Source organism: Pleurodeles waltl, chromosome 9 (genome assembly GCF_031143425.1).
Source record: "Pleurodeles waltl isolate 20211129_DDA chromosome 9, aPleWal1.hap1.20221129, whole genome shotgun sequence".
NCBI classification, from domain to species: Eukaryota; Metazoa; Chordata; class Amphibia; order Caudata; family Salamandridae; genus Pleurodeles; species Pleurodeles waltl.
The window spans coordinates 44,656,744-44,728,832 of NC_090448.1; positions in this window are offsets into that span (position 1 = coordinate 44,656,744).

Sequence of the window (72,089 nt, forward strand, 5' to 3'; positions counted from 1 at the left end):
TCACCCTAGGATGACTTGGGACATCTCGTACCAGGTGACACATCTCTCCCTCTTTTATGAGGAGTTTTCGCTCCAGTGATTGTCGTACCCTGTCGGAGTGTTGCATGCATTACCCTCTTATGCCTCTCAGTCAGTGTTTGTAAGGGCTGTGGATTGTTGGTTGTGATGGAAATAGTTTCAAGGCATCCACCAACATGTTGCATGTTGCGGGTCTTGTATGATTTGGGTGGAGAGCAGAATTGGTATCTGGCAGTGGCTCCACTGCAGATGCAGGAGTAACAGGTTGTAGTGTGAGCCAGGTATTCTATGGGACCAGTAGTTTCAAGTAAGGTGTGAGTGCCTGGGAGCATATCTAATTGCACATGAAGTTCATGTACTGGGCAGCAGATCGAATACTCCCAGTGGTCTGGGTATCTAGCCTGCCATATATAATGTAGTTCCCAATGTGTCGCCTAACTGCCAAAGCCTTGTGCCACTTTATTAATGGATGAGTTGTGTAGTGGGGGTGTGGATCTTAAGATCTGTGTCCAAAACACAGATATAGCCCCCTTCCATTACCTTGGGAGGTTGTGATTCCTGTGCGAGCACCTCGGATAATGTGGTAACGTTTGCCACATATCCACTGCCCAGCATCACCTGTATGTCATCCAATGTTCCCCCAACTAGCACATTTCAACCTTCCTTATTAATGCAGGTAGAGGATGCCTGAAATGGTACACCTGTTTCAACTCAGATCATCTGCCCCCTCTGTCGCCTCCTAAGCTGTGGAATTCCAGAGTGGTCTAGGTGTGTTTCTTGTAGCAGGCCTATGTCAATCATTCTACGTCTGATGTAAGTCTGCACTTTGTGTTGTTTTCTCGTGGATCCCATGCCCCTTATATTACATGTCAAGATAGTGTATTACTCTGGAAGGCCATCATTGGCGTTATGTGTCACAGATGGGCAAAGCCATGCCATATGTGAGCAAGGGGTTTATCATTCACTAGATAACACTCAAAAACAAACCATAACATTCCCCAACCTCTATTCCCCAGGGAGAGTGACTAGTGTCATTTGCCCAACAACAGTCAACAGTGTAAATGTTTTGAAGGTCATACTCCCCAGCACTGAGGTGCAGAAGTAAGTCGGGTATGCTTTTCCTGTACCTAGAAGGCTATCCAGCCTACCCATGCATCAATGCTGTTTCTGGGGTGGCAAAGTTCAGGGTTCTCTCTGGTCCATTGGGGTCCTGTGAGCATGATTTCCATAGGGATGTGAAGGGTGCCAGTCCTGCTCAGTTCACCCTGTCTCCTTTTCCATCAATTTAAAGGTTATCAGCAGACTGGGGAGTCAATTTAGGTCTGGAGTGTTCCTCTCCTTTGGAAGAGTCCGGCTCTGTGCTTTCCCGCTGTGTGTCATTCAGGAGGTTGCTTTGTGACTGAGGGGAATGGGGGGGGGGTGAATGCATGGAAATAGGATGCCACTTCAACCGTGTTTGCCTGGGATTCTGCTGTTTGTTCCCTCGATGGACGCAGGTCTTTCAGTTTGTTCTGTCGTTTTTAGCTTTTAGGGTCCATGCGGCTTTGTACTGCTCTAGCTAGTCTCATGTGTCCACTGGGGGGGGGTAAAAACATTGGTTGTGTTTAGCTACTGTCACCTTTAACGTTGTTAGGAAGAGCAGCATGTAAGGGGTGCCCATCTCTCTCATTTCCTTCGTGACTTCAGGGAACAAGGACCTTTGCCATTACACAGCCATGGTGAAATCCAGATAGATGTGTACTCTGCTGTATTCCACTTAGAGGTCCAGCTTGCTGTGTGTCCCTTGCATGTTCAGCTCTCTGTCTTTGTAGTTGAGGAAACAAGCTACTACTGGTGAAGGTGGTGCCCTGAACACCTTTTACAGCAAGAAGAACTGTGACAATCCCTCATGGGCCACTTTGGTCTGCAGCCAGTGTTCCAGGTGGGCAACAATATCTGCCTTCCACCTGTTCTGGGAGGCCCGTCAGCCTGATGTTATTTCGATGGCTGCAGCCCTCAGCGACATCAGCTCTCTTCTGCAGTCTCCTCACTTTTTCTATCAGTTCAGTCATCTGTTTTCTATAGCACTGATACCAGAGGGCACTTCTCACTTTGTAATGGTCGTCCCTCAATATGCTCAAGTCAATTGCCATTTTATCATTTTTGGCCTTGAGGTTCTCTCTAGTTCCATGGACAGCCTCCAGAATCCTGTCCAGCTTGTCCTCTGCATTTCAGGAGTAGAAATGGCCAGAGTCCATCTGGGTTCCCGGGGACTCCCCCTCATCGTCAGGCATGGCAGTGTGCTCCCCAGAAGTGGATGTCGCTGATGCTCCTATAGCCTCAATGTTGTTGTTGGTACCCATGTCACACGCCAGGCTCCTGTCAGCAAAAAGGGTTGCTGTTGTTTAGCCTCTGAGCTATTTTTGCTGCTGGACACCAAGGTGCAGTCTCGGAGACCAAGTCCTGCCCCTCATGAGGTACACACCCGTTTTCTGGACCCGTGAAGGCCATCAGAGTGTGCTGAGGTCGCCCCCTGTCAAGAATTTATTGCCAGTTAAAGGAAATCGCTGGGTTTAGCCTAACCAGAGAGCAGTTGACCAGTGGCAACTGGACCTGCACTGAACTTTACCTAAACCCCACTGGAAATTAACTCCTGAGGCCAAAGATGCCCCCCCCAAGCTTGAGGACCAAGGGATTGCCACAGGAAATTACCACCATAACTGCCCAGCTTCCACAGCATCTTCAGCATCCTGTATCCCTTGCATCAGGCCCATTCCATTGACTTCAATAGCTGTCCTGCATAAGGATTTGGAACTGGACTGGAGACTACTAAAACTGACTTGTAACTGTCCCCCTGGACCTGTCTGGCCCTGTCACTGGTTCCCTTTTGGAGTTTATCGTGGTTGATTACGATTTCTTACATTGAATGAAAAAGCAGTGATTTATTGTTTCTTCTAAAATTAATATCCCTGGACCCCTCGGATAGCTTTTACCCGTTCTGGTCTCTTTAAACCTAAAAATATAACCTACTATTATAAATTGGTGTGGGATTTTTATTGTGTAGTGTTTTCTTCTTATTTGCTGTTTTAGTACTTTTTAATGCTTTAAAGTTGCTCCCTTGATAAAGCATGACTTCTCTGTGACAGAGCTACCAAGGACTAAGCTTTCACAAATAACCTGACTGGACCTGATACACAACCATGTCCTATAACAATCCACGGCTTCTCTCATACCTCCAACATTTTTATCTGCTCTTTCTCTGCCATGCCTGTCTCCTGTTCTTGTTGGTCTCCTGCCATCTAATACCCCTAATCATGAGACCCAGTTTTAGATACAGTGGCCAGCACATTCTAATTCAGTAACTCAACATCCCCCAACATTCAACTTTGTTTAGATGCATATGTGGTGGCAACCTTCAGTCAATCAATCAACTTGTAGAGCGCAACATGTCACGCATGAGGGTATCCTGGCCTTGATCGAAAGAACAAGATTTAGGGTGAAAGTGCTTTTTGAAGACTTCTCTGAATTAAGCCATAAACCCACCTTTGACAGTACTGACTGATCAGAGAGTGAATTGTAAATAAATGAGAGCAATATTTTTGTAGTAGGGTCAGAACTTTATGAACTTTTCAACTATTGTATATGTTCCCATTTAGGTTTTCTGTTTGGTCCGTCAGGTAAAACTTTGAGTTGTGTTTGTCCTTTCCCCCACCACCACGCCTCCAGCCATACAAGAAAAACGCAATATATACCATTATAATTTGTCATTTGGTTTTAGTATTTTGATGGTATCAGAAGAGCAAACTTGAAAGAGACTCTACATGAAGCTAAGTGTTCTATTGTGTGCAGATTGTAACTTATAGAGAAGGATTTTCTCTTGTAAAAACAACTGAGAGCCATAATTTTCTCAGCTATCAAACATAAGCAGTACCTGAGCGGGGAGTGGTGAGACTGCAACAGACAAATTATTTGAAACAATTAGTCCAGGAAAGTCTCAAAATGTAGAAAGTGTTCTAACCTGTTCAAAAGTATTAAAATTAGTTTGCAGCATTTTTCCACACTAGCCTGCACATTGTTCTAGATGTAGGTTTGGCATCTGTGGCAAAACATCATGTGCCTGTTAATTCACTCATGACTCCTTAATTTTTTTCATGTTTAATCAATCAATCAATCTGTATTTATAAAGTGCGGCTAATCACCCATGATGGTATCCATGCGCTGAGAGTAATGCTGCAGGGGGCTCAGTCATACAACCAGATCTTGAGTCCTTTCCTGAATTCCAACAGAGAGGATGAAGTCTGCAATTGAAGTGGGAGGTCATTCCAAAACTTAGCGGCGAGGTAGAAGGAATGTCCTCCACTGGTGCTGCGATGGATGCGGGGGTGCGGGCAAGGTAGAGGTAAGCATAGCGCAGGTGTCTGGAGGAAAGGTGGAAGTTTAGTCAGTGGTTGATGTGTGTTGGTCCTAGGTTGTCGGGGCTTTGAAGGCGTGGATCATCAATTTGAAGTGGCATCTCTTCTGAATGGGGAACCAGTGAAGATTCTTCAGGTGGGGGTGATGTGGATCTACTTGGGGAGGTCTGCGATGAGTCTGGCAGCTGTGTTTTGTACAGTCTGCTGCCTCTTCAGAAGGTGTGTGGTGATTTCAGTATATAGTGCGTTGGCGTAGTCCAGTTGACTGGTGACCAGGGCATGTGTGATGGCGAATCTGGTGTCGATGGGGATCCACTTGAAAATCTTGAGAAGCATGCAGAAGCAGGTGGCAGAGACTGAGTTGATCTGTTTCTTCATGGTGAGCTTACTGTCCACGATGATGACGAGGTTGTGGGAGAGGTCAGTTTGAGCTGGTAGGGGACCTACTTCAGGGAACCACCAGGTGTCGTTCCATAGGGTGATCGTACTGAAGATTAGCACTTCTGTCTTGTCTATGTTGAGTTGTAAGCAGTTGTGCAGTTGTTTCTCATCCATTCGCCGATGTTCGTCACGTACCTGCAAAGGTTTGCCTGCATGGCGAAGGGGTCTTCTGATACTGAGAGGATGAGCTGGGTATTGTCAATGTAGGATATGATGTTGAGTCCATATGGTCTTGCAGGTGAGGAACAGGGTGGGGATGATGTTGTTTTTTAATTCAGAAGTGAAGGGCGAGAGGCAGATTCTCTGGGTTCTACCTGTGAGAAAGGAGGCAATCCACTTGAGGGCATTTCCTCGGATTCTGATGTTGTGCAGCCTTTTGATCAGGGTGTGGTGTGCTATTGTCTCCAATGCTCCTGAGAGGTCGAGAAGGATCAGGGCTACTGTTTTTCCTTGCTCAAAGAGGGATCTGATGTAATCCGTGGCTGCTATCAGAGCGGTTTCGGTGCTTCGGTTAGTGTGGAATCCGGATTGGGAGGTGTCCAGGAGACACACTCACTGTTATTAGCTCCAAGACTCAAACATTTGTGCATTTTACTTTGGATCCCCTCTTTCTGGATTTCTCCCTTTCTCGCTCCAAAACAAACTCCTTATCTTCAACCTTGTAACAAGCTAAGATGGCCACCATTCCTACAGTTTTCTATCAGCGCACCAAAATGGCATGCAGGTTCTACCACCTCAGAGGCTTTCAACCCATACATCGTCATGAACCTGGTATCTAATGAGCAATTGCATGTCTGTCCTTAGACCACTGCACCCTGTTTCATATGCAAACAGAGCAACATCTTAGAACAGTAGAGTTTACATGTAGAAGAGAGGCTAACAATGAGCCTAATGTATCAACAATCTTGAAAATGACATTGTAACTGTGGCAGTAGTAGATTTTGTGTTCAATTTCTAAGGACTTCTTTAAATGTGTAACATGTTAACATACATTTTTTTGTTGTAAACTTCTTTTTTTTCACATTTTCACAGATACGGAGTTAAACAACACTTTTATTAGGAGGCTTTGAATCAAGCTTTTTAACCACATCCTTGAGTTCCACTAAAAAATTAACACTCTCCACCGTGCCCATTCCTAATTGCCTGAAAGTCACATTCAGACAAGTCTGGAGAACCTGGACACCAAACCTAATAATGTCAGAGCACCAGGAGACAATAGTAGCCATCATAATGGAGTGGTTGAAACTTAACTGAGTTAATATATAAGAAATGAATGTGTGAATATTGGAAGTTCCTTATACATAAGAATGTGAATTTAAATATATGTGTAATAAATACAGTGAGCAGACCACCTGAAAAGTTTACATAACTGTATGTTATTCTTGGGCAGCATTGTGACATTGTACTAAACATCCAGGCAGGGAATATGTCTGTTCCTAGGCAAGTAAAAAGTGGGTGGTCAAGAAAATACATGGCAAAGGGCATCTGCAAGAAAAGGGATAATTCTACCCACATTTACATCAAGTTATTCCAATGTGACTGTATGTCTGATATATTGTGTCCAAAAGTATTGTTCCTGTGGATATAAAATGTATTTTATTAATTCCAATTAGTGATAGTTTTATAAATGATATAGGACACACTATTTATATCGCACAATATTCTGGCTACGATATTCTGGTACCACACCTTTCATTGTCATTCCCCCTTTCATGATTGGGAATATTTGAATTTGCATGCAAGGACCAAGGGATGGCACTGAAATTCTTATGGGGAAATCACTTCTTATCAAATATAGTGCTACTATATCAGATCAAAGATTTTAACTTGTCACACAACTAGTCACAGGGCAATGGAGCTCTTCACAAGTAACAGTGAAGAAAAAACTGTTACAAAAGAAACTGTGAGAACTTAGTATAGGGCATTGAGCATAGAGCATGAGATTATGAGAATAAAGTACAGAATATAGCGAAAATTGCTTTACTGTAGGAGTGAGTTAAGGCGTTCCAAAAGAACTTTGGTGGGAGTTAGACTTACAGTCATATAGTCATAACAAAAACTATAATACAACTGATGAATCTATAAGCATCCATAAAAAAGTACAACCTGATAACTGAAACATTCATGTGTGTCAATTAAGCCATCATTGCTTTGTCATAAAATAACTGCTGATTTAGATAATTTATTAATTATACCTTGAGATATTTAACACACAATCATATTTATCATGCTAGTTGTAAACTTAATTTAAATTTTTAAAACAAAATGCAATTTGTTCACTTAAGGCTGTCATATTCTATCAGTTGATCAAATGAAGCAAGCCAATTTATGACGTCTGCTTGTAAATATAGACATTTTTTAGGAGGGACTCGTTAGGTTTGTTGAGCTATACAATTTTGCTTGGGACTCATTCTTCTGTGGTGCTATGACACGCATACATTTTGGGCTGGCACTAAACTGGAATAGATCCTTTGATGTGTATACTGGTCTAGAGTTTATGATTTGTACATTTCTTTGAAAACCAGATACACATGTCTTTGTGAACGTGGTGAACAGTGGCAGCTGGTGACATTTCAAAGTGGTGCGGCAAAAAAGATGGGGTAAATTTTACATAGCAAGCAAAGTGAGTGAGCTCGAGTGAAATAAGTGGATAATTCTGGCAAATGGCGCATTTTAAAGCTAAATTTAATGAAGAACTTTGGGCCAGATGTACCAACGTTTTAAGCAGTTGCAAACGGAAAATCGTGCTGATTGTGACCGCTAAAAGGGATTTCCCCTTGTACCAAACCCATTTTGTGATTCGGTAACCTATTACCGAATTGGAAATCGGGTTAGTGATTCAGTATTAGGAAGAGGTGTGTTAAGGGCATCCCTTCCTCTTAGTGAGTTGAAGGGGGATGTAATAATGATTTGTGACCGGAATGCAGTTGCAAAACATTCGCAGTTTACCACCAACTTCAAGTTGGTGTTAACCCATTCGCAAATGAGGTCCACAAGGGACCCCTTCCTTATTGTGAATGTGTGCGCCAACATAAGAGCAGGCAGTAATGGTCCCACAAACTACTTCCTGCTATTAAAAAATTAAAAGAAAACTTTTTAGTTTAGTTTTTGAAACGCATCACATTTTTCTTTCAGGAAAACGGGCTGCATTTTAAAAAAATGCTTTATTTAAAAAGCAATCACAGACGTGGTGGTCAGCTGACCCCAGCAGGCCGCCATCCCTGTGAGTTTGGCCATTCACAGTGGGTCACAAAGTGCAACCTGCCTCATGAATATTGATGAGGCAGGTCCATTTGCAACCCCTGGGAATCACTAACAGTATTAAACACACTATTACACATAGCAGTTTGCGAGTTCCTAATAGGGAATTACTAAAATTCTCTATAAGAAAATCACAAATCCACAATTTTGGACATCTGACCCCTTGTGACACAACAAGGTTTATAGAGCTATTCTGAACCTGTCGTCTTGAATTATTGAGTTGTTATTGAGTTGTTTAAAAACATTAAAAAGGGTCCTATATATTAATGCATTAAATATGTTATTCTAGTGTGCAGTTGTATAGTGTCACAGCTACGTTTTTAATGTTCTTACCTGCACACAGTAACCTGCTATTGATTTCTTGAAGGCACAACTGAGGTTTATAAAACTCTTCAACTAGAAGCCTCTTTAAATTGTCTTGTTTGGATGCTTCTTTCCGCATCATTATCTTGCTTTGTTGCAGGACCTATTGAAGACACCTATTTGGTTGGAAAGTACTGAACTTGGGTTTAAAATAGCAACCCACAAGTGTTACTTAAAAGCAAACAAGGCCCATGTTGTATCCCTACCCTTTTTGCCTCCTTCTCTTTACCGCCAAAGAGATACTTCAGCAAAGCCCACCTGGTCACATCAGCTCTGAGCAGAAATACAAGCAACAAAGACTTTTGGCATAGGTGTTCTTCAGCTTTGTAAGAACTTAGCAGTTTATATCCTTAAAGCATCCAAAAGGCTTAGGACTGGGCACATCCTGGCACCTCAGTTCTGCGTTAACCTATCATGATAAGAAATTCCTGTTTTTTGCTGCATATTTCTATTGGGCCTCACATAATCAACATGTGGTTCAGTTTGTTGAATATAAAATAGGATATATCACAGAGTGTGCCTTGTGTGCATGTGTGTATAAACATAACATGGCAGGAAACGAAATCCCTTCATAATAGCTATATACAGACTTTGGCCCTCATTTCAACATTGGCGGGCGGCAAGCGCCGCCCGCCAATTTGAAACCGCCGGGCGGCCGCCAATGCAGCCGCACTCCCGCGGGGTCTATTTGGAGATCCCCGGTGGGCCGGCGGGTGGAAACCTGGTTTCCGCCCGCCAGCCCAGCGGGGATCTCAGCCGCAACACGGGAGCCGGCTCCAAATGGAGCCGGTGGTGTTGTGGCTGTGCGACGGGTGCAGTTGCACCCGTTGCGCTTTTCACTGTCTGCTGTGCAGAAAGTGAAAAGCTCCATGGGGCCCCCAGGGGCCCCGCGACTCCCCTTTCCGCCAGTCTTTTCATGGCGGTTCATACCGCCATGAAAAGGCTGGCGGGAGGGGGACTCGTAATCCCCTGGGCAGCGCTGCAAGCATCGCTGCCCGGGGGGTTACAACTGCCGGGACAAAAGTGGCGGGAAACCACCAGGACAAAAGTGGCAGGAAACCGCTGGGACAAAAGAGGCAGGAAACCCCCGGGACAAAAGTGGTGGGAAACTGCCGGTCCTGGCGGTGCGACCGCGGCGTCATAATGCCCGAGTTTGTACTGCCAGCCTGTTGGCGATACAAACTCCAGAGCAGCTCTGGCGATCTGCTTTGTTTGTTTTTGGCTCTCCCATACTTTCCAGAAATGTTCAATGGCAGATTGACAAACCCTTTTGTTACACACAACAACTTCATCCTGAAGCAGATTACCTTCACCACCATCTGGTACATTTATTACATTATCACTAAAAACATCAGTATTACCATCCTCATTAGTGTCCATTCAAATATAATTCCGTTCATCCCAATTACTCTCATTCATCATGCTTTTACACTTGAATAACCTACTTATGTGCCACACCTTTCCATTCTTGAACAACACAGAATTATGGAATATTTTGTACACTTTCAAAGGTTCAGAAATGATATTTTCTCCTTTAGAAACTTTCTTCTCTCCTCTTACTTTTACTTAATCACTAGTTGCCAAAGATATGACTATGGTTTCATGTGTCTTGTTGTTCCAAGTTTTATAAGGTTTTTGTGCCAACAGCATTTTTCTTCGAACATTCTGTGGAGACCATTCTACCTGTTTAGCAGAAGGCACCCAGCACCAGCACAATTATTTGCTGATTGGTACAGGCCCTCTCATTAAAATCAGTAGACTCTGCTCAATAACACTTACTCAGAGTGATTTTACACGCCAAAGGCATTTTCAGAACTTTATTTTCCCACTTCAACCTCTTATTTATGGCCAGCTTTCTAGCACCTTTAATAACCCTGCTAAAGCGTTCTACTAAACCATTCCCTTTGTTTTCGTATACTAAAGTGGTTTTGCAGGCAATTCCATTCTTTCGCTAAAAAAATTGAAAACTCTCTGAAACAAATTGTAAATCATTATCTGAAATAATACACTGAGGTAAACCATGCATAAAAAATCTATCCAAAAACTGCTCAGTATTTCACAATGAACTTTTTCTACAATCTCCACTCAAGGCCATTTAGAAAAAATATCAACCAAGACAATAATGAACTTACTTTTATTGTCTTCACCATCCACAGGCCCAATTATAAAGATACCAAGTCTTGCTTAAGACATATTAGGGCAGAGGCCTTCAAACTTTTTTTGCTTTAAGCCCCCTAACCAAAATGTTTGGAAGTTGGGGGCCCTCTCTAAAAATTTATGGCAAGAATAGGGAGAGTGAGAGGAGCAGGGCTGAGCTCCGTGGCGGTGCACAGGAGATAATTTCAGGAGTATTTTTCTGTAGCTCATAATCCACACTATGGGCCTGATTCTAACTTTGGAGGACGGTGTTAAACCGTCCCAAAAGTGGCGGATATACCACCTACCGTATTACGAGTTCCATAGGATATAATGGACTCGTAATACGGTAGGTGGTATATCCGCCACTTTTGGGACGGTTTAACACCGTCCTCCAAAGTTAGAATCAGGCCCTATGTGTGAGACTTATAAATGTGCAAATATATCAAACCAAAACAGAAACTGACCAAACACATTAGGCCCCATAATTGGGGTGTTTTGAGCATGGGTTCCAATGCAGCTGCACCTGCTGCAATAAAGGCCCTTAAAAAAAAAAGTCCCAATAAGTCCCCAACCTTCCTCAAGACATCTCTTTGAGGAAGCTGTCTCAATCATTTGCAAACTAAAAAATTACATCCGCCAAACAGTGCCCCTTCATCTGAGCCATCTATTTCATGCTATCCAAGGCTCTCACTACTTTCCTCCTTCTACTGGACCATTACTCTGAGGCCCAAGGGATCCTGACAGTCAGAGCACTGCATTCAATCGGCTGGTCTCCTCCTTGTCACCCCCTCGACTCACCTTGAAGGACATCAACATGTAAACAGAGGTCAAAGTGGACAGGATCTACGGGGACCCACATGCCCCATGATTTTTTAATTTTACAAAAGCAGTTCCCATACTTAAAAAATAATAATAATCCATGAACAGTTATAGTGGCCCTACCTCTGCGTAAAAGTGAAGGGAGGGTAGGTTTCCGGTGGGGAGAGGTTTTCCTTTTCTGTGAAGCTTAGGGAGGGACAGGGGGCTAAGGAAGAAACAGTGTATGTTTAATAATCACTTATAAAAATGTTTCCACTGGATATAGTTAACCTATTACTAATATATATACATTGAAAACACTTGTCTTATCTTAAAACACCAAATCATTTTGCAGCAACCTACCTTATACAGTGTATAATACAATTTTAAAATAATTACTTGCATATTCACAGTGCTTTCTGTACCAGACTGGAACATCGCAGCACAATAAATACACAAGTCACTGTTCCCTACATCTGCAGTGGTCACATTGCCAAAAAGAAATTTCATAACGTAAAAAAATGTATTTCCATCCAATTAGCTTAACTTGCATTTATTTTTCATTTAAGATTTCTTTATTACTTTATATACAGTTAACTAAAAGTGGAAAACAAAACACTTGAAGAATATTTTGTTTTTTTTCAGCCACGTTTTTGACCCTGCCACCACCGCGGCTAAAAAGAACAAAATATTCTGTAGTTGTCTTGTTTTTCACTTTCAGATAACTGTACATAAAATTATACAGAAATCCTAAACAAAAAATAAATGCAAGTTAAGCTAATTGGATGGAAACACATTCTTCTACACCATGAGAGTCTCTATTGTTATGTTTATATTGTACGTTTATATTGTATATGATTTTATTTGTAGTTAATTGTTCTAGCATTGTCGATAGCTAAATGTAACACTTATTATGTATGCATTCCTGGTGTTTACGCTTGTATGGTCCCTTCGTTTAACAGCAAGTTCTCGCTAGTGTTCTAAATTCCTTCTAAGGACTGTGAGAGTTGCAGGAGCAAAGGGACCAAGATAGGACGTTATATGTAGCTGCTCTGTGGTGTTTCTGCTTATTATAAATTCAGCTTACAAAGACTTGGGCCCATATTTATACTTTTTTAGCTCCGCATTTGCATCATTTTTTTAATGTAAAAGTGGTGCAAACTTACAAAATATAATTGTGTTTCACAGGTTTGCGCCGCTTTTGCATCACAAAATGATGGAAATGCGGTGCAAAAAAAGTATAAATATGAGCGTTGGAGTCCAACTTTACAAATTTGGTGACAAGCTGTTGAAAAAGCAAGGAACCCACCAGACAACACAATCTGGATTACATTATGTTTTTATATATTTTGTATGTTAGATGTTATTCGTTATAAATGAGCAGCTGAGAGGCATTGGAGCTACACCTGTGGATCTGTGCATCATGAAGGAATTCCACCGAGAAACAATTGAGATTTGAAGGCTTTTCTTATTTTTCTTCAATCGCTTACCGCTTTGTTTTAGCTGGGCTGTTGTTGCAGTTAACGGCATCTTTTGGTCTGGCATTTTCCAAAAGTCAGCGTGTGATGTGGAATGGCTTTGGTCAGGACTTCCAAGGTACTTGAAGGACTTTCAAGGTACACTGCGTTTGCCGCTGACTCGCGTGGTGCGTTGTTGATGCGCAGGGGCGCGAGGACATCTCCGCGGGGACCCACTAGTGGCAATGACATTGCCGGGGGCACACAAGGTTGCTGAAGACGTTTTTGCCCCCGTGGCCCATCACGTACCCTAGTGTACAATGTGAACGCGGCAGATGCCGCGGTTGAAGCTCACCTTCTGGAAAGGACGGCCCACCCTGGCTCTTGGGCTTAGCAGGGATGGGGCGGGGCGGGGCTGTGCGCTCAGAGATCCCATGGCGGAGGGGATCTGGAATCCTTCCTGGAGGTGAGCTGATGATGTGCTGGAGCGTGGTCTGTGTCTGACTGGGACGCGCGGTTTCTGTCTTCCTCTGCTGGAGACACAGAGTGGAGGGTTTCTCCCTTTGTGGAGCACCTGTGGGCTCCGCCCGCTGGGCCACGCCCCGTCCACCCTCGAGGTAGGTGGGGGAGTTCCCGCCTTTTTACCAGGATGATGGATGGACGACTAAGTATTTTTTACCCATGTTTCTAATTATGTATTGTATGTGCAGATGTGTGTGTATAGTCATGTGTGTGTGTGTGTATAAATATATATATATATGTGTATTTGTTGTTTCTGTGCCTGGCATGTTTCTATGAATTTCTGCTCTCTTTTTATCACACTTATCTACTCATCGCTCTTATGTCATGTCTCTATCAAACTATCCTCCATTCTCACTCGGACTCATCCCAAATCCCTTCGACCACTTCCATCTCCTAAATATCTCTGCCTAAACTCATCCCTCCACCCCCACATCTAACTCACCAAACCTCACTCTACCTCTGTGACCTCCCACACAACCCTACTAAATTCTCCTGCATTCATCTCACCCTGCTACTATGCTCTCCCTAACCCTTCCACATCCTCTTTCCCCTCCGCCCCCCTTTTATTCATCTCAAGCCTTTGGATTGAGCAAATGAAGGACAAACTCCCAATTAACACTTCTGGATTTCTTTCCTCCTCCACCCCTCCATTACTCCAGTCAATCTAACTAACAAACTCTCATATCCGCAACTCAAATTAACTCATAATAATACTAAAACTGTACTCCTTATTAAATTATACTAATGCATCACTAATTCTTGTTGGGTACCGGAGTAGCGTGCTACTCATCGAAAAGCGCTTCGACGCCTCGTCAGGGGTAGTAAGCGCTATATAAATACGATTACAATTACAATTACAATTACTTGAAGTCTTCCCGCATTGTTGGAGAAACCGGATAAAGGAAGCGACGTCATTGTGTTGTATGCTGTGTGCATAGAACACTTTCATCTCCAAGAAGCGTGTTCAAGGATAACAGGGAAGCAACGTCATCATTCCATGTGGTGCACAATGAACACGTTAATCTTCAGGGGGCGTGTTTACGGTTTTACGCTGCATGCCACCATATTGACACATACTTTAACAAAACAAGTCACAGAATACCACAGCAACAATTGTATTTTTTTTAATTATGAACAGAGCGTTTACCGCTATCCCCAGTGGATCATTGCATATTCACATAGTAAGTAAGCATTTTACAGTTTACGATATTTTACAAGATTTTTCAGGGATTACAGTGAACTGGCAGTGGACTAATCCCTTTTTCCTTAGTGTGAAGACAGGACACTGCATTGCTTTTCACTTCCTCTAGCCTATTTTTAGCAGTGAACTAATTCTTGTTAGGGGAAAGAGTGCACTCTGCATTCTTTATTTCCTTTGGGACACTTTTAAAAGTATATATTTCTACTATGTCTACACAGAGTTGTGCGCTTCAACCCCAACAAGCATTTTGGGCTGCTGCAGGGAATCCATGCATGAAATGGGTTGAATGAAAATTCTACTTTCTAACTTTCTTAGAAACTATTGATGAGGGGGGAAAGATGAAACCAGAAAGGAAAAAGATTTTGTTTGCATTCAGTGGGACCAGAAGGATTAAAAGTGTATGAGCAAATGACAAAAGCAACAGGTAGTCAGGATACTAATGTGTTTGAAGATGCTTTAAGAGACGTTGATGATCATTTTGCCCCGAAGGTATGCATAGGAATTGTTAGATTAAAATTTTTCCACAGGAAACAAGAGTTGGGATAGATAATTGACAAGTATATAGCAGCATTAAAAACGTTAGCAGGAGACTGTAAATGTGATTGTTTAATGGAACAACTTATACATGATCTTACTGTTGTGACAGCAGTCCGCATTTAGCTTCCAGTAAATTTCGTTCGGCTATTAAGCAAAGGTCTTCAGCATGTAAGGGTCATTGGACATTTTTCTAGAGTACGTAGGAAGAAAAAAAGTTTAAAGTTGAAATGTGTAGATGAGGAACGTTCTAGCGAGATTGAGAATAATATTAGGAAAATAATGCACTGCGATGTTGACAAAAATACCCAACAAGCTACAAATAATGATTCATTTATCTTGAATGTGATTGAGAAACAAGTTGGAGACAAAAAGCAACCTTTGTGCATGATGACAATAGGAGGAGTTGAAGTATAAATGTATGCTGATTTGGGTTTTCCTTACACCATTGTAAATAAGAAAGTATGGAACACCAAGCTTGTGAAGAAATTTGGAAACAATTTACTAGAACCTGACATTCATCCAGATGGTTTCTCTGGAGTAAGGAGAGATATAGTTGGATATAGATCCTGAGTGTTCAGATTAAAAAATAGAGAATGTGTAGGTAAACTGTACGTAGAAAAAAAAGTCCTTCAGTCTTAGGATGAAGGGACCAAGGTGATTTGCACATTACTTTGGATCCCAACAGCCCTGAACCTGTTATGATTGTGGATGAGAGTAAGAACATCGGTACTGAAATGTGAAAAAAAAATCCCCAAGTTTTTAGTGGAGAGATCGGTAGGTTGAAGGATTTTGAGCATTGTGTTAGAAGTACTCAGTGGACTATTCTAAATGCAAGAAACTTACCTGGGTCATGTTTTGTGCGATAAAGAAGTGACAACTAAATCAAAGTTAGTAAAATCTTACAGAGAACTCCTCACTCATCTAACAAAGATGAAGTCAGATCTTTTCTAGGCCTTGATTAATTTTATTCGAAATTTGTGAGGGGATTTGCCAGCAGAGTGCATAACATTAGGCAATTGTTAAAAAACAAAGTACGATTTGAGTGGTCTGAGGATGGTAAAACAGAATTTGCAGACATAAAAAAGGCCGTAGTTGAAGCTCCAATTTTAAAATGTTTTGACCCTGAGTTAGAGAATGTAATCACAGTTGGTTGTCGGGAGTGTTGTCTCCAAGGGATAGAGAAGGCAGGGAGGTAACAATTGCTTATGCTTCTCATGCCCTATCTCAGATGGAAGAGAAATGTTCTGTAATAGAAAAAGAAACCCTTGCCTGGAGATGGGCCTTAGAACATTTTAGATAATTTGTGTGGGGCAAACAAAGTAGGGTACAGAGCGACCATAAACCATTAGTGAATTTATTAACAACAAAAGGTTTGCTAAATGCTTCAGCTAGGATAGCAAGGATGTCAATGTCATTACAAGATTTCATATATGAGGTAAAATATGTACCAGGGACAAGTAACGTTTTAGCTGATTTGTTATCATGCATGCCCACTGACATACAGGAATGTGATAAGAGTGAATGGGATGGCATGATCAAGGTATGCCAAGAGTGAAGGAAGAAGAGTGGAAAAGAGAATATACTAATGATGTTACATTACAACAAGTCATTAAATACATAGAACAACGGTGGCCAAAGAATTCACTTGTTCGAAAAGGCTTAGGACATTATTGGGAAGTCAAAAGTGAGTTGTCGGTATTGCAAAGATATGTACTTAGGGGTGATAAGACATATTCCACCAACTACATTGAGAGATAATATTATAAAATTATGTCACAACGGCCACAATGGTATTGTTAAGACAAAGTAAAGAGTAAAAAAATGGTACTGGTGGCTTGGTATGTACACAAGTGCAGAGAGATTGGTAAGAAATTGTATATGGTGTGCAAATGCTGACAAATAATTAAGGACTTTGAGGCCTACTATGTGTGAACCAATTATCATTAAGAGACCATGGCACACTGTAGCCTTAGACATTATGGGTCCAGTAGGTGATCAGTCTAAAAACATTTTAGCAATGATAGATGTATTCTCAAGGTGTCCGGTATCTAAAGTGATGGAAAAAACTGACCCTCTGGAAGTACTGAAGTTTATCGACAAAGTATTCGTGGATGAAGTATTACCAGCCCAAATCATAAGTGATAATGGCGTGCAATTTGTGCCTAACTTAGTTAGGAATTATTTTGAGAAGTCAGGAATGAAGAATAGAACCACTTCTCTGTATAATGCAAGTAGGAATGGAATGATTAAGAGGTTCAACAGAAAATGCTATGGAAATGGCTGTGAAGAATGGTGAGGATTGGGAAATTCAAATACATAGAACAGTGTGAAAATACATAACTACTATTCATGATGCTTTGCAAATGTCTCCTTTTGATTTATGAGAGGAAGAGGAGCAAGAACTAAGTGTGATCCTAAGCAGTTAATATAAACAGCAGAGGTGAAGGTGTCCATGGAAGAAGTAAGACAAGAATTATAGATAAACATTGGAAGTATAAAGAAGTATTTGACAAAAAAAAACAGGATTCTGACAATGTAGAAATTTGTGAGCAGATGTGGGAGAAGGTTAAAAAACATGGATAGTAAGAAGAGGTGAAAGTCAAATCTCTGAATCCCACAAGTGTGAAAATTCTTACAAAATGCTGTCTTGTTTATTGATGGGAAAGTGTGGAATCTCAAAAGAATTGCTGTTCTAAAAAGAGACAAAAGATTGTGCAAGAGGAACTCCAGGAGTTGGAAGGAAGAGACACTGCTTGACCTCACCATGGAAAATCAGAATCTGACAGTGAGCAATAAGAGCAAGAGTGCCACAAATAAGGAGAGTGTAGTTGTTAACGGTGAGAGATCTAAGGAGGCAATGCTGTGCAGAGAGGAAGAACGTTCAGTGAATGAAAATGAGCTGAATGAGACAGTAAATGTACCAGTTTGTGTGAGCAGTCATGAGAGAGTCAGTTGTCATGAAAAAAGTTTGAACAACAATAGCAAGGGAGAAGAAGGTCAGAATAGGAGATGAGATAATTTTAAATGCATCATTTTGTTATAAAAACTTGATGGTTTATTATCAGAAGAAAATATGTATTGTTATATCTACTTGAGTTCATTTAAATACATCAATTGTTATAACCCCTCTAGTTTATTATAAGAGGAGAAGATGGGTTAAGTTTACATGATATCTCTGACAGAGGCTTCTAGTTGCAGATTCCTTACCTTAGAATTTCCTGGCATCAGCTTGGAATACAGAACTTTTGCTGAGCAATCCCCTTGCGTGTGCTGTCGGGTGGTGTTGTTCAGATCCGTGTGGTGTCGTTGGTGTCGTTGTAGCTGTCTCTGATGTCACAGTTGCCTATAGAGGCTTCACCCTGGCACACGTACGTTAGTTCTTTTCCTTCCACGCTGGTTAAAGCACAGATCCAGAATCAAATTACCCTCTGTCTTTTTTGACAGGCCTTTTATCGACCTTTTGTCAAAGACTTTTTGTTGTCTGTGCGAGGATGACATCTAGAAACACAGGGTCCAAGCGGTGCAGTGCCTGCCACAGCGCCATGTCAGTGAGAGACCCCCAGAAGGTATGTCTCTGGTGCTTGGACCAAGACCACCACTCGGAATCGTGTTCCGACTGCTGGGCCATTGCTCTGAAAGCTTTGAGGGAGTGGTGCCTGAAGCTCATGGTGGTCTGAAGTCGACGTCGGCAGGCGTGACTCTTTGGAGGTCATAGTCCCGGTCAAGGAGAAGGTTGCTGGACACTCCAGGAGACCAAAGTCCCCTTTGTCCCACTCGAGGTTCTCTGGGCACTTGGGGAAGAGGCACAAGAAGAAGTCCAAGTAGACTTCGACTTCACCTCGCCCGGCGGCTGTCGGGGCAAGTCAGGAACAGCTATGTTCCACGCACGGTTCCACAGAACTTTTGCCAGGGCCAGCTTCAAGCCTCCCCCCTTTCTGGGAGCTGGAACAACTCCTGCTCAGCTCAAGGAGTTTTACAAGGCCGTGCCTCTCATATTTGAGAGGGCTGACCCCGCTGGTGCACCTTCTGGCCTGCGGGGTCAGCAGGGGCCCCATCAAGTTCCACGCCTGCACCTCAGCGCCGATGGGGTCACTTGGATTCGATATCAGATGTGGAACAACGCTGAGTCCACACAGTCGGCCTCCTCCGGCATCGCTCCCAACATTGACACTCTGGGTGCCACTCACAATGGCTTCTCACAACGCCGATTCCGGTGCCTACGGCACCAACAGGTGCTAGGTCATTGCCAGAGCCTTTCTATTATCAGCCAGGCATTGGTGAGGAATGGGAGGGGTCTCAGGACCCTCTGAGTCTCAATTGGAGCAAATGAACTGGTTTGAGGAGTTAGGAGAGGTCCGCGGACTGGACACCTCTCCAGATACTGGCATGCTCTTACCTTCTACGGTGGCTACGGAGGAGGGAGCATCGTATGCTATGGTGATGCGTAGGACAGCTGAGGTCCTGGACCTAGATCTGCCTACAGTGCCATTCAGGACTAACCTCCTGGCTGAGGGGCTTCAGCCGGGGGTTTCCACATCAGAACCGATGTTACCCTTTAATGAAGCCCTGATGGATGCCCTGCTGGGGACATGGTCCAAACCAAGCACAGAGGCTCCTGTAAATAGGACAGTTGGCCGCCGCCATCGCCCAGCTCCAGGTGATCCCAGCTTCCTTACACAACACCCTACCCCGGAGAGCTTGTTGGTCCAGGTCTCCAATCCCCATGGCGCCTTCCCTTCTGCTCCCCCGGATAGGGAATCCAAGAGGCTTGACCAGCTTGGGAAGAAGATGTTTTCTTCCTCCAGCCTGACATTGAGGTCGGTAAACACCTCATGCCTTTTGGGCTGTTTCCCCCATACTTTATGGGATCTGGTGGTGCAGGTGCTGCCTCAGGTCCCGGAGGTCGTGTGGGACACTCTCTCAGAAGCAGTCAAAGATGGGAGAGATGCAGCCAAGTTTACTATCAGGTGTGGATTGGACACAACTAACTCGCTGGGTAGAGCAATTTAATCGATGGTGGCCCTTCAATGCCACGCTTGACTTTGTACATCTGACTTTTCGAGGAATGTACCATGACGCCCACAGACCAGCCACCGTCGTCCGCCAGGCCAATGTATTGCACAGGGACTCAGTAGTTGTGCCTTCAGATCCAGAGGGTCTGGCCAGAAGTTGTCCCCCACCCAGCCCCCCTACTCCACAGCATCCAAGTCCTCCTTGTGTGATTCTGCAAGACCATGCACGTCCAGTTGGATGGAGGATTCAATTTCCTCTCGCTCACTGGCAGTCCATAACATCGGACAAATGGATCTTGCAGATCATACAGAAGGGTTATGCCCTTCCCTTCAAATCTTTCCCTCCCACAATACCTCAGTCAAAAGAACAGCTGATGGAGGATCAGCTCTCCTGCCCGAGAGAGCCATAGAAAGGGTTCCGATATCAGAAGTAGGCAGTGGTTGTTATTCCCTCTACTTTCCGATACTCAGAAAGAACAAGGGCCTTCACCCTATTCTGGATATGCAGGACATCAACCTCTTCCTCAAAAAGGAGGAATTCAAAATGCTTACTCTGGCTCATTTCTTGTCTGCATTAGACCAAGGAGACTAGATGGTAGTGTTGGACTTGCATGATGCGTATTTACATATACCTATCTTGCCTGTCCACAAGTGTTACATGCGGTTCAAGGTGGGCAACGAGCACTTTCAGTTTACCATGCTCCCTTTCGGCTTCACCATCGCCCCTACGGTGTTCACCAAGGTGATGGCGGTGGTTGCAGCTCATCTGTGCAGGCTAGGGGTTTCAGTCTTCCCCGACCTCGACGACTGACTGTTGAAGGCTCCTTTGCCCCAGGCTGTCGTCACCCACCTTCAGACTACGGCAGACCTCCTGCATTCGCTGGGGTTCACTATAAACCTGCTGAAGTCACACCTGACTCCCTCTCAGATGCTCCCTTTTATTGGAGCTGTTCTGGACACAGTGCAGTTTCAGGCCTATCCTCCCCAGCAGCGAGTCCAGGATATTGGGGTTATGATTCCGACGTTTCGGCCTCTATCCAGGATTTCGGTGAGACAGACTCTGAGGCTATTGAGCCTCATGGCCTCCTGCATCCTTTTAGTAAAAAATGCCAGATGCCATATCAGGCCTCTGCAGTGGGACCTGAAGTTCCAATGGGCACAGCATCAGGGGAATCTCACCAACACAGTTCAGATCTCGGAGGGAACTGCAAAAGATCTGCAGCGGTGGTTAATGAACCACGATTGTGTCAGAGGCAGAATCCTCTCCCTTCCCCATCCAGATCTCACAGTAGTGACAGATGCGTCACTTCTGGGATGGGGCGGCCATGTGGGAAAGGTGGAGATCAGAGGCCTCTGATCTCCGGCGGAATCCGGACTCCATATCAGTTTATTGGAGCTCCGGGTGATCCGACTAGCACTGAAGGCATTTCTTCCTGTTGTCAAAGGTAAGATAGTGCAGGACTTTCTTGGATAACACCACCGTAATGTGGTACTGCAGCAAGCAGGATGGTGTGGGGTGGTGGACTCTTTGTCAAGAGTCCCTGCGTCTCTGGACTTGCATGGAACAGCAGGGCATAATCCTGGTGGTTCAACAACTGGCAGGTTCACTGAACGCCAGGGAAGGCAAACTCAGCCATCGACGCCTAGTGGATCATCAGTGATGTCTCCATTTGGAGATGGCACAAGGACTCTGTCAGCAGTGGGGAGGACCTTGGTTAGATCTGTTCGCCTCCGAAGAGAACGTGGAATGTCAGGAGTATTGCGCATTGGAGTTTCCAAGGCAGCACTTGCTCGGCAACGCCGCAAGTGGAGCTCAGGCCTCCTGTACGCCTTTCCGCCCATACCACTTCTGCCCAGAGTTCTTAAGAAGATCAAGAATGACCATCCCAATTAATTCTAGTGGCTCCAGGCTAGGCATGAAGAGTCTGGTATCCTGACATTTTGAAAATGAGCATTGATCCTCCAATCATGATGTCGCTTTTTTCAAGATCTTCTGTCGCAGCAGCAGGGGAAGGTTCTCCACCTGAACCTGTCAACTCTACACCTTCATGCCGGAGATTGAGCGGCGACAGTTGACAGTCTTCGACCTTCATCCCGAAGTCTATAAAGCTATTTTGGCAGCCAGGCGTCCCTCCACTAAGACGGTATACGTCTGCCATTGGAAATGTTTTGTAAATTATTGTACAGAAAGATCTATTGATCCTCTTTCTGCTTCTCTCTTTGACATTCTTCTCTTTGTCTTATCCCTTGCCCAGCAGAGCTCTGCCTTGGGCACTCTGAAAGGCCATCTTTCGGCCTTAACAGTATTCCTTCGGCTGCCTGATCAGCCTTTATTATTCAAATCACCTATTGTACACAGATTTCTCAAAGGGCTTGTACCTATGTTTCCCACAGAGCCCTTTGTTATGCCTTAGTGGGACTTAAACCTGGTTCTCACATTTCTTATGTGTGCTCTCTTTGAGCCACTGCATAGTTGTCCCCTCTGGTTGTTCACCATCAAAACAGCCTTTTAAGTGGCAATAACATCGGCCAGTAGGGTGAGTGAGATGCAGGCTCTTTCATCTAAGTCGACATATCTCACCATGTTTCCAGACAAGGCGGTACTCAGAACTAGTGTCTCTTTCCTCCCTAAGGTAGTGATCCCATTTTATCTCGGTCAGAACTTCAGCCTGCCCACTTTCTTTGCTCCACCGTCTACTTCAAAAGAAGAGGAGCGACTCCACCGACTGGAACCAAAAAGAGCGTTGTTGTTCTACTTTGACCACACAAAAGAGTTCTGGGTGGATGACCAACTCTTTGTGGGGGTACGTGGGTACGGTCAGGCAGTGCAAAAATGAACCATTTCACGTTGGGTCGTTCTCTGCATGAATATCTGCTATGCGCTGGCCAAGAAGCAGCCTCCTGAGGGCTTGAGAGTTCATTCCACCAGGGGCAAGGCTGCTACCACTGCGCTAGCATGAGGACTTCCAGTCCTGGACATCTGTCAGGCAGTGGCGTTACCATCCTTGCACACATTCGCAAGACATTACTACTTGGACAATTAGGTCTGTAGAGGCGGGCACTTAGCCCGTTCGGTTTTCCGGACTTTTTAGTGTGAAGAAGATTTGTCCACAGCCCACCACCAGGAGGTTATGGCTTGGGTATCTATTCTAAGGTACTGAATCTGCAGCTAGAAGTCTCTATCAGATGAACAAGTTACTTACCTTCGGTATCTCATTCTAGCTGCAGATTCCTTACACCCACTCATGCCTCCCCACTCTGTGAACACGTCTCTTGGGGTCAGGGATTGTCCCTTTCAGGGCCCTAGTTTTTTGCACAGACAAGCTGTTAGTTCTTTCCATGGCTCTGCGCTTCTGGCGTGGAAGTTAGTGGAAAAAAACTGTTAGACCTGGCATCCTTGCATCCTTGGTGTGGTCTCCCCTAACGTTTTGCCTCTACTTCCCAGGTTGTTGCTGTGCGCTGGACTCTGTTTTTTGTTACTCTGGGTACTTTACCACTGCTGACCAGTGCTAAAGTGCTTCCTACTTGAACTTGTATGTGTAATCTTCTTTTCCATAATTGCCATATTTGATTTACTGGTAAGTCCCTAGTAAAGTGCACTAGAGGTGCCTGGGGCTGTGAATCAAATGCTACTAGTGGGCCTACAGCACTGATTGTGCAACCCACATGAGTGGCCCTGTAAACATGGCTAAGACCTACCACTGCAGTGTCTGTGTGTGCAGTTGTTACACTGCCAATTCAACCCAACAAGAGTACACACTTGCAAGGCCCAAACCTTCCCTTTTTATACATTTAAGGCACCACTAAGGGAGGCCCTAGGTAGCCCCATGGGCAGGGTGCAGTGTATGTTAAAGGTAGGAAATGTGCTGGTGTGTTTTTACATGTCCTAACAGTGAAATACTGCCATATTCGGTTTTCACTGTTGCATGGCCTATCTCTCTCAGGTTAACATGGGGGCTGCCTTTAAATATCCTTAAAGGGGAGATTCCCTTTGAGAGAAAAAGAAATATGGAGTTTGGGGTCTCTGAACTCACTATTTCAAAATACAACTTTTAGTGAAGTTGGTTTTTAGATTGTTAGTTTGAAAATGCCACTTTTAGAAAGTAGGCATTTTCTTGCTTAATCCATTATGTGACTCTTCCTGTTTGTGGATTCCCTGTCTGGGTCAGACTGACAGTTGGTCTGTTTGTGCATCTCCACCAGACAGTGACACAAAGGGTGCAGGGGTGTAACCTGCATATCCTGATGGGCCATCTGGGCTAGGGTGGGTGGAGGAGTAGTCATTTACACCTGAAAGAGCTGTGCCTGCCCTCACAAAAAGCAGGCTCCAACCTCCTGGTTGAGACGTTTCTTTGAAGTTGGACAACTTCAAAGGCAGAAAGGGGTATAAGTATTGGACCCAAAACCCCAGACTTTAGATTACTTCAAGGATACAAGAGGAACCTCTGTCAGGAGAAGAGCTAAAGAGCTGAACGAGAAGTGCTGTCCCGGCCTGTGATTGTGCTTTGTTGGGCTAGCCTGCAGTTGCCTCTTCTGCGTGAGAAAGGGAAAAAGACTGGACTTTGTGGTATATTCCTGCTTGTGAGGTGTCTCCAAGGGCTTGGATTGAGCTTGCCCCACTGTTCTGAAGTCTCAGGGCCATCAAAGACTTCCTCTACCGGCACCTGGACTCTCTGCTGAGTCTTCTGCCCTGCCAAGTGGTGCCTAATCCAGTCCCTGGGCCCTTGAAAGGAAAAGCTGGTGAAAAATTAAGAAAAACCAAGTGCACCGACTTTGGATGACTCCGGACAGATGCCACTGCCGGATTCCGCGCCGCCGTCTGCAACTGAAGCCGTGGTCCTCACTGGAGTGTGACAATCCCACAGACCCGAGGCCGCCACAGCGTTGCTGAATTCCACAACTCTGTGAAGTCCCGAAATGCGTGTCACCACCGTTTGCGATGCCCAACTTTGCTACACCATGCTGTAACCGCCTTATATCGACCCCGCCAGAAGTGCACGGATTCATCTCTTCAGACTGGCACTGCTTCACCTCCACCGCTCCGCACCAAAGACCCGATGCCTCTCACCGACATCTCAACTCCTTCGCTCCGCAGCATCGGAACTGAAGCCGCACCAGATCCTGCGATGCCTCGATCCCAGACTTCGTACACCAGCTTGTTACCTCAATTTCACAACTGTAGCTGGGTATCCGTGCGATTCCATGACCTGCGCCATTAGCGTCGGATTGTTGAGAACGACTCCGTCACATCGCTGTGATATCCCCAAATTCAAGCATTTGTGTTTCTAAGCGCTATATTGAAGTTTAATCTATCAAAATTCATAACTTTGCTTGTGTATGTTGGATTTTTGTCGTTTTGATCTTGTTTTACTCAGGTAATTATTGGCTATTTTTCAAACCTGGTGGTGAGTCATTTTGTAGTTTTGTTACTGTATTACTGTGTGTGTTGGTACAAATACTTTACACCTTGCCTCTGGGTTAAGCTTTTCTGCTCGTGCCAAGCTACCAGGGGGGTGAACGGGGGATAACCGGGTGTGTTTCTCCTTTACCCCGACTGGAGGGAGGATCCTTGCTTGGACAGGGGGCAACCTGACTGCCAACCAAAGATCCCATTTTTAACAGGATCTGACGTACACGTGCATGGGTGGTGCCTTTATAGGTGACTGTGATGTCAGAGACAGCTCCAATGACTCCAACAACGCCACGCGGATCCAAAAGATGACACCAGATGGCACGCGCAAGAGTATTGCTCAGCAAAAGTTCCATATTACAAGCTGACGCTAGAAAATTCTAAGGTAAGGAATCTGATAGAGTCTCTACCAGATAATGCGTTACCGAAGGTAAGTAACTTGTTCGTTTATACTGTTTCAGATTTTATTTGTAATTAATTGTACTAAGTGTAACAGTTATTATGTATGTATACCTGGGGCCTCATTACGACTTTGACGGTCCTTTCACAGGACCGCCGAAGCAGCTGCAGGCAAAAGACCGCCAGTAATGGAGGTCTTTTGCCCGCCCTATAACTCACCTTAACATCGTAACCAAGCTGGCAGCAATGTTCTGGTGCATCTGGTGCGACAGCACCCATCGTGCATTTCACTGCCCGTAATTCGGGCAGTGAAATGTGCGATGGGGCTGTCCATGGGGGGCCCTGCACTGCCCTTGCCAAATGCACACCTTCCTTTTTCAATGCATCTCCTTCTCTGCGGTCTTCGTGCGTGTAATTTTGACGCATACCAGGTACTTTGTACACACAAGACATTTGTTGATTCTTAAAGACTTAAGACTCTTCTTATCATTGCAAAAGTGATATTTCAACTTGTACTTATCAAATCTTGATCGTTTCTGACCTTAATTTACTCAGATAAATATCTTATATTTTTCTAAACCTGTGTGGTGTATTTTTGTGGTGTTTTCATTGTGTTATTGCATGATTTATTGCACAAATACTTTACACATTGCCTTCTAAGCTAAGCCTGACTGCTCAGTGCCATGCTACCAGAGGGTGGGCACAGGATAATTTGGATTGTGTGAGACTTACCCTGACTAGGATTGTGGACAAGGGTGCATACTTGTGCTAACTAGAGACCCCATTTCTAAGAATTTCTAACCAACATAGGAAGTTATACGTAGCTGCTCTGTGGTGTTTCAACTTGCAATAAATTCATCTTACAAAGACTTTGAAGTCCGGATTTACACCCATGTATTTCTAATCACTTCAGGGATTTCATGTAAATGAAGAGAGCCTGAAAACGCACCAAGTTGCGCTTCCAGGCCATCTTTATTTATAAAATGCTGTAGAGACATTTGTGCCATACTGGAAAGGCAGCCATGGACCCTTAGTGGGGTTTGCCACATAGTTTGAAGACCTCTGTATTACTGCAAGAATTAAAAGACAAAGGTGGATGAAAGGTTTTTTGAGTCTTGTCTGAATTGATGCATTTAACACATTCTCTTTTTTCCTTTCTATATCACTATCTACACCAGGCCACCAATATACTTGGTTACTCTTTGTTTTGTTTTTGATACGCCTAAATGTCCCTCATGGCATAACTCTAGAATTGGATGTCTTAGAGCTCCAGGTAGTACCACTTTCCCACATTAAATAACATATTATTTCCCCTTGTTCACAAATTCCAAATAATTCCGGAAAATGTTGTCCTTATTCAAATTTTCTTCCCAGTCACTAACATCAATATAATCTTTTCCTTCATCAAATAATCCAGCCATGCACCCTCCATCACAAAATAATTCAAAACTACCAAATATTGGTAATGGCATTCTATTAATAAAATATGCAACCCCGTTTTTCACTACAGGACTATGAACAACCTCATACTCTAAATCCAACAATTACACAGGTGCTAGCCTGGGCGAAGCATTTTTTGATCCCACAGACGTAATACATTTTGTCAAAAGTTTGTGATCAAATCTTAACTGTACAAAAAATCCCCATACAAATTGGTGCAAATTATTTAAGGCCCATGCCAATGTCTCTCTCTCTCTCAATTACTGAATATTTCTCTTCAGCTGGAGGTAATGCTTGTGATGCCAAAGCCACCACCAGTTCATTACCCTGCTCATCGCCTTGAGATAATTCCGCACCTAAACCTTTGTTAATCGCATCTGGTATTACAATTATTTTACAAGATGGATCAAGTCCTTTCAGAAAAGGTGCTGTTCTAATCTCAGTCTTCAGTTTAGTAAACACTTTCTAATACTCTTCAGACCAAACAAATTTGATTTTGCCTTTTTTTCCATTTGACGAATAGCATTTTTTGCAGAACAATTTTGTATAAACTTCGAGTAAAACTACTAAACCCAGAAATACTCTAACAACATCCTTTCCTGTGGGAGCTAGAGCATTCGGAATTGTATCCACGAACTCCCTCCTGGAATAATACTATTACTGCTAATGATATGACCTAATTATGTAACTTCCTCTTTAGCAGACTTACCTTTGCTGTATTTAACAGTAAAAGCTTTGTTTTCAAGTATACCTAACATCTTTCTCAATTTATCATCATAGTCAATTCTAGTTCTCCTACTGCCAGAATGCCATCCTAGAAAAACATCACTTCAGAGACACCTTTAAATAGGTTACTTAGAAGCCTTTGAAACATTGCCACAGCAGATGCTATACCAAAAGGTACTCTTGTGAATTGGAAACATCCAAATCGAGAGAGGATTGTTGTTAACCTTTTATTATCTGCGTTTAACGGTACCTCGTGGTACGCTGACTTCAGATGCAGTGTAGAAAACCAACATATATCTTTTGTAGCAACAAATATTTCATTAATCCTGGCCAGGGGATACTGATCAATTAATATGTTTTTGTTTCTATAAGATCTACACATACCCTTGCTTTCCCATTGGGTCATTGTATTACCAGAAAGGGAGAGATCCATCCTTCAGATTCTACCTTTTCAGATATGCCATCTTTAACAGATTTCTTCAGTTCCAGTGACACTTCTTTTCTGATGAAAATTGGACTGTTTCTAACTTAATGTATACACGATTTGCCCATGGACTTCAATTGAACTTGATGAATAAAGTAATTAAGTGAAACAAAAAATTGACATGAACATACCTTGGGAAATTGCCAGAACATCTCCTCCCCACTATTATCCTCCTCAACTACTGTTTAAGCCGGTTCAGGGCTGTTGGGATTTAAAATTATTCCCAGATCACCTGTATCTGCAAAAAAACAGAAGTGCCTTTCTTTGACACTTATAACTTACAATTTGCCTTTCTGTTCCTAAACTGAAATTCCAGCTGTCTGAAACTAAGCCAGTATTATCACCTGTATTGCTTTTTGCTATAATGTCTGTTTTTTCCAAATGTCTTCCCAAACCATTTACAAACAAATCTTTCCATACATTCTTATTGACTAAAGTAAATGATGAGCCAGAATCCGCTAATGCATTTAATGTTACACCACCAACACTTAGTTCACACATAGGCTTCTTATTAGTATGTTTCACCCTCAAGATTTCATTTTCAATACAAAAACATTGCACCCATCAGTATCTTCTCATCTGAACCAGATTTTTCATTCTCTAGGATGCATTTAGCATTTGAATAATCCTTTTTCCTACATACCCTAGCAAAATGACCTAAAATGCTGCATACATAACATTTTAGTTTTTTCCTGGACATTTTTTGTAAAATGTTAAGTAATCTAAACTGCTGCATCTATAACACCTTCTGACATTTGTTGGACGTTGTTATTCTTCCAAAGCATTCTTTGGTTTACCATCTTTAAACTTTGTGTAAATTTCTTGGAATTATCCCCCTTCTTGTTTTAAGAAACTGACCTTGTTAACTAATTTGACATCATGTACCTCATCAATTCTGCCTTTGCACTTAGTTCTTTTTTTTTTTTTTTACTAGAGCAACAACATTCTTCAGTGGTGTTTCACCATTCACCTAAAATGTGTCTTGCATTTTTGGATTACTAACATGCATAATAATCTGGTCACATGTTAAATCATTGTGTAGTGGACCAAACCTACAAGTGAGGGCAAGACTTTGTAAGGCGGAAACATACTCATCAGCACTTTCAAATTTGCTTGCTTATGCTGGAATAACGTAAATCTCTCTACAGCCACATACTCTACTGGTGAAAAGTGTACATCAACATCCTAGAATGCATGCAAAATACATCTCCTAACCCCTCTTGTCTTATTTTCAATTTGATTAAATGATTTTAAACCTTCAGGACCTAATAGTACAAAATTATACACAACTGTTTCACACTGTTTGTCTCCTTTTTTAAACCTTTTGGGAGAGTTCAAGAATGTATTTTTAATATTATTAAACTGTATTTCAATATCTATTTTTCAGTAGTTGCCTCTGTAATAAGGAGACATGAGTTGCCTCAGAAGAACATGCAGAGATATTATAAACTAATCCAACACCAGTACTAATAATTTGACCAAACATGCACCATAAATATCAAATGTCAAGAGAACATCACTTCCAAGCATCCTTAACTTCATGAAGAAATAGATTTTTTTATGTAGTTTCTGGAATATCCCTCACTTGATGAAGGAAATACCACTATGCACTGTTTTTAAGTATTGCCAATAAGCACAAAATGGCGGCACCCAGCATGACCTCAATGTTGCAAGCCTGTGGTGCATTTATAGCAGTCACACTCCCGCTTAAACCTTAAGTGTCTCATCCTGAGATTGAAGCATAGGACTGTAGCTAATGATGAGGTCAGTGAAATGCAGCTACTGCACGGATGATGCACAAGCTTTTTTTGTGAACCGTTAGAGGTAACAGACTTCTCCCAAATTATCTGTTACTCCCAAATTATATGTCACTCACCTGCAGACCCAGAAAATGTTCAAGTGATGTGTGAAACCTCGTATCCAAGCAGGTTTAGATAGTAAAATGCCAACTGTGCTCTCCAAACTGAATTTGTTACTCAAAACACCAGTTCAATGCACATGCCCAAAATAAGCAGATCCTAATCTCCATAATACTTTACATAACCGTAGCAAGGGCTTCTGTTTTTTTCACTCATTGCCAATTCTGCTGTAAGTAATAGCAAGACTCCACTCAGGGTTGACATAAAGAATTAATTTATTGCAGCACTAAACACATCCACCCAGAGCGAAGCTTCAACACTAAAAACCTCTTTCAACTGCCACCTCTCTACACCAATTGTTCTACTCCAGTAATCTTAAATCAATAGAAATAAAATAACTTACACTACAACACATAGCATATATATAACATAAATATGTCTGTATTTATATGTGTGTGTGTCTGTTTTTGCAGTTTAGTTTTACATAGACCAAGCTCAATCCAAATGTATTGAAACACTTTACATGAGCACCAGTTACATTGCACAAGGGCTGATTCATTCTTTAGGCACAAGGAGATTAAAGGCCTGATTTAGATTTCCATGGCCGGGTTACTCCGTCACCACAGCGATGGATATCCCATCCGCTGAAATATGATTCCCATTATTTCCAATGGGTTTTATATTTTGGCAGATGAACTATCTAATACCACTGAGATGGAGTAACCCATCTGACAAACTCTAAATCAGGCCCAAAGTGATTTGCCCAGAATTGCAGGATGTGGAGGCAACGGTGGGATTTTAGCCTTGTTCCTAAGTTCCAAAGTCGGCAGCTCTGAATGCAACGCCACACCCTGTGCCAAACCCTCTGCATGTATGTTTTGTTACCGGTGGAACAGCTCCTACCCCTTTGCACTACACTTGTTAGCATTCCTTCTCAATTCAGATTGTGTTCAGCGCATGGACACCTACAGTAAATGTAAATTTGTGACAGACATAGTATAGGGGATTCATATATTTGATTTTATTGAGCACTTTTATCCAGTACCTCTGCTCTCTCAGGAGATCTCCATTGATAATCATAAGTACTGAATAGTCCCGCCCCCGTGCAGGGATCCCAGAGAACTTCGTCACAATAGTTCATCTTAGGTGCAGATGTTCGCCTTTCCTCAATAAGCCTGGAGAGACACTGTAGACCGTAGGAGGCTGGCCCTCTATGTAGTGTGCAAAAACTAGGCACACTATGTAGGGGGTCCAGGCAACCACACATTAGTTTCCAGAGGTATATATTAGACCACCTAATGCTCTAATTTTTAAGGTAGCTGGTCGAGCAGTTAGGCTAATCCAGGAGATGTGCTAAGTATTTGCTGTACTCACAAATCCAATCATGCACCAGATGCACTCAATGAAAAACTCAAGACCAGTTTTTATAACAATACTTCTGACTTCTATATAAATTTTAAGACCAAGATCTTTACAATACGTTAAGTACTTTTTGAGATATGACTTTTTGAAGTTTTAATAAAGTTAGTCTTTCTGTGTGCAATTACGCACCATTGGAATCAATGCGCAGTCACTTTTACAAATGCATAAAAAATCGTACATTTGGGTTACCAGTTTCTTCTCTTGCAGGGTGGCCAGAGTGGTTGGGGGGCACACTGTGCCAGCTGGATAGCCTCGGGTGGCTCCCAGTTCCGGAGGGAGCAGCGTTGGAGAACCTCTTGGCACAGGGCCACCTGGAGGGGCCACTTGGAAAAGGAGCTGATTTACAAGTTTAAGGTGGGTGCTTGGGGGTCCCCTTGGACTGTTGAGGTTGCAAGGGGTTGGGGGCCTAAGGCACACAGCAAACCCCCGCAATGCAAGGCTCAGGACAGCCAGGTGCAGGGCATTTTGGAGGTCTTGGATGCTGTGCGCAAAGGGACCCTTTGGTGCTGGAGGTGAGTTTTCTTCTTGGGGTCTCAAGGGACTTTACAGGCGCTCTGGTGGGAGATCCAGGGTGTCACTGAAGTCCCTCGACTGGGGCTTCCTCCTGGTCAAGCTGCAGCTCTGGAAGAGCTGTTGTTGGTGATGTCCAACATGAACTAGTCAGTACCTAGGGTATTGCCACAACTCAGCCATGGGAGGGCACTGTACCACCAAACTGGGCACAGTTGCAGGCCTCATCTGGCCTGTTGTTGGTGTTTCATCGGGTCTGGCTGCAACGTCCGGTTGCGGAAATATCATCTCGGTCAGTGAAGTGTCCCTCACCGGTTTGCAGGTTCCTTGCAGGTTCCTGTGGTTTCTTCAGGAGGGAGTTCTCAGGCTGTTTGCAAAGCCTGGAGGTTCGAGTGGTCAGCTCCTCCGCAGCGGCGATTGTCGGGACTCTGGTGCAGCAAGCAGGGGTCTTGGAGCCTCTTCTGGTGCAGCAGATCCTCTTTTCTCCTTCTGTCGGGTTCTTTGGTGCTGTCTTCTGTACTTCCAGATGAATCTAATTTCTTGGTCTATGGTAGGCCATTAAATACTGAATTTATTCAGCGTTTTAGGGGGAACCTGGTAGTGTCAAATGAGACTCTTACGCTTAGGTGGCTACACCCACTACAGTGACCATTTCCTGTGGGAAGGAGCACTTCCCTAAACCCTATTGGATATTTTCCTACCATACAACATGGAGGAGGTTCCACTTCGCCTGCAAGCCTCTGGGGTGGTGCATGTTCAGTGAGGTCACTCCTCCTACCCTTTGTCTGGTTTCCTGCCTTTGCTCCTGCCAAAAGTGGGGGTTTGCAAAGGGGGAAGCCATCTGCTGCTAGCAGCAGGCCTGGGGGCTCGAGTTTCAGGCGCTGTAGCCCTTTGAAGCTCACCGCTAGAGTTTTGCACATTCCTGAGGGAGGGGGTGTTAGTTCCTCCACACAGGAGGGGCATAGTCTTACAAACCAGAAAGCCATGGCTCTCCCCCAGGTTTGTATATTGGCCATCTGGAGTGGCAGGCTGGATGAAACCAGTCAGCAACTATGCCTGTTAGGGCTAGCTTTTGCAGGGGGCACCTCTAAGGTCACCCCTGGGTACATTTAGAGTTAGATCCAACGCTGGTACCAGTTTAGATTTAATATTCTGAGTTGTTTGATACCAAGCAACCCAGGGTACAGAGTGGCCATCATGTAGCTGGGGAACCCGTGTTTGACCAGTGTCCAGCACATGTACTTGAAATGGCTGCTCTGTTCACTCACTATGTCCCAGGTCTGGCAATTATGCCCTCACATATAGCATGGTGCACCCTGCCTTAGGGCTGTAAGGCCTTCCAGAGGAGTGACTTACCCATAACATATGCAGTGTAGGGTGGACAGGGCACACAGGGAGTGTGCCATGTCGAGTTTGAATTTTTAGGTTTTCCCCAGTACACTCAGACTGCACTGGCAATGCTGAGGGTATCTGGGTGCAGGGCCCTAGAGGGTGGCACAATCACTGCTGCTGCCCTCAGAGGCCTACTCCTACCATCTCATGCCCTGGGTACTGGGGGACCCAGTTACTAGAGTCTTACAGGGCTATGTAAGAGTGTGTCCAATTAGCCAAGCATCACAACAGATTTAGGGAAAGAGCTCTGCCCCAGAAAACCTGGTTAGCAGGGGCCCTGTGCACTACCAACTTCTAGAACACAACAACATGAGGCAAAAAGTGGGCCTCCTCTTACAGAGACATTAATGTTTTGCAGCGTATAAGGAAGGCTGCATTGGCCAACTGGTTCAGATTGCATTAAAACAAAGGTAATAACTTCATTAAAAAAAATAGTCAGATTAACATGATTGTGATATCTGACTGTTTAAATCTTATTCACAAACCCTTTTTTAAAGGGAAAAGATGAAGGAGGAGAGGACAGTGTAGCCCCATTGGATGCCATTATGTTGATGTGAAAAGAGCACCTGCATCCTTAAGGGCTCACAGCCCACCAGCATCCCATCATACCCAGAAGATGGCAGATGCCTTAGATCTTTTTTCCAGCTCCTGATAACAGCATCTTGTAGCACTGAGCTCGGCCTTTTTGACTTTTTTTCACTCAGAGGTTTTCTTTTGTACCTTTTTCTTTTTTGTATTTTTCTGACATTTTCTGATAGAATTGTATTTTCATTTGTCAAATAGAATGCCATCTTTATTTTACAAGTGCCCTGCCTGTGGAAGAAAGAAGGCCAAGTCAGACCCTCGTGACATCTGTATCATCTGCCTTCCTGAAAGTCACATTCCTGACAGGTGCTCACACTTCAGGATTTTTTCCAGAGGCCTCCTGAGAGAAAGGGAGAAGTTTTGCCTCCATAGGCACAGGAGCGACACAGACAGCAGCATGAGTAGTCTGAAGGTGGGACATCAAGTGAGCAAGGACGAGGTCAGTCCTCTACCAGGGCTCTGCCATCTTCCCCTGAGGACTCGAGGTGTGGGAGATCCAAAAGAAGAGACCACCATCAAAACAGCATCACTCCAGGTCAATGTTGAGGGCTTTGACATTGAAGAGGAGGTGACATTCGACATCGAGACATAAGAGGTCGATGTCAAAGAATACCATGACTTCGAGACATAGGAGAAGCTGGACATCAAAAAGTCTTTCGACATCGAGGCATGAGGGACATTCGAAGTCGAGGAGTCTATTGGTGTCAAAGCACTCCAGACCTGTAGAAAGAATCAGAAAATCAAGATTAAGGCATTTACCATTAAGTTCTGATTCTGAATATTTTAGGGCATAATCTCCATCGTTGTCCTTATTGCTTCCAGCTTCTCTTCCATCTCCTCCACCTCCTCTTATGTCTCTTCCACCTCCTATTCTTTAGCCAAACTACATTCCATGAAACCATAGCGCATGTCCCTTTGTCACTTTACTGGTGCCTCTCCCACAACCAGCGACAACAGCGGAAGCACTTTTGCCAGCAAGACCTTTTACTACTCTTCGGAGATCCAGATCTCCTCACTCAAAATCTCAACATAAGTCAAGAGCACAAGTCTCTTCAAAACATCACCATTGTCTCTGAACTCCTCTTCACGAAGACCTTCAGGACGCACACATCATAACCATCCTGCACCCAGATCTACATCTAGAACAAGGTCATGATGCAGATTTCCTTATTCAACTTCATCCAATGCTGGAAGATATTGGGCAACTCTGTCGGACTCTCCTCAGCCAAGGGTTTCTTCAATTGATACCAGGTGGTGCTAGTTAGAGGAGCATCAAAATTAAATATTCCGTTGCCTGCTCCAACAACAACAAGGTCGGTGGTTTTCGAGACTCCTCACCAACGGGCGGCATCCTAGTTCTGGGTTTATTGTAACCAGCAATGGAACTGTTCCTTCCACTGGCTACAGACAAATCAGCTCAGTCTGGGCTCCAAAGAAATTACAGACCTCCATAGCAGGACTCATTATTCCTTTGTTCAAATCCTCCCCCTCATTCAGTGGGCATTCTAGTTGTGAAAAAAGGTGCATTCTACTACTTCTTTTTCTACAGTTCCTCCGGACAAAAAGAGTAAGAAACTTGATTCTGTGGGGCACTAGGTGTGTGGTACGGTTGGCACTACAATGAAGGCAGCAAATGCTTCTGCCCTACTGGGCAGGTATGACAGGGCCATATGGGATTTCACGCAGCAGTTTGGAGAACACCTCCAGAGAGATTGAAGGGAACATTTAATCGAAGTGGTGAATGAGGAGGGCTTGATGGTCTTCAACTAAGACATTAGTGCTGCTGCAGACTCTTTACTACTGGCAGCCCAATGATATTGCCACGTGTTGGCCCTTAGATTGCATTCTTGGCTTCGTCGAACAGCAATAAAACAAGAATCCCAGCAGCAGATTTTTAATCTACCCTTTTCAGGCAACAGCTTATTATTATCATACTGATAATGAAATGACTCAGATGAAAACGAAACAGTGACCTTAAGGGTAGTGGGGATTAAAAAGTGTAAGGAACAACACAGACATGCTTATCAGCTGATTGAACAACATTTCTATCTACAGATGGTTCAAACCCCCCAGTGGTTATAAGGTCACCATCAATAACAAAGACCTTTCCAGCAAAACCAAGAAAGAGCTGGCCACCAACCTGCCCAAGCAGGAAAGCCTCCAGCAGACTCCAAGCACTGAATCTTTCTCCTCTTCCGTTACCCCCTATGGTAGAGGGAAGCATCTCTCATTTCCTAACATAGTGGCAATCAATCAAAAAAGATGCCTGGGCTCTGAATATTGTGCTGAATGGGTATTGTCTCTGATATACCAGCCCTCTGCCAAATATCCCACCAAAACCATCCAATCAACATCTACAGATGCTAAGATCAGAAGTAAACATTCTTCTGCAGAAGCAAGCAGTGGAGATCGTTCCTCGCAAACAAGAAGGCACAGGGATTTACTCCTTTTATTGTTTTGTGAAAAAGAAAGGCCCCAAGAATTAATTCAGACCCATAGTAGATCTAAAACTAGCCAATAAATGGATTTGGAGAGAAACGTTTAGAATGCTAGCATTACATCAAATTTTTCCCCAAACCCATCAGGGAGAATGGCTCTGCTCAATAGACCTCCAGGGTGCATAATTACACATTCTGATAGCCAGAAAACACAGCAAATTCCTGAGATTTGTTGTAGGTCACAATTACTACCAGTAAAAGGTACTTCCATTCAGCCTCTGGCAGTTGTTGCTGCACCTCTTGTGGAAACTCTGAATGTTTGTCTATCCATTCCCAGACAACTGGCTTATCAAGGTGTCAATGAAGGTGTCAATGCTTCAAGAAGCCCAACTCTATTATCAGATGACGATCAGCATTCTCCACCAATTAGGATTGCATGTCAATCACAACAAGCCAACCTCTTTTTCAGTCCAGTCTCTGCATTACCTAGGAGCCACCATCAACACCATACAAACTAGAGTGTATCCTTCGGAGAAGAGACTGTTATCGATCCATCTGAAAGTCTCTCATTCCACGGTGAGAAATGTGTAAACTCTCTTGAGCTTGAGGACATTGTGCATTCTTCTGACTGAACATCCGTCTCCACATGAGACCACTTCAGGAAGGTCTGGAGGATCAGTGGGATCAATATTCAGGCAATTGGGAGGACAAGATCACACTCTCTCCTAAAGCAAACAAGTCCCTCAGATGACTCAGTGCTCACTGACAAATCTCCTTCAAGGAATGCCTCTTCATCAGGACGTTCCCTCTCAGAAAGAAGTAACCGATTCCTCCCTCTTAGGTTTGGGAGTGCATATGGATCGTCTTCAAATCCAGGGAACATGGTCTCCAAGAAAAATGACTTATCACAGCAATCTCCTCGAGCTACGAACAGTTCACCTAGTGCTGAAGGCTTTTGTCACATCCTTAAAGACAAAATCCCTGCTTGTTCAGACAAATAACACAACAACAATGCACTATTTGTACAAGCAACAGGCAACAAGGTGGAAGCCATTGTCTCATGATGCCCAGATAATTTGGAATTGGATGATAGCCAGAGCCCTGAGAATCACTGCAAGTCATCTTCCAAGGGTTCAAAATCTTCAAGCATACTCCCTAAGCAGGGTGTTTCAGGAAAACCATGAGTGGTTTCTTCACAACAAGGTCGTACAAAACTTCTTCAGTACGTGGGGTTCTTCTCACATAGACTTATTCGCAACTGTAGAAAACAGAAAGGCCCTCATTACGACTTTGGCGGTTTTCAAAGCCATGGGGGCCAGGAGATCGCCAGTGCTGGTAGTCTCCCGCCCACCATATCACAGGTACTGCTGGATTTCCGCCACACTTTGGGCAGAAATCCAGCTGTAGTCGTGCTGGCGGGCGGAGGCACTCTGGCGGTTCCACAACGGGTCCCGTCTCACCAGTAGGACACCGCCTGCAATATTATGGGCCATAATACGGCCTGGCAGGGTGCTGCTGGTGGTTGAAGCGCCCCTTTCCGTTCCCTGCCAGACAAACTTCTCCCTAGAACAGGTAAGGTGATCATCTGACAGGAGGGGGGTGGGAGGGTGAGGGGTGGTTTTGTATGCATGTATGAGTGTGTGGTGTCTGCATGTGTGCATGAATGTGTGCATCCGTGGTTGTATGCGTGTCTAAATGTCAAAGTGAGTGTGTGTCTGTATGTAAGTGTGTATGCATGTGAGTATGTGTGTTTGGATGGGTGTGAGAATGCATGCTTGAATCCGTGTATGAATGTTGTGAATGCATATATGGATGTGTGCTTGAATGCACGTATGAATGTTGTTGTGAATGCGTGTATGGATGTGTGTGCTTGAATGCGTGTATGAATGTTGTTGTGAATGCATGCATGGATGTGTGTGAGTGAATGTGTGTATGTAAGTGTAAGTGAATGGGTGTATGCTTGGTACGTGCGGTGTCTGTGTGCATGTATGCGGGAAAGGGGGTGGGGGAGCGTGGTGCTGTGGCTGAAGGGGGGGTCTAGTGCTTGCTGGTGGGGGAATCATCTACTGGTGACAGGGAGGAAATTCCCTGTCACCGGTAGCCTTTCTGCCATGGTTTTAATGGGGGTGCTACTGCCACAGAAACACTGGTGAAAAGGCAGCTCCTAATACAGCCGGCGGTCTTCTGTGGGCCGCCAGGTCGGAGATGATCATGTCCGGCCCGGCAGTTCCAACCACCATGGCGGTAAGAGTGGAGATGTGGCGGGTTGGCAGAGGCTAACCCGCCACACTCATAATGTGACTGTCTGCACCGCCAGCCTGTTGGTGGTGGGACTGTCACATTTACCCTGGTGGTCAAAAGACCGCTAGGGTCAAAATGAGGGCCACAATGTTCAGACTCTAGGTACTACCAGCCACGGATGCTGGGGAGTGCCCTATGGATCGACTGGCCTGGCAAATTTCTCTATGCCTTTCCTCCAATCTCCCTGATTCCACCAGTCCCATCACACTGTCTTACACGAGGGCCAGAATGATCTTGATAGCTCAGGAGTGCCACTGACAGTAGTGGTTGACAGAGCTTCTCCACATGTCGGATTGTCCAGTGAAGCTGCCGTGTAGCCTGTGCCTTCCTGTGAAGTTCAGAGGCTGGATGGTTCATACCAATCTCTCCTCTTTGAGTTTGGCAGCATGACTCCTGAGCTAGTACCATATTGGCATTTGAACCTTCCTCAATAATGCGTGAACATTCTCAAGAAGGCTAAACAACCATCAACACATTCAGCTTATTCATTTAAATGAAAGATATCTTCTATTAAAGTTAATTTAGCAACAATTACTGCCCATCGAAAGTTTCCTTCACAAACCTCTTTTTTTTTTCAAAATTCTTGTTATTAAGTTCTTTTTAGAGGGTTTGAGAAAGTTTTTTCCTCTAATACGGTGTCCCTCCCCCTCCCTGAGAGTTGCACATAGTCCTTTCACACGTCACGCAGGCCCCTTTTAAGACCACTTAAAAATCCTCATTGCAACACGTTTCTTGGAAAGCTGCTTTCCTAGTGGCTATCACATCAGCATGTAGGGGTAGTGAGATTCAGGCGTTACATTTTCAAAAGCCATATATGGTGTTTCGCAGTAGCAATGTACTATTGAAGACTCGTCTGAAATTCTTTCCTACGGTGGTTTCAGATTTTCACATTAACCAGTCAATTTTTTTGCCTACTTTCTTTCAGCAACCTTCCACTCCAGCTGAAAGAAGTCTCAATATTTTAGATGTCAGGTGAGTCTTAAAATTCTTTCGAGACAAAACACGGAATACCTGCAAGTGTGATCAATTATTTGTAAACTATGGGCTAGTTCATGCAGGTTTAGACATGTCTTAACAGTCTATATCCCGATGGATAGTGTCTTGCATTCTGTTATGCTGCCAGAAAACAAATAAGGTTCTGTCTGGTAGACATAAGGCTCATTCTACAAGAGAGAAAGTGACTACAACTTATTTAATGAAAAATATACCAATCATTGAAATAAGTAAAGTGGTTATGTAGAGATCTTTTCACACTTTCATCAAACACTATGATTTGGACCCAGATGCTAGAACAGATATTCAAGTGAGACATGCCTCCCTGAAACATTTATTTGCTTAATCTGGTCAGTGGGTTGTCTCTGTTTCCTTTCCACGGCACTTTGTAGAGATGGGCTTGCTACTCTATTCAGTCTTTGTGACTGTCAGCGGATATCCCCTGCGAGAGAAGGAATGGTTTCTTACCTGTAATCTTAGTTCTCTCTCCAGGGAATCTCCATTGAAGTTAAAAGTAACCCACCCTACTCCCCATTGAAAAAAACAGAGACGATTATTGGGCAGTTTTCCTACCTAATATTGCCACTGGCTCAGTAAAAAGAACTGAGGTGTCTGCCACTTGCTGGCCATGATGCGATACAGGTGGGCTATGAGCCCTTAAAGGTGTCATTGTCCTCTCCTCATTCATCTGCTGCTTTTGAAAGGGGTTTGTTAATGAGATTTAAAACAGTCAAATATCACAAAATCTGTTACTTTGCCTGCATTTTTTACATACCTTTGTGTACCGCTCCTGCCAGGTGCAGCCTTGTTTGCATTTTGTGCAATTTACTGGCCCGCTAGTTTGATTCTCTTTCTGCATAGGACTTTCAGTAACAATCTCGGACAAGATCTCCACAAAGTGGTGCTTTGTTTAGATATAGGGCCCTCTTTATAAGATTGGCGGCAAGTGCCGCCTACTGCCGTGGCGACAGCCGCCAACATAAAGTCGCCGTGGCTACCGACCGGCCACCAAATTATGACCGTAGCCAGAATCCCCCCAGAAAGCTGGCGAAATTCTGGCTATGGTCATGGCGGAGGACGGCGGTAAGGTGTCGCTGCTTCCAGCAGCAGTGCCACGCCAGCAAAACGCCACTGACCGTATCATGTACCATGGTATGGCCTGGCGGTGTTTTACTGACGGATGCTGCTGATGGCAGCAGCGCCGCATCCCGTCTCCTGCCGGAGGACCCCTTGCCTGCAGGTAACTCGGGTTCTACGACAAGAGAGGGAGATGGGGGGGGTGTTCTGTGCGTGTGTGGGGGTGTGTGTGCCTGGATATATGTTTGTGAGTGTTGCTGTGAGTGTGTATGAATGTATGCATGCGTGGGTGAATGTGTGTATGCATGTGTGTATGGGTGTGTACGTATGTGAGTGTATGTGTGTACATGTGGGGGGGCTGGGAGGGGAGGTGGTGGAGACTCTGGGGAGGAGGAGGGGGGTGGGGAGACCCTCTCAGTGCCAGGGAAGGAATTCTCTGGCACTGATAGTGCCTACCGCCATGGTTTTCTTGGCGGTACAGAAACCACGGAACCATGGCAGTGGGTGGGGTCAAAATTGCATGAGCGGCCTAGTGACAGCCGCCGGGCTGGAGATTGTAGACTCCAGCCCGGCGGTCGTTACAGCTGTCACGGTCGGTGTGTTAACTTAGCAGTTTGGCTTTGGCCAAAGTCATAATAATAGTGGTGGTATGTACCGCCAGCCTGTTGAAGGTACTACCGCCACCATTACACCGACAGCCTGGGTCGTAATGACCCCCATAGTCTATGATGGTTGAACATGTCCGAGAGGTGTCTCTCTTTGACGAGTACTCCCAATACTCAAGCCAGTTTCCTGGCACATGATCACTGTCCACTGGAAAGGGTGGCATAGTGGTTAGGAGTGGGCTGCCGTGACCAGGCCTGCTCTCATAACATCGTGTGCATTTGTTGCGGTGGCCACCAGGATATGGCAATGAGTTACTAATAAACCAGATTCAATGTGGCAAGACGACCTTTGGGTCACTGGACAGGCTCTCACATCATACACACCTACTGCATTAGCCACAAGGGAGCAGCATTTGGTTACAGAGCTGGCTGTGGCAGGCAAACCCAGCACTCCTTAGGAGACCTTAGGGGCTGTGGCTGTGTTCTCCCGGGTCCCTAACGCTGTGGGGGTAGGACAGGCATCAAGTGCACGTCAGGCTGGTCACAACAAGGCACCAGTCCAACCTGCCATGCAACTTTCGCTTCTGGGTCTCTTCTCTGGAGTCCCTCCTGTCACCATCATCATCAACAAACTTTATTCGGCTCCATTCATACAAGCCATAAAAATACATAAAATCTATAATACATTTGTTAAAGGCATCATAAAAAATAGTTAATTTAGACAACAAAGTTAAACCATACATTCCTAGCCCCAAACAGCTAACTTATGAATCAAAACTCAACTTTTTCCTAATATGAATTGCATTACAAATATGTGACGCAACACTAAAACAAGTTGTTGAAATTTCCAGAGCAATCAAAAAGTGCTTAGCGGCTTTATATTCCCTAACCTTATGTGCAATTAATAAAGGCTTTAAAAGTTGCTTTCTTAAATTAACATAAAACCGACAAAAAAAGCATAAAATGTATTAGGCTTTGTTTCGAGGTTCCATCACATGGGCACATGATAGATATTAAATTCCACTGGTTGATTTTAGGAAAAGAAACAAGGTGGTGTACCAGTCCTAGCCGCAGCCTTGTCAGGACGTACCGACGTTAAGAGTTAGTTACCAATGATAAATAAGATTGAAAGCCTAATGAAAGAGAGTGAGACTTGAATGTTAACACTGTAAGTTTCCACCTATCCATGGAGTCTCTTTTACTTGCCCTAACATCAAGCAGGGCAGCCATCACCGTTTTCATTTTTAGCACCACAATCCTGGTCAGATCTTCCAAAATAGAAAATCCAAAAACCGTCTTAAGGGAGTTATTAATAGAAGAAAGCCAGGGAATATCAGGAACAGTTCCATAGCAAGACAGTCCTGTATAATCGCTCCTGTAAACTCAGTTTCTGGTTTAGACCATGAGCGCCATAAAGGCATTGGTTTAGATGCTAAAATATCCTCCACTTCTTGATGTATAATAGTGGAAAGGGCCGACGGTGGAGTGCTCAACAAGCGCCTAAAGAAATTATTTTCCTCTGTCTGAATCAGATTACTGGGCACATAGCCCTAGACACCTCCACTGTATGCTCCGGGGGATAGGGCCTTGGCGCTCTAGATGCTATTCATCTCTTTAATCGGCCGACTTCCCAGATTTCTAGAGAATCCTAATACCCCCTTGCAAATTCTTTTCACCTTGAGTCTTGTATTATTAATATGTTCGGCCGAAGTACCACTTGTCGAGAACATCATACCCATGTAGCAAAAGGACTTACCCCTATTTATTTGGACACCTTCTAAATACAGTGTTTTTATGGTCTTTGGCAGTTTCCCACACGTCATTACATACGTCTTTTCCTTATTAATTTTTAATTTCTTAGAATCCATGAGAGCTGTAAATGAATCCATTAATCTCTGCAAGTCGACCGGAGTCCTTGATAAAAGGGCCGCGTCGTCGGCTTAAAGAAGAGCAGGTACCTGGGCAACCAGCGACCATTGGCGCATCAGCTTGTAAACCCTGCTTGTTTCATCAACCCTATTTATAAATAATGAAAGTAGAAATGGCACCAGAACACATCTCTGGCGTACTCCCCGCCTGATTCTAAAGGAAGGTGATAGTTCTCCATTAGTACCAAACCTTACCTTGGCTGAGAGATTCCTATATAGTTGTGCAAAAAGACTTACTATCTCCATCAGAGCCCCATATGGGAGCATGGTGTGCCATAGTATTGCATGATCAACAAGGTCAAATGCACTGGTTAAATCTGCAAAACACATGTGAAGTGTTCTTACCTTTGCCCTGGTACGTTTCCCGATCAAGAGTTTGAGATTTAAAAATTCATCCTCTGTTCCTAATCCCTTTCTTAATCCATGTTGAGCCATAGACAAAATACGGTTTTCCAATGACCAATCCTCCAGCCTACTTAGAATTACCCTTCCAAGGAGTTTAATAGAGGAATCCAAAAAACAGATGGGTCATTAACATTTTGGATCTGCTTTACCCCCTTAGATAGGAACTATGATTGACTTAGCTTATGAAGAAGGGATAATACCCTGTGTTATCGCATTGAAAACACGGGTGTATTGGTGACCACAATTACCCCAGTCCTATAAACGCATTGACAGGGACTCCATCGGGCCCAGGAGCTTTTCCCTTTGCGCATTTACACGGTGCATCCTCTATTTCATCAATCGTGCATGTCAAACATGAAATAATGGTTGAACCAGAATTCACCAGTAATTTATCAGAAGCTACAGCTGAGGGCATTTATTCATCAAATATATCAAATCTCCATTGCCCACTTCATCAGCCAGTGCTTAATTTGTGCTTGTTGTTTCCGGTGCTGAGCACCGGCACTTATTTTTGAGGGCCGGGGCTTATTCTTCTGCCTCAAGCATTTGCTGCGAGCAAAAGACACATATTGGACAGACGGAGGAAGGGAAAAAATCAAAAAGCGTCACAAAGGGAGAAAGTAGAAAGCTGCTAGAGTGAGCTGAAGGGGCAGGGAGGGGCTTTATATGGATTGAAGAGGCCCGAGATGGCTTCAGGATTACGCCGCGTCAGTATTCCGTGATCACACATCTAATTGCAGAAGCCGCGTGTTTAAGATGAGGGCTTTGTGCACCGGCACCGTTTTATTAACAATTTAAGCACTGTCATCAGCTAAACAAATAGAAAACTCTTTATACTTTTGGGTCACCAAAAGCTGTACTACATGCTCTGGGTCAAACGCTGTCCAATTAATTTGGGTACCATTTGTTTGACCTGGGGCTATGTATTGAATTCTGTCATTTTTCTCAAAATGGTTATCTCGTAAAAGGATCAATAAAATCAGTGGATTATGATCACTCAGTAGTGTTTCTTTCACCAACCGATTAAGACTCAAGTTTATCATAAAGTGATCAATTGTGGAGTGGTCCTCCCCCTCACCCCCCCACCCCCCACAAACACAAATGTGTGTGTCTGCACAGTGCCCGAGATCAGAGATTCTTTCAACTATATAAAATCATACTTATTCACTCATTCCTCATATTCGGAATGTCTAAAATGCAGGGTTCCGTGGCCTCCAGCATTCATAAAACCACAAACCCAATTGGCTGAAAGGCATCATCTTTGTAAGTTAAAATCTCCAGCCCAAATAATTGGGCAAACAGTCTTAAATTTCCCCAGAAATGCGTCAAGATATGTTTCCAGAGACTAAGGGCCACATGTAGGAAAGTCCGAGATTGCGACTCGGAAATTGCGAGTCTGTCTGACTCGCAATTTCCGAGTCGCAATCTCGGATGCAGAACGGTGTCTCAGACACCGTCTACGACTCGCTCTGGGGTTGCAAAGACCCACCTCATCAATATTCATGAGGTGAGTCGCATTTTGCGACCCCATAGCGAGTCCCTGCACTCACAGGGATGGTGGCCTGCTGAAGTCAGCAGACCTCCATGTCTGTGACTGCTTTTTAAATAAAGCTGTTTTTTTTTTTTTTATTTTGCAGCCCGTTTTCCTTAAAGGAAAACGAGTTGCAAAATGAAAAAAATACCGAAACCATTTGATTTCGTTTTTTTCAGAGTAGGCAGTGCTCCGTAGGACCACTGCCTGCTCTGAAAAAATATTTTTGTCGACATTCACAAAGGGGAAGGGGTCCCTTGGGGACCCCTTCCCCTTTGTGAATGAGTTACCACCAGTGTGACACTGGTGGTAACTGCGAGTTGCTTTGCGACCGCATTCGCGGTCACAAAGCAATTCTGAATTGCGATGCGAGTCGCAAATAGGAAGGGAACACCTCTTCCTATTTGCGAGTCGCATTCACAAATTGCGAGTCGGTACCGACTCGCAATTTGTGAATGTGCATCGTGTGAGGCCGTTTGCATGGTGCAAACTGCGATTTTTGCAGTTTGCGACATGCAAACGGCTTGCTACATCTGGCCCTTAATTACCTTCCTTAGCATATTATTGTAATAATAATATAATCACATCAGACCCCTCCTGAAATTACAATTGCACAAATTGATAATAGGGAGAAGATGTGACAGATCTTTGCACCGTAACTGGGAGTAAATTGGAAATAAGCAACAGTAGCCCACCCTTGCTCTACCAAACGGCAATGGGATGGCAGGTATAAACAGAGAGAAAACCCCTTCAATGTGAAGAGGGGCCACCTGCCAGCTTTCTTGGATACATACTACATGTGCATGACCAATAATGTTTACCTACTCACCCTCATTTAATTTATTCTTCAGCCTTGTTACATTCCATGAAACCATAGCACATGTCCCTTTGTCCCTTTTTGGGAGAGAGGGGTCAATTAAGGCGGGATGTCCAGAGTCCCTAGCCAAACGGTGCTACAGTCAGAAACTGTCACTCAAGCCCCATCTTGCCCTTACTCTGTGGCAGAAAGGCACCCATTGTGACTCGGGGGGAAAAAAGCACCGTGGCAACGAAAAAGAAAACAATTAATTTAAAGGGCACCAGGGGCACTATAAATTAAGATATGTGGCATCTCACAAGGGGCACGGTGTCAAGGCCCAATGGCGGGACCACCCATGGTGGTCAAGAAACTTTAAAAGAGAATCATTCCTCCATCTTGCCATGAAATTGAGACTCTCCTATCTTACAACATGAAGCTCAGTTGCAATGAAAACCAAAGGTCTATATTATACTGGATCTTTTTGTTTTTACATGAATGAGAGAATATCCTGGTTGTTTTTTGTTTCGTTATTTGCCTTTTGTTTTTCTCACATCTTGTCTGCCCTGTGCACAGGACTGTAGGGCGATACTTGGGTCACGTGGCTCATATTGACAGCATTACATTCTCTGTTACTGTTTTCTCTTTCGTCTTGAGTTTTTTTTCCTCAGTCCACTCATCCACTTTCAACCTTCATCAGAGGAAAAGGGCAGTTGCTCAAAACACAGGGAATTTAATGAACCCCTTTTGGGCCACAATTAATGGTAATGCTGATTTTCCTGATTCTGTGTTTTCAGTGGACGAGGGCACTGAATATCTTTTGGTCTGATGTTAGCCAAGATCTTTTGATTTAACTAGCATAGACTTACTTACTGGGGCATTCAGCAGCTCTCTACATCCAATGGTCTGTTCTTGTGCAATTCATACTTTTCTTCAGCCCACTACTGCTGTCAACATGGGCCAGTAGGACTGCCAACTTCAGTCACTAGATAACTTCCCTGAGAAGAATGGCTTTCTGCTTTATCAGAAGGAGCAACTCATCATTCAAAGTAGTTTTTAGTGCCAGGTACTAATATGGCTATGTCTGTTTTTATGAAATATTTCAGCTTTCAACCATTTTTGTATATAACAACAAAACAAGCATTGAATTAACCAAAGGACTGACAGCCACCACCAGACCTTTAAGCTTTGCAAATGCTTGTTTTTGTTATTTTTACTTCAGGTTCTCCTCTGGTTGAAATAAACAAGCAGAGTAATACTTACATATGTATCTTCAGTCATTGAAAATGCAAACACCATGGGGCATATTTACATGCCCCTAGCGCCACTTTTTGTGACTATGCTGTGGGGCTGTCAAATGCACCATATTTACACTTTTTTCGGCTTAACACCACCTTGTAAATATGGGCCCCTCCGATGCAGTTTTTTATGGCAGAGGGGAGTGTAATGGGTGTTGCTGGGGGTGTTTCACCGCAACACCTATTGCTTTTGATGTTGCCCCAGATTTACAAGAATTTGTAAATTTGTGGAAGCGCCAAAAACTAGTGCCACTTTTTTTCTCCTCGCTTTTGCTTTTTCTGTGTGTGCTGCATTCTGCAGCAGACATAGAAAGACCAAAATGCCATGAATGATTGTTTATGTCCAGGAAGGTGTTGCTTCCTGAACATACCTATAAAACAAAAATGTATACACAGTTCCATCACAAAAAATGTAACCATCAATCACAGGTCCCTGGGAGTCAAAATCTTTGAAGCAAAAGCCCTCACTCACCATTCGGTGACATGCTTCATCATAGGGCTATGCTCCTCGTCAGGCCGGCGCTGCAATGCCTGACGGGCCCCACAAGGGGGCTCTTTGCCGGAGATCTTTTGCAGATGATAACAAGCCGGTCAAAACGAGTACTAATCAAGGATTGGAATGGAAAAAGAAAAAGCAGTTAAAAATGACTAGAGGTACCACGTAATTTAATAAGATGTCTGACCTCTGACATGATTAAAAAATAAGTCGGGAAGAGAATGGAACAATGTCTAAACTCCCCAAAAAATCAGGAAATGTTCTTGATAGTCACTAAGTCTCACAGTATAGAGGTTAGTGAAAGTAGACACAGGATCCCTGTACTACTCATGCATCTTGGTCAACATGTTTCTCGCTAATAGTCAAAAGATGATCTGGTGCGATTCTTCAGGACCGAAAACACCTACCTAATCCTTAAATACTTAGTAGCCCATAATAGGGAATATTTTAATTAACAGGAACCTGGAAAAATGGGACAAAAGGCATAAATTAGAAATAAATACCAAAACATACATGATGTGCACTGTGTCAACATCAAAGCAAACGCACATTCGTGAAAACTCCCTCCGATGAAGTATGCTGAAAGCAACATATTTACACTTTTTTCGGCTTAACGCCACCTTGTAAATATGGGCCCCTCCGATGCAGTTTTTTATGGCAGAGGGGCGTGTAATGGGTGTTGCTGGGGGTGTTCCACCGCAACACCTATTGCTTTTGATGTTGCCCCAGATTTACAAGAATTTGTAAATCTGTGGTAGCGTCAAAAACTAGTGCCGCTTTCTTTTCTCCTCACTTTTGCTTTTTCTGTGTGTGCTGCATTCTGCAGCAGACATAGAAAGACCAAAATGCCATGAATGATTGTTTATGTCCAGGAAGGTGTTGCTTCCTGCACATAAACAATCATTCAATAATGACAATTTGCAGAATGCAGCACACATAGAAGTAACAAAACCTGTGTTGATAAGTCTGAGAATGCAGCAAAATCCATGGAGAAATGCGTGGGAACACCCATGCTCCTCCAATTGAACACCTACCTAGGGCAGAGTAACTCAATGCAGTGATTTGCGCTGCATTGTGTTACTCTAGATTTATCAAGCTATGCAGGGCCACGCAAAATGGCCTTGTGTGGCTTGATAAATCTGACTTAGTAGTTGCGTCACCTGTGCACTCCATGCGTGGCGCAAGGGTGACGCAACTCAATAATAAATATGCCCCAAGATATATAGCAAAACCTTTGCTTATAGAAAAGGCAGATAAGTGGCCCCTTTATATGCTGATCTTCGGTATATCAAGAACTCAGTTTGTTTCAAAGCCCCATCCAATCTCTACCTCCCCAGCTCTGTAAACTGCAGAATTTAACTGCTCTCGGTTGGAAAAAGAAAAACAATGAAAAGAGACTTTCTTTTGAAATTGCCCAGCCTAAACAGCATATGGTTCCCTAACTCAAACATCAGTATTCCTTGGATTATGACAGTCAGGTCACAGAATTCTTCCTCCTTGTAATTGTTGGAATGTTTTTAATGCTGCCATGCTTCAAAGGGATTACAGGCAGCGGTATCATTCCATTCACAAATCAGGAATGATCAGTTGCACTCAGCATTCTCCTTTGCGAATCATTTACCATGTCTTTTGATGTTTCAGTATTTGATTAATGTTTGCGACTCCTGTTGTGGTTACAAACATTGAAACGTACACATTGGGCCTCATTCTGACCTTGGTGGGCGGCGGAGGCCGCCCGCCAAAGTACCGCCGTCAGAATACCGCTGCGCGGTCAAAAGACCGCCGCGGTAATTCTGAGTTTCCCGCTGGGCTGGCGGGCGACCGCCAGAAGGCCACCCGCCAGCCCAGCAGGAAACCCCCTTCCACGAGGATGCCGGCTCCGAATGGAGCCGGCGGAGTGGAAAGGGTGCGACGGGTGCAGTTGCACCCGTCGCGATTTTCAGTGTCTGCTATGCAGACACTGAAAATCTTGGTGGGGCCCTGTTAGGGGGCCCCTGCAGTGCCCGTCCATTGGCATGGGCACTGCAGGGGCCCCCAGGGGCCCCACGACACCCCATACCGCCATCCTGTGCCTGGCGGCCAAAACCACCAGGAACAGGATGGCGGTATGGGGGTCGGAATCCCCATGGCGGCGCAGCCATGGAGGATTCCCCAGGGCAGCGGAAAACCGGTGGTACACCGCCGGTTTTCCGTTTCTGACCGCGGCTGTACTGCCGCGGTCAGAATGCCCAAGGGAGCACCGCCAGCCTGTTGGCGGTGCTCCCGCGGTCGTTGGCCCTGGCGGATTTTACCGCCAGGGTCAGAATGACCCCCATTGTGACTTGCAAACCGAAAGGGTTACTCTTTCACCTCCCCTTCTTACTGCGATTTGGGTTGCTTTGCAGAATGGATTTCATAAATATTGAAACCATTTTGCATTTGCAAACCACATGATTTTGCAAATTTCAGAATTTGCAGTAGCAAAATGTCTTTGTACATTTTGCCCGTCATTTTTGTAGCTTGTAGAAGTCAAAAACTTTACCATCCTGCAGACATGAATAAGGTTAGTTTGACTTTGCCAGTGATGGCAGGAATATGTTAGCCATCGGATTACATTGCAGCCTTCCAGTTCTTCAGGAGTAGAATTTCCAGTTTGTCGTGAATGCCGACTGACACTTTACCAAATACCTATAGATACTGGATGCGAACTTGTGGGTCAGTTGCATGCCACAACATCAAGATCAGTAAAACCGACCTGCACATACATTGACTTTATCATGTCGACAAATACTGTATTGTGCATTTGTTGGCATACTAGTCTATCTACAAATGTACCTACCTTGACAATGCAGTAAAAGTTGATATTGTGGACATATGTGTGAAGGTCGATATTAAAACTTTAATATGAAATATGTATTGCAGAGATATCTCCGATTTATGTAGGAAAGTGATTCGTCCTTCGAAGTGATACATTTTCCAAAATGTACCAGAAAAGTCCAAATAATATATTCATAATATATTATACTATACATTCATTACTATACATTAGCTGACTCCTTCGAGCAATTTCACAGGTAGAGATTTGTAGTGATATATTTTATGGAAAGATAATTTATTAACAGCTTTTGACTGTTTTAACAGCTTAAGCAAACAGTTATCATTAATAGACAGTCAGGTTATGTCTTTTGTATCAGCACCTTGCCTGCCAGGGTGTCTACACACACAGTTGTGCAATACTCTAGCCAATATAAGTATGGAACTACAAATCATGTCATCTTGATCGCAGAAAGGGCGTCCGCAGTGTCTACGATCGTTGAAGAGATATATATATATATATATATATATATATATATATATATATATATATATTTATAACTTCAACAATCGAAGACACTGCGGGCGCCCTTCCTGCAGTCTAGATAACATGATTTGTAGTTCCATGTGATGATCTTTAAAAGAAATGCAAAATTTGCTTAATATTATCCTCTCCAAACTCAGTGCAAAAAAGTAAGTGTTCTGTATTGCGAATGAACAGAAAATCTCCATTGTTCATCTGTAATGGGTCAGATCAAGGTAAATTTGGTTGGTCACTGATATATGCAGTAAAACCATGGTTAAATTCAGTTCACATTACTGTAATGAAGTGTAAATTGTAGTAATATGGTGAAAATGCACATGATTCCTACTAATGATGGCTGTCAGTAGCCTTTTTAATTCAGGACAGCCCTGGTCCACAGGTTTAGAAACTATAAAAATCTGATTGAATGGTGTATTTCACGAGTCAATGACAATAAGTGTGGTTTACCCGTGCAAAGGCAATAGTTATGTCAAAGGACATTCATTCTAACCGAAATCATGAAATTCTCAATCAATAATTCAACAAAGCAAAATACAAGTAAAGAAAAATAACTCAAATAATCAAAAGCAACTCATTCAGGCTCCCAGTAGCCTGGTGTAATCCATACCTGGTTATAAACAGTGTTCAAAGTTCTGCACATACTGAATCATGACCATTGTTCTAAAAGAAAAGATAAAAAACAGGTATGAACATAAAACATTATGGGCCTCTTTGCGACTTTGGCGGTCTGACCGTCAGACTGACAAACCTGCAGGGGTGAGGCTTCTATCATACCGGCAGCTTCTATTATACCGGCGGCCTCACTCCCAGTAGTAGTATGATGTTTCCACCGGGCTGACTGGTCAGCGGAGATACTGCCATGGCATTTGCCTCGGCTCCCTTAAGGGAGCCAAGAGTAATGCTGTTGCACAACAGCACTCTCAGAATGCACACTGCCTGCAGCGCAGACATTGCGCATTCCGAGTGTGCTAGCAAGAGGCCGCCTGCACTGACCATATCATGGGCAGTCAGGGACCCCCCATGGCTCCCCAGCACTGGCTTTCCGCCTGCCTTTCCATTGCAACAAACCGCCATGGAAATGCTGGCAGAAACTGGACTTGTGATCAGCACAATGGTGCTTTTATGGTCACCGCCGTGGCTGACTAGGACTCCAACTACCACCACCCTGTCAGGATTCATGATCCCAGCGGTGGAGGCGGTCTTCTGGTGGTCCCATTGTCAGGGTTGTACTCTGGCGGTCAGACCTCCAGGAGAGCAGTGGTCCGACCGCCACCGTGAGTTTGGCTGCGTAAGACCACCAAACTCGTAATTCGGCCCTATGTGTTAGAACCTACTTACATAACAAATAAACCAGACTTCAGAAGTCACACAGGGCAAGGGGGATAAAGCTGAGCCCATTCTCAGATCCTACAGGTGAACAAATAACTCTTCATCAATGTTCATCTCTAAAGGGGCAATACTTCCTACTTCCAAAATCAGTCTTGATTCCAATCTTCTAAATTCAACTAATCTATTACCACCACAAGGATGTTTCCTTACTGTGGCGATACATACTTGGCCTGCTTCCAATCCCCGGTGTGTTTGGCATAAAAATACTGTAATGTTTTGTAACTAGTATCATTGCTAGTAATCGCACACCAGTGTTCAAGAATTAGTTTTTTAATCAGGAAGGATGTGGAACCAATATACCATATACCACATGGACACACAGTGGCATACACTACACAGTCAGTTGCACAAGTAATCTGAGTAGTGATGTTCAGTTTCTGGTTACTCTGTGTTAAAGTGATCTTGTGTATGTTTTGACTGTATTTGCACGCATTACAGTGGCTATACACCCTAAAACCCTTGCCTTGAGGATGCAAGGTACCCACATTTGTTTTTAAGAAACTGCATACTAGGGTATCTTTGAGAGATCTGTTCCCCTGATATGTGATGGAAGGATGTGTACCAACTTTAGCCTTCAGAGTAGGATCTTGCGACAATCTTTACCCGTGTTGAAGAATTCTCCCGAGTTTTGGTGATCCCTGTGTGTACTTTGTAATGAAACGTATGGGTTCTGAATCACAACATCCTTTCTTACATTCAGATCAGAATAGAATTTGCTCTCTGTTTACTTGGTCAGCTTTAGTAGGGGCCAAACTAAAAAATCTATCAGAGTAACCCCTGGCTGTGAACCGTGCAATCATCTCATTGCGAATCAACCTATAGCCATCTTCCAAGCTGCAATTTCTTTTTGGCTGGAGGAGCTCACTATAGGGAATGCACCATCTCAAATTTTGTAGGTGGTTACTGTGTGCGTGTAAGAAATAATTACCTGCAGTGTATTTTCTGAACAAAGAGGACTGCAGTGTATTATTAGTCACTGTGAATTTCAAATCCAAAAATTCCTGTGTGTACCTACTATAGTTTATGGTGAATTTAAGGTTTAAATTATTGGAATTCAAGGCTGCTGCAAACCGATGTAAATTATCCTCCTTGCCATTCCCAATACAAAAGACCTCATCAGTGTATTGTAGCCAGATAACTATCTGCTCTGTCCATTGTGTCACACCCAACTCCCAGAGCACCTGCTCCTCCCACCAGCTGACAGCCAAATTGGTGTAGCTGGGGGTGAAGCAGGTGCCCATCGCCATACCTTGAATCTGCTTGTACCATACCTTGTCAAACGTGAAAACGCTCTCTGTGAGACAAATGTTTATCATTTGTAATAGAATATGAGCATGCTGCAAGTAATTGATGCTCGGGCTCGCAAAAATATTTTTAGCCACGAGGCCATTGTTATGGCGAATGCTAGTATACAAACTTTCAACGTCAAAGGATACCATGATGTAGGATGGTTCCCAATTTAGATTTTGGCGGTCATTCTGACCGCGGCGGTCGGCGCCCACCAAGCGGTTCCCGCCGAAAGACCGCTCTGCGGTCAAATGACCGTGGCGGCCATTCCGGCTTTCTCGCTGGGCCGGCGGGCGACCGCCAGAAGACCGCCGGCCGGCCCAGCGGGAAAGCCCCTTCAACAATGAAGCCGGCTCTGAATGGAGCCGGCGGAGTTGAAGGGGTGCGACGGGTGCAGTGGCACCCGTCGCGATTTTCAGTGTCTGCAAAGCAGAAAGTGAAAATCTTTATGGGGCCCTGTTAGGGGGCCCCTGCACTGCCCATGCCAGTGGCATGGGCAGTGCAGGGGCCCCCAGGGGCCCCACGACACCCGTTCCCGCCATCCTGTTCCTGGCGGTAATTACCGCCAGGACCAGGATGGCGGGAAGGGGGTCGGAATCCCCATGGCGGCGCTGCAAGCAGCGCCGCCATGGCGGATTCCCTGGGCCAGCGGGAAACCGGCGGGAAACCGGCGGGAAACCGCCGGATCCCCTTTTCTGACCGCGGCTTTACCGCCGCGGTCAGAATCGCCCTGGAAGCACCGCCAGCCTGTTGGCGGTGCTTCCGCTGCCCTCCGCCCGCTATGAGATCCTTAGTATCCCTGATGTAAAATGATACATTTCATACACAAGTGGAGAGGAAATGATCAACAGAAATGGACGTTTTCTCTAATAAGCTGTTTTAAGAGGAAACTATGGGGCAGGTCGGGGGATTTTGGTGTCCTTTTGAATTTTGGGGAGTAGTTATAATGTGGGTACAGTCAGGGTATCATTTTTCAAAAACTGCATTTCATCCCAAGATAATGTTTGCGCCTCATACCACTCCTTGAGCTGCTCAAAGTATTTAACTTGCATACCAACATAATATGCCCAATCAATTCTCTTATAACATTCGGTGTTATTGAGTTGTCTCAAAGTCTCTTTCACATAATTTGCTCTAGACATCACTACTACATTACCCACCTTATCAGAGGGCTTAATGATGATACTATTATCCCTTGGTAATTTGAAACTGCCTTCCACTGTCTTTACCTTAAATTGTGAGACTTGAATTTTTGTTTGCACAATTGGAGTAACTCATTAGCCACCAAATCACAAAAAACTTTAATATTGTCTTTTGGTGTTTCAGGAATAAACTTAGATAGTGGTCTACATTTTGTCTCAATGGTCCAGTCATTTATCATACCATATTCATTTTGTAAATCCATCACTAATGTCGGATTAAATACTCAAATCATATAGGGTGTGCAGCATCGCAGTGTCCCCAATCAATAAATTTGATCTCTGAGTCCCTGACTCAGACCAGTTTGTTTGAGCTCCACCGCCCTTTTATGCGTAGAACTTGTGCAATTTCAATGTACAGGCAAACTCAAATAAATCAATTCTTAATTGTGCATAATCATCGGGTGAACTAGGGCAAAAAGATAAACCTAACTTAAAAACCTCCTTTTCACTAGATGTAAGTTGAAAGGCAGGCAAATTTATTACCATGAGTTGTTGTCTCTTTTCCCCGACAGCCATTATTGTTTTTTCTGTCCATGCCCACTGGACCCCTGGCACCTCCGTTGCTTCTTCTGGCATTCACGTTGCTTTTTGTTTTTTACTCTTTCCACTGCCCCTTTGCACGTTCCAGAACGATTGTTCATTGCTGCATTGTTGGAGACGATATTCCTTGGAAAATGACATCCTATTGTTGGGTGCAGGGGCAGACTCATCAACCGAATGCAGATCAAAGCTGACACTGGTCGTCAAGTCTCCTTTCTTCCTGTTCATTGACGATAAGGTATTTTCTTTGGCCAGCTGATTCCTCAGATTATCAAACCTGCGTGCGAAGGTCAGAATGCGTTTAGCCTCATAATCATTACCACCCCTCTGGAATTTTAGTTGTGTATGTTAAATCACTTACTTCTCATGTAGTTGGACACATTCCTCCACTACTTTCAAAGCTTCCACTGCCCACTTCTGGTCAGATTTAATTTCAAGCAACAGGTTGTTGATCTGGTCAGCAAGCACCTCGTGTTCCTCCCACGCATATTTTATTGAAATTCTCAGCATTCCTTGTGAGCATGTTTTAGAATTCTCAGCCCATTCATCGAAAAGTTGTGGGTTGGGACTTGATAAGGTGGTAATGGTAAAGATCCGTAGTCCATGTGGGATACGACCCACTTCCAGGTATTTCTGTAAGGAGGTTGCCTCCTACTAACGGCTGACCTCCTTCTTGTGGATTTTCTCAAGAAGATTCATTTTTTGTTTAATTGTAAGGGAGATATGCTGGTCCTGAGATGTACCTTGCTCTCTACACTCTGCCCGGGGTCTAAAAATCAGTTCAGCCCAGGCCTCCTGCCCCTGGGTAAAGTCCTCCACCATGCTTGTAAAGCTGTAAATCTCAGTAACCTATAGTGCCCTGCCACGCGTTTTTGGAGAAATCCCCACGCAAGCCTTGGCTAGCGTTGCAAATAACTGTAATGCCTGGTTGCTCCACTGTGGGCTATGTCCCCCGACTCAGGTCCCACCTTCGCTCTGCGCACTCAGTGACGTGGAAGTCCTACAAGCAGCAGCCAGCAGGGGACTCATTAACAATACTCTGTACCACCTTAGACGCTATGACCGACCTTCCTGTGGGCTGAGACTCATTCAGCAGAGCGTCACCGCTAATCAATCAATAAATGATCCACCTGTTCACTCAAATCCAGGATGGGATAAGGAAACGAGTCACACCAGCAGAGTTAGATCATTTGCTTTCCAAGCAAGTTTATTCAGCACACAGCGCGGTTCAACCGCAGATCGGTTTTGAACTTATGACTTGTAGTTTAAACCAACGACAAGACTAATGAAAACCGAAAAGAGACTTCCATGCTCGCATGATTCTTTGTCCCACAAACATATTAAACATCAGTGGAATAATAGTGATATTAATTCATAAAAATTTGCTTAATATTATCCTCTCCAAACCCAGAGCATAAAAGTAAATTTTCTGTATTGCTAAAATGAACAGAAAATCTCCAGTGTTCATCTGTAATGGTCAGACACAAGTTATAGGTGGTTGCTCAATGATATATACAGTAAACCAGTGGTTAAATTGATTACACGTTATTGTAATAAAGTGAGAATTGAAATCATATAGTGAAAATACACAATAACACGATTCTTAATCATGTATATATTAAGAGATATTGCACTCAGGAGATCAGATCGTGCACCCCTGGGGGGTGGAGCACTGTGCCTGACGAGCCCACCTGTGGTAAAAATAAAAAAAACACACAAGTAAATAAAGCTCTCAGGACTCAGGAGACCAGTGCCATATGGTTTATTTCCACATATATTATACATATAAAGATATATATTCGTGAATATATGTGTGTGCACACATTTACATGCTCACATATATAGATATATACATATATTAATGTGCACACACATACACATATATAGAAACATCTAGGTGTGTAATTGTCTGTATGATGTGCACATACATATATATGTATATATATATATATATATGTATATGAATGTATATGTATGTGTGAGTGTATGTGTGTATATATATATATATATACATATATATATATAATATATATATATAAAAGGTTACAAGGAGGTTATTGATAGGAAATAGAATTTAAAGAAACATAGATATTCAAATTAAAAACATAGGTTACAGGGACGCCACAGTTCGGCTCACATTTGAAACATACCAAACCATAGAAATTGACCTGTTATAGTTACAGTTATTTCAAGTAACTATAACTTGCGCCCTAAGGTAATCATAACTCGCGCCCCCGCCATGCACAGTTATCTGATCAATAATTTGACTGCAGATGTTGCACTGACATTATCAATGATGTTATCAATCATGTCCTGAGTGCTGTAATTTGTGGGGTAATTAGCAGTGCATGGCGTCCCTGTAACCTTTGTGTTTTTTCTGTGAATTTCAGTTTTTTTTACCGCAAAATAATTTTCATTACTATACGTTAATCCAGTTTCACCTGAGAAGACATTTGGCGGCATTCCAAGCAAGCCCCTACTCCAGGCTGCTCCCTGCTCATGATGAGCTAAACCCAGAAACACGTGTACAGGGATATACAGCACTTGCTGCACCTACAGAGGTGAAAGACTCTTTTAACTTTTTGAACGGACTACGAACCAACTGCATTTACCATGATGCTTTGGGGTTATACTTTGTTGCTGGAGTGCAGGCAGTGTGCTCCCTCTCTTTAAAACTATACGTTAATTCAACCACCACCAAAGGCTGTGCACGGCAGCCCCCTACAACCTATATAACAACTGAACCCTGCACTGCGCAAAGCCTTCGGCCGTGCACAGCTAGGTTTAGCTGCAGGGTCAGTCCCTGCAGCCAACATCTTTAACCACCTAACCCCATGCTGCACACAGCCTTTAATCATGCACAGTGGTAGCTGGCCACAGCGCCACATGCCCTCATCCTGTCAGATTTAGGCCCCGGGGACCCCCTCCCCGGGGACCGGCCTTCTAAAATTAATTTTTGGAGGAAGTGGACCCGACCTCAATGTTTAATTTTTTGGGGGGAGGGGGCAGTGCGTCCCATCCCCCAGGGCTCGCCTAAATATTCACATTTCTGTGGGGGGTGGCTGTGTGGCCCCCATCCCCAGGGTCTAGCCTAAATATTTAATTTTTTGGGGAGAGGAGGGCCACGTGGCCCCCCCTTCCCAGGACCGATCTAGGCCCCAGGGACCTCATCCCCCAGGGCCCAGCCATGTGACCTGGGTGCCCCCCGAGTTTACCCAGTCGCAGATGTTGTGGACTGAGGGGGGAGCCTGAAAGCCCCAGCCATCACAGTCGGTTCCCACCTCCTGTGGGAGCCGGCACTGCTGTCACAGAGAGGAGCTCCCTCTCTGTTAGAGAAATAGTTTCCTCTGTTTCCCTGCCTGCATCTGCTCTGGCAGGGAAAAAGGGGAAACTTCCACTTGCAGCAAGGGAGAGCTAATTGACAGCTCTCATTTGCTGCAAGCTGAGTGTTTGCTGTGGCTTGGTGGGAACTGTCAGCACAGTTCTCTCATCAATAGTTTTATTGCAAATGTTGCACTAATAATATAAATTATGCCATAGAAGTTGTCGTCAATGATGTAATATGTGGAGTAATTAGCTGTGCATGGCACAGGCGCAAGTTATAGTTACCCTAGGGCGCAAGTTATAATTATTTGAGTTAACAATAACTATAACTGCTGAGTTTCTAAGTTTTTGGGGGTCATTCCAACCTTGGGCCATTTGGCCGCCAAGCGGCCAAAATTCCGCGGCCCCCATTCTGACATTCCCGCTGGGCCGGCGGGCACTAACCATGTTAGCCGGAAAAGCTCCGAATGGAGCCGGCGGTGTTGCGGCCGTGTGACGGGTGCAGTTGCACCCGTCGCGCTTTTCACTGTCTGCTAGGCAGACAGTGAAAAGCTGGCCGGGGCCCTGTTAGGGGGCCCCTGCACTGCCCATGCCAGTGGCATGGGCAGTGCAGGGGCCCCAGGGGCCCCAGGACACCCCTTACCGCCAGCCTCTTCCTGGCGGTGAAAACCGCCAGAAACTGGCTGGCGGTACGGGGTCAGAATCCCCAGGGCAGCGCTGCTTGCAGCGCTGCCCTGGCGGATTCTCCCAGCCGGGGCAAAAACGGCGGAAAACCGCCGGCCCCGGCGGGAAGACCGCGGCTTTACCGCCGTGGTCAGAATGGCATTGGAAGCACCGCCAGCCTGTTGGCTGTGCTTCCGTCATTCGTGACCCTGGCGGTCCAAGACCGCCAGGGTCACAAATGACCCCCTTTGTGCGTGAAAATTCAGAACCTAACTATAACATTCCTGTAACCTTCATTCTTTTCAGTGAATTTCTATATGTTTTTAGCATACACAGACATAAATATAAGCAGCCCAGCACGCAGCCAAAGGCAGTCACTGCAGGGGTTGGCCACAGGGTTCTGCCTATAGCCAGGCCCATAAACAAAATCCTCCTGCATGCACCCAAACCCAAAGGCCGTGTGCAGCATGAGGTTGGATGCAGTGGTTGTTTTTGTTTAAAATGTTTCTCTGGGACCACAGTGGAACAGTGGGTCCAGATCTGCGGTTCTACTCGTGGAGCCGAGGTTCCACGAATCGGACCAAAAAAAATGATTGCCCAATTTTTGGACTACAAGGGGTCCGTAAGGGACCCCTCTATCTGTCTTATGGGGTCAGGATACCTGAATCCTGACACCTTATGTGTTTTTGCACTCTCCTTTTCCCACCCCCGAGCCGGTGCAACAAATAAAATGGCGGTCGCAACTTTTCTGTCAGGTTGCAAGCAGCCAATCTGGGCCTTGCTTTTCCCCCGGATCCGCAAATCCGGACCTGGATCCGTGGTCCAGATCCACGGAGGATCCACGTACCTATATATCTATATTTTTAAAACTCTAATATCTCAGAAACTACTGAACTGATTTGCACCAAACCACAAAAAGTGAAATCTGTGCAACAGGATCTAGATTCCTGCCAAATTTGACATAATTCTGTGTAGCAGTTTGGCATGTCTAAAGGTCCTATGGAAAAATGAATGAGGAAAAACCCATTTTGGGACCCCCCCTTTTTTCTCAGCCCCCACCACTTGATGGATCACCCCAAACCTTTCAAGACAGCAGCTGAATTGACCAAAATATAAGTGTTTAAAGTTTTGTGAAGATTCGCCAAGCTGCGCCAAAGTTATAGGCAAAACAAAAAACAATCCGCCTATGGAAAATAGGTCCTAAATAACAATACCTAGTGGCGACTGCCACTAGGTAGCATATATATATATATATATATATATATATATATATATATATATATATATATATATGAAATATATGTATATACGTATCTATACACACACAAACATATCTATCTATCTATCTATATATATAGATAGATAGATAGATAGATAGATAGATAGATAGATAGATAGATAGATAGATAGATAGATAGATAAATAGATATGTTTATATCTATATGAATATGTGTATATATAGCCATGAATTAAAAAGGCCTATACTTTCAGGCGTTTGTCAGGAACCCAAATGCCTACAACATCGAGACTGATGTTTCACGACGTGTCGTCTTGGCAAAGGTGATCTCAAGGCTGTGTCACTATTCAACAGTCTGATGCAAAGGCTAACAATCATCGGTACGATCCTTTCTTATTGTCGATTCTTCCAAACTATTTAAAGCAGGCAGCCAAATGAGCAAACAAAACTTAACTGTACATTTTGCAGCCCAAGTGAAAACAGCAGTTGCAATGGAACTATTTAAGTAGAATCATACCCAGGCAGTGAGTTAGCCTATCATCCTTGACTGATGATCTGTTGTCAGAAAATGCCTCTATAGTTTGTTCAACCACATTTTCTGGACTGAACAACTAGGAAACATGGATGGAGTACTCACAGAATAATGCAATGTCTATGACACTTCAGACAGTTCAAGTAGATCTGACCATGTCTACATGACAAGTTACAACACTAAAACATTTTTTCTTCCTATCCATGGAGCATTCTAGCGATCAAAAAAAAAAAAAAAAAAAAAATCATTAACATTTATAAAGCGCGCTACTCACCCGTGCGGGTCTCAAGGCGCTGATAACTTTCTTACAACAGTCATACTCGTAGTCAGTATGTTTAGGTTTATATAAGGTTATGTAATCCATGTGTTAGTATTAACTAGTGTACACCTTCAGCACTAAGCACGTTGAGTAAGTACCTCTGTAAATTTTGCCTTTTGTTCTTCTGTAATTGGGGCTATATCTACATCAGGTCTTTGAGCAGATGCTGATTTCTACTATTTTAGTTACACATTCCATCTGTGGTTGATCAGCACTACCATTCCTCCATGATCAAACATGCCCATCTCTCATAACAATTTCTTGAGTCCATATGAGCATGGGCTGCTTGTTTGAACAGATCATGACATCTGTTGGAAAAATAAATGCATTTATTGCTTCAAGATTGTGGCTGCTCAATACTTGATATATGGTTTTAGGAGGTTTTACTCTTGGGCTAAATCCCTAATTGTGGACAATCTAATGTTTACCAAGGTTATCATACTTTAGCTATTTAGAGAAGATACAAAGGCACTGAAGTGAATGTTGGTTATGAAGAATTTTGTATGGTCCGAGTGTAGTGCAATGCAAGGAAGGGGAAGTCTTCTCAAAATGTCTGTCAACCTTGCTACCTTTGTTTGGTCTCCTTTAGTGTTTGGATGGGAAGTAGAGTCCCCCATGCTTACAAATGCCACAAGTGATGCTGGGGGAATAATGGGGTGAATTGGGCTGGATTTGGGCAGAGGGAAAAATGTACCAATCCAGTTGAAACAAGAGCACACTCCAAAGTTCAATGAGGTCACAGAGATTCAAGTGTCCAAAGATTCCTCCTTTACTGAATATCTAATTTTAAAAAACACTCACATTAACTGCCAACACGTTTCCTTCCTTTTAAACTTGTGGAACTTCTTCAGGGCCAACACATCAAAATATATTTTATGGTAAAGTTAAACATCCATCAGGAGTTTCAATTGCAAAAGTAATTTTGGTTATGTGGCACCTGATAATTACACTGTGTACCCTGCGTCATGTCAATCATGAGCCAAACTCTGAAACATTGATAGAAGAAGTTATACTGCATTCTAATGCAGCTGAGGTCTAGGAGTTAAGCACAAATCATGATTTGTAGGGCTGGTCTTGGGAAAAGAGCTGCTGTAAAGAAGATGGGAGTCACCATGGCACAGGCCAGTGGTGATTGCAAATTCATTCTACATGATTCAATGGGACCCAGTAAGCTAAATCTGCTGACTGAAGTGGGATTTGTTGAGAGTGACCTAGTGGAAGCACAGAAGTTTCTTTCAGCTGCTTAAAGGCTCATTGAGGCCAGCAGCAGGTTAAAGAGAAGAGGCACTGCACATTGCTGTCTAGTGGGAGCATCAGGCTAAGATGGTGGGTTGGGTCGCATGGTTAGTGATTATACCAGGAGACCCAAAAGTTCCTACCATGCTCAGTGGATTGAGATGTGGAAAGGGTTTTCTGACAGAATCTAAACAAAAATAACATAGAAAAATATTGAGAACACAAATATTGACTTTACATACTTTGTATGTAAAGTCAAAAATATTGACAACAAAAGTAAAGAAGACAATACTTACATGCTCACATAATAAAAACATAAAACAGATTTATAACTTACAAACATAAAATAAAAATATGTACTATAATTGTGAAGAAATAAAAAAACATAATTAAACATAAAAAATAAAATATTATTAAAAACAATTGTAATTACATACACTAGATAGTAAAAAATATACTATACCAACATTAAATTTAAACATAAATTAATAAAAAACTATTTATTCAAAAAATGATAAACAATTTTCATGGAACTATGGGTCTCATTCTGAGTCTGGTGGTCCAAGGACTGCCAGACTCACGGTGATGGTCGGACCGCCACACTTCAGGGGGTCTTACCGCCACATTATGACCCTGGCGGTCAGACCGCCATCACCGCTGGGATCAAGGTTCCCGATGAGCTGATGGCGGTCAGGCTCGTAGTCAGTCACGGCGGCCTTACCTCAGTGCCACCGTGCTGATCATGACTCCTGTTTCAGTCAGCCTTTCTGTAGCAGGGACCCCGCATGTAAAGGCTGGCTGAAACACAGTGCAGGGCCCCACCCTACCCAGCAACTTAGGAATGTGCACTGCCTGCTGTGCAGACAAAGTGCATTCCAAGGGAGTTAGGGGGTGATCCTAAGTCTGGCGGGCGGCGGAGGCCGCCCGCCAGACTTCCCCCTCCGAAATACCGATCCGCGGTCGAAAGACCGCGGAGGGTATACTAAGTTTTTCCCTGGGCTGGCGGGCGGTCGCCAAAAGACCGCCCGCCAGCCCAGGGAAAAACTCCCTTCCCACGAGGATGCCGGCTCGTAATCGAGCCGGCGGAGTGGGAAGGTGCGACGGGTGCAGTTGCACCCGTCGCGTATTTCACTGTCTGCCAAGCAGACAGTGAAATACTTGTAGGGGCCCTCTTACGGGGGCCCCTGCAGTGCCCATGCCAGTGGCATGGGCACTGCAGGGGCCCCCAGGGGCCCCGCGACCCCCCCTACCGCCATCCGGTTCCCGGCGGGCGGACCGCCGGGAACTGGATGGCGGTAGGGGGGGTCGGAATCCCCTCGGCGGCGCAGCTAGCTGCGCCGCCTTGGAGGATTCAAACGGGCGGCGGTACACTGGCGGGAGACCGCCAGTGTTGCCGGTCTGACCGCGGCTTTACCGCCGCGGTCAGAATGCCCTGCGGGGCACCGCCGGCCTGTCGGCGGTGCTCCCGCCGACCCTGGCCCCGGCGGTCTAAGACCGCCGGGGTCAGAATCACCCCCTTAGTGTGCTATGATATTGGCCTCAGCTCCCTTAAGGGAGCAATGACCAATACCGTAGCACTGTTCCCACCGGTCAGCCCGGTGGGAATGTTGTGATACAACTGGGGAGGGGGTGCTGGCATGACGGCCACATCCTCCCTGCGATTTTGGTGGTCCCATGGTGAGACCGTCAAAGTAATGCTTAGGTACTAACTTTTAAAATTAAAAAAACATGTATTTCACTTTTTTTTTTTATCAGATACAAAACTTTGACTTGAAAAGGTAAATTCAATACTCCCTCTCCAACCTCACCAACAGCAGGAAAAGTGTTGAACTGTAGAAAGATCATATTTACTATTCCCACTTTGATGCAAGCAACCATAGACAAAGCATTGTACTTTGGAGGGGTCAGATTTACGATTTCCTCTTCAACAGTAGGGAACATGTTGGACTTTTGGGGGGGTAGATTTACTATGCATACTCCAACATGAGCAGTAATAGACAATGTGTTGGACTTCGGAAGGGTCAGATTTGCTATTCTCTCTCTGACCTGATCAATGGTAAGGAAATTGTTGGACTTTGGAGGGTTAGATCTACTATTGAGCAACAGAAGAAAAAGTGTTGTACTTTGGAGTGGTAACATTCACTATTCCAAATTGAGTAACAGTAGGAAAAGTGTTGGCTTTAGAATGGTGAGATTTACATTTCTCACTCGAACTTGTGCAACATTAGGTGAAGTGCTGGACCTAGGAGGTCTAGGAGGTCTTAGATTTACTATTCCCTCTCCAACATAAGGAACAGTAAGGAAAGTGATGACTTTTGGAGGAGTCAGAACTGCTGTTCCCACTCTAGTGTAACTAACTGAGAAGACAAAAATGTGCATTTTTTTTAAGCTGGTTTGGGGGAAGCAGCATGGAGGTGTGGATGGGGAAGCAGAAGCAACATAGGTCATGAGGCATGGAAGCAACACAGGAGTGCATGGGGCAGATTTTTAAAGCAGGTGGGGGAAACAACACGGGCAGAAGCAGCAGGGGAAGTCAGTGGGGGTGGAAGCACCATGGCAGAAGAAGGGTGTAGGCAACGTGGGGGCATAGGTGGAGGGAACAAATGGGCGAAAAAGAGCAACATATAACTGACATTAAGAAAACATATGGGCTAGAAGATTACATGAATGGGCTGGAGAGGCACATGGATGAGAGAGAGGAACACAGGGCATGGAGAAGGAGAAGCAGATGATGGAGACAGTGAGAAAATATGTGCACTCTTGCTCAGTGCTTAAACAAATACATTTGTGCATGGAAAAGCGATCAGTGGAAGTACAGGAATTCGTCCTTGCACCACGGTATGAAAAACACAAGAAGAGAAAAGAAAGCCTACATGGCTTGCAAATAAAAAGCAAGCAAATGAGAGCTACACTGAAGCCAACCAATGGTAAGCAATGAGCGGGCTCTAAGATTTCTTAATGTAGGATAAAAATATGGTGTGCAACAGAGAGTGCATTTGCGGTGTTAGACAAGATTTAAAACCAATATGAGGTACAACTATATTTAACTAGATTTATATTGTCCCATGACATTTTGACACCACAATATTGTTGATACGATATTTGTGTCTCATGATATTCTGAAACACAATTTTGGCAACATACTGTCCAAGGGTATAGTAGGATATTAGCCAGCCCTCACTTCCAAATCTGGGGAGAGATGTAGCATCCAGCACTACTTCACCTGATCCCACCTCAAGATCACAACCTTCTAGTGTGGCTTGCTCTCTAGTGTGTGGACCGCTCTACAGCCTTTATTATCGCTGTGGACCTGGCTTTGAAGTTGCAAGATGCTATTGGTAATTAGTTTTATCTTATGTTCCTTGAAAGTTAATTTTACTTAGTGAATTTAGTGGGGGTTAATGGTCAGGAGGTTGAAGGGAATCTTCCCTCCATCTCCCCCTCTTTGTCTAGCTTGAATTTTCTTCTGAACACTTCAACTCAGTAAACAAATGAACTGCTCTCAGAATTAGGGTAGATGGTCTAGGATTCTGTTTTTCCCTTTGCACCATGTAACACTACAGTGTTGTTAAATGCAGTTTCCCAGCTCTCTTTTTGTGACACCTGCATTGTTTCTTTCCGGTTAGGGACTTTGTGGCCCATATTTACTAAGTGTTTGCACAGGGAGACACAATGTGGCACAAATTACAACATTGGCCCAACCTTTCTATGCAAAATATACTTGCTCTGAAGTGTCGATGCAAACACAACACCAAATGGCTTTGCATCATGTAGTGCTATACCCATGATTATGAATACACACTCAGTGAGTCAAGGGGTATATGGTCACTTTATAGAGCTATGTCAACTCGGAGATCATCCACTGAGCAACAATTTGACTTTCTTCTTCAGACACTAGGCTATTATTGTTTCTAATTCATCTGATCATTTTGATCTAGCCTTTTTTAAGTCTATCTAAAAAAATGAATGACTAAAATATACAGTACAGTAGTTTTCCCATACAGTAACTAAATGCTCTAAAATCTTACCTTTGCTCTGGAGGAAGCAATACTGGATATGGCAGTAAAGGCATAATATTCAATGTGTGACTAATTACTGTGAGCCTTGAGGTCACCTTTCTCCATACAGTATCACCCACCATTCCCTTCTGTGCATATCCCATAGGCAGGGGCAGTGAGAAAAAGCTTTCAGTTTTCAACTGTTTCTCAGCATTTCTAACGTTTGCTCTTGGGCGGTAGTCTTTTCTCCTTTTTATTTTTAATAGTTATACAAGAAGCTAAATTCAGGGTAAAAAGTATACATACAGTGATACATCAGTACAAAACGAGGTCTGCCTTTATGTCCCTGTTAGATTTAAAAAGAAATGGGAAAGTTGGTTATACAGATGAATGCTTGTTTGTCTGAGAGTTGAAGGTTTTTCTGTGTTTTGACTGCACTATGTAGTCTTATGATATACTGGGCGGAGTCGAGAGATCAACATAAAAGAAAACCTTTATTGGGGAAATACCGCTGGGCAAGAATAATTATGTAGCTATGATGCTATATTCAATGTCCAGCCGTCAGCAACACACTAAACATTTGTGTTTCTTTCATTCGTCTGATTTTGAAGAAAAGGGACACTAAGCTTATTATTTTACATGTTTCTTTTTGCTTTCACGCTCTGTGTTGGTTTCACCCACAGTTGTGAACATGTACTCAGTAGAGGTAATCACCAGTTTCCATCAGTCGATGCCATAGCACAGGTCACAGATGGCCTGGCTCCCTTGTCATGCCCTTCTGATGATGACCCACCCCTTCCCCTGGTCTCCATCCGTTACGTCACATGACCAGTTACTGTCATTGTAGGAAGCCTGCATCCCGTCACAAGGTTGGCCAGCCCATGAGGTTACCATTTGTGCAGGGACCTCTCCTGCTTAGCACTATCGAAAGGCGCACTGTTTGAGGGTGCTGGACGGCCCCTTCTGTGCTACGAGATAGCACTTGGCTCCATTAAGGGAGCTGACTGTTATCTCGTAAACCATGTCCCTGCCAGTCAGATCAGCGGGAACGCTCTGTTTCAAGGTTTCCACCGGTCAGCCAGGTCAGGCTGGTGGAAACCTTGTAATAGGGTGGGGGGATGCATCCTCCCTGCGAGTTTGGCGGTCCTGTGTTGGGAGTACCAAACTCATAATGAGGCCCTTAGGGTAAATAGGGGTCACTGGACTTAACATTGTAAGAACAAGAGCCTTTCACCACTGGTGTCCTGGGGCCTTACCTTACTATGAGTCCAAAACTGATCACTAAGTGTACCCCTTTGTGAGCCATACTGACCAGAGGACTGCACATGATTTTGGCAGAGAGATCCTTGTTCCCAAATCACGTCTGCCCCCCCACCCCAACAAGTTAGTATGCATCTCCCATAACAGTTACATTAGGGCCATGAAAGCAACTCCTTCCCTTACACCCTAGATACCTGAGATACCATTAAGGAGCATATGTAGTTTTTGCCAGACCCTGTGATGGAAGGCAAGAAGGGCATGGGATCACCTGCATAGGCAATCTCTTTTGAGGTGGAGTGTTGAACCCTTTCCACACCTTGGACCAGCACGGACTACCAGCAGGCCAGTTCCTGACTCACAGACACCTCACTGCAAATCCAGAACACATTTAGGGCATTTCTGACTTGACATCACCTCCACGTCTCCTGACCCAGGCACTATACTCAGTTGGACACGGAGCCTGATCATTTGGGTGATTAGGGCTATCTTAGACCACACAAAGCCCTCATTGACTCAAGTTCGGGCTCAGTGGGAGATTCACACAGGGTGCACCCTTACACAAAAGGAATAGGACAAGGCTCTATCCCTACCCTACAACGTATCCCACAATGACAGGTTTCAATACATCCAACACAACATACCCCACTGCGCATACCTAGCAGAATGGCTCTGCAGGATTTACGCCTCAGCCTCATCCTGCCCAAGATGTTCTTTTTCTGACATTAAACATATATTCTGGGCCTTCCCTAACACTCAAGACCTTTTGGGACACAGTCTGTACTACATTATCATCAACCACAGTTCGCCAAGACTTATACAAACTTGAATGCTGCCTCCTGGGAATCTCTAAAAATCCCAAGACTGGACAGGTGTTGACTAGATTTCCAGACTTGGCCTTCCTCATCACTTGACGGTCAATTACGATGGGATGGAAGGCGTCCGCATTGGCTCGACTAGTGCAGTAGCATGCTGAGGTGCTTCACTGGGACAATGTGAAATCTGTGGCTCTATGGTGTGAGGAAGCTGGAGGCCTCCACAAGTACCCCAGAGACTTGCTATGTGATTAAGCTGTTCTCTCCTTTAGGAACTGTATAAGGAACAACACTAGACTACCTTAGATTGCACCTTCTTCTCTTTTAAGTTTCAGGCAGCGATTTGAGTTGCTGGGCAGCTCTGCCATATTTATCCAGTCTTCCTGGGTGGCAAGCAGGGGGCACCGTTGACCAGTGGTGTGCAGGGTGACACCCAGAAGTATGACCACTTCCTCCAAAGTGTGGCATATTCTTCTCCCAGAAAGTACTAGTCTTCCAAAATCCATAATGGAGGAACTTTCTCCTGGAGGTTAAGATCTGGCTTAACCGTCCCACTGGTGTGGCTCAGTCTCCATAACATTTACCCTCGAGCCCCTCTGCTAATCTAATTACTGGGGCTCCCATCTGGCTGGGGTAGCATGAAGTGGGGGTCAGCTTGTGTCCTGTCCTGTCATTCCCTCTTTGAAGACCAATTTGCCTCTACAGTCCCCTTCCTGCCTTTTGCTCTGCAGCTTGCTGATCTCCACCCACCAGATGTCCCATTGTCTCAAAGTAGGCCCCCTCACACCTCATTGAGACAGCTTCGCTCTGCCTGGCAAAGGCTGGCCAATCAAAGAAGAGCTGCTGGAAGGCTGGAACTTGGCTCATCAGAAAAGCAAGTTCTATACCTTCTTTTCTGTGATAGTTATAGAAAATCAGTGGCAAGTTGTTGGATTTAATCTAACTATTATTTTGGGTCCAAGAATTATATTTTTAACTCTTTCCTAGCAAAAGGTATACTTTAATAAAGTATTCCCATGTTAGCCTATGGAGCTAATTCACCACAATAGGGAAGAACAAAATTGGCAGGCTTTTCCTCACCATGGCACATAAAACATTTTTTATAATGTCCCTGCTTCTAGTTACAAGGCACTCTATCCCTGGAGCACCTAGGATGGACTTTTGGGGTAACATATATGTAAAAATAAGGCAGTTTAAGACTTTTGAAGTGCTTTTAATTCCAAAATCGAATTTGCACATACCTTTAATTTAAAATTAGCCTGTAAGGCAGGGCTGGTTTTTAAATTGACAGCAGGCACCATAGCAGTGCACATTTAAGTGCATTAAATCGGCTGGGCCTCTAAACATACATGCCCTACCATATACTAGGGACTTACAGGTAGGTTGTCATGCCAATTGTAATTATGCCTAATTACCATATACCTTTTAATCAGAGCACAGGCCCTAGGTCTGGTTAGCAGAGTCCAGGGCACCCTTAGAGTCAGAAAACCAGTATCTAGTAGTCAAGATAGGGGCAAAAAGTGGGGAACACTGCACAAAGTCCTGATTTCTCTCAAAATCTGTATTAAATTAATGTATGTACATCTAGAATTTTTCATATTTTGGGGGGCGTGGCTATGCGCCAAGCAAGTGGTTGCATAGCCAAGCAGCTCCACAAACGTCAGGAATAGCGCCCTGAAATCCGCCCATGAGTACGGACCAGGGTGGGGGGTACACTATTTGATGCAGTCTGCAGGTGACCAAGACCCGGTCAGGAATGACTTGGATGGCACAGAGTTTCGAAACGGCGGCGTGGCCAGTGGCCCGGCCAGGGAAGAAAACAAAATGGCGGGCGGTAGAGCTACAGGTGGCTGGTGACCGGGGGAGTGAACGGTCCAGCCCCGAGAGGAAGTGAGTCCAGCAAGAAGGTAGGGGCAGCCGCGGCAGCGCACCAGTGGTGGAGGAGAGCACCAGAAGGAACCGGAGGTGGCAGGCCGGGTAGCCGGTACTTCTGGGATGAGGTGGCACCTAAGGAGTGGGACCCGAGGAGCGGGCCCTGAGAGGTCATAGCCAGGGGCAGATCGGCAAATGAGACCTAAGATGGAGCGAGGGCCTTCACAACGGCCTTGGAGTCCGCAGTGTGCAGTGAGATGCATTGCGGACGGAAGAAGGGGCCAGCGGGAGCAAGTCAGGCAGGCCTGTGAAAAGCAGGGCAGAAACATAGCCCCTGTTGTGGCCTGATCAAAGGCGGAGAGTGAGGTGAGGGTAGCGGCGGCACCCCCAGAGTAAGGGCCACGACAGGGGCGAACTGGTGCAACCAGAAGAACAGCAGAGGGAGCGGCACCACTGGATTGGGCCCGGAGGCCATGCCGCACTAAGCCAGGTGCAAATTGAGAGGCTGGAGCTAAGGGCGAGGGAAGCGTAGGAGGGACTATGGCGCTAGAGTAAACAGGTGGAAGCGCCCCAAGAGGGGACTGGGCACTTCCGGGGGATGATACCTATCAGGGGGGCCTGGAGTTATTGCAGCTGGCCCAGGGAGGTGATAGGTCGCAATCGAGGCCTGCACACAGCGCAGACAAACAACTTGGACAAATACACAGTGCAGGGAAAAACAGCAGGAATGGAGAGGGTCAAATCAGTCTCCGTGGGGGAGGTGGGTCCCAGAGAGTTGAGATCCTTTGCTGCAAGAGAGGCTTATGAGCCAAACATAGATGCAGTGACAATCGATGTTAGCCTATT